The sequence below is a fragment of the Hippopotamus amphibius genome, chromosome 7 (assembly GCF_030028045.1).
Source record: "Hippopotamus amphibius kiboko isolate mHipAmp2 chromosome 7, mHipAmp2.hap2, whole genome shotgun sequence".
Classification (NCBI taxonomy): domain Eukaryota; kingdom Metazoa; phylum Chordata; class Mammalia; order Artiodactyla; family Hippopotamidae; genus Hippopotamus; species Hippopotamus amphibius.
The window spans coordinates 78205758-78277700 of NC_080192.1; the positions used below are offsets into that span (position 1 = coordinate 78205758).

General features: G+C 44.9%; 1 protein-coding gene across 2 annotated transcripts; it reads left to right on the plus strand.

Moving 5' to 3' along the window:
- Positions 1 to 24082: 24082 nt before the first annotated feature.
- Positions 24083 to 43982, plus strand: PDCL3 (phosducin like 3). Of its 2 annotated transcripts, XM_057742780.1 has the most exons (7): positions 24124 to 24242; positions 26343 to 26472; positions 28951 to 29041; positions 29271 to 29414; positions 30458 to 30666; positions 32548 to 32703; positions 43446 to 43982. In XM_057742780.1, the coding sequence occupies exons 1-6, from the start codon at positions 24237 to 24239 to the stop codon at positions 32688 to 32690; spliced, it is 723 nt and encodes a 240-aa protein (XP_057598763.1). In that variant the 5' UTR covers positions 24124 to 24236; the 3' UTR covers positions 32691 to 32703; positions 43446 to 43982. The 2 variants fall into 2 exon arrangements, with proteins under 2 accessions (XP_057598762.1, XP_057598763.1); XM_057742779.1 differs by lacking the exon at positions 43446 to 43982 and having other exon boundaries at positions 24083 to 24242; positions 32548 to 32877.
- The last annotated feature ends 27961 nt before the right edge of the window (positions 43983 to 71943 follow it).

Genomic DNA, 71943 nt, shown 5'->3' on the forward strand with positions numbered 1-71943 from the left:
AAGGGGGGGGGGTTCATTTCTGAAACCTTCATCATACACGTGGCGTTGACGTTATAACCATGGCACCAGCTGAGATCTCCCAAGAAGAACGTGTAGAGAAGAGGGCTGAGAACCGAGTCCTGGCGAAATCCCAAGCTTAGAGTTTGGGAAGCGAAGGATCCAGTAAGAGGACTGAATGGGAGCAGCCAGTGAGGGGGGAGCATCAGGAGAGCCTAGGGGTCGGGGGAGCCAAGCCGAGAAAGAGTTTCCAGAAGCGGGGGGGGGGGGGGGGGGGGGGGGCAAGCAACCAATCAAATCGACCGAGAGCAGAGGAGAAAGTACACAGAGAATGAGCTATTGGATTTCCCAATTGAGGTCAAGGGTGACCTCAACAAAAGCCTATTTAAGGGGTGAACAAAAGCCTGACTGAAGTGAGTTGAACTGAATGGGAGGGAGGGGGTGGAGGCAATGAACCCAGTCCTCCAGGAGCTTCGCTGGAAAGCGGCTCTGAAGAATGTTTCTGTAGCTGGAGGCGAATGTGGGGTCATGGAAGAGTCTTTGTCTTTGACATCGGAAATATGTCAGCACGTCATGTGCTGATGAGAATGCTCTACTCGGAGGGAGAAGTCTACAGTGGGCGTAGGAGTGGGTCGAGGAACGATGGCTGGAACAAAGTCCAGCTGTGGACAAAAGATGCTGGGGGCTGCCTGCACCGGGGGTGCTTTCCTTTCATGGGAGCTGGGACAGGAGAATCTCAAGGCAGGAAGATGGCAGAGACGACGGGTCCATGTGCCTGTGGACCAGTGGAGCTGGCAGTGGGAGCGTGGGAGGTTGTCTTCTGTTTCCTTTTCTTGGTGTAATAAATGCAAAATCATTTTCTCGGGCTGCGGGGAGGGAGAAGGTATTGATTTTGAGAGGAGGTGTGAAATTGTTCTTTAGGACAGAGGGAGCGTGAATAGAGCAGGGAAATGAAGTGCTGGGAGGCCACAGGAAGTGTGTGGTCCCACATTTAAAGCAAGACACATTGGATTGGTTGTGTGTGTTTCTACAGCTATGCTTAGCTGCTCTGGTCCAGGCTCGATGTGGGCGAGGGATGGGATGTAACTAGTGCCGGGATGTGGGGTGCAGGACTGAAGAAAGAGCAGGGGGTCTAGAGGGATCAGGATGAAGGGTTGTGAAACCCCCCACTCCCTCCTTGTAGCTTGGGCAGCCCGAGAAACAGGAGGCAGGTCGATGGGTCAGAAATGGTTGGAGTGGAGGTATTCAAGGGAAAGGTAAGTTAGGGATTCAAGGAGTGGAGCTCTGGGTCCAGCTTAGGTCCTGCTTGAGTTTGGGGTGTGGTGTGAGTGAGGGGCATCTCACCTGGAGCAGGTGACTCTACATGGGCCCTTCAAGCCTGTCAGTAGGGGGTGGGGGGAGGCCTAGAACATGCCATGAGATGTTCCACTTTGAGTTTAAGAACTCATCTCGTTTTATGGTAACACACGTCCTACAACATGGCATCGTAGATGGGCCACACTGAGCCCCCACCACGTGCGGGCACTGTTCTGAGTTTACACATATTAAATCATGGACTCTTTTTAGATTCTCTTCCCATATAGGCCATCACAGAGTACTGAGTAGAGTTCCCTGTTCTATGCAGTAGGTTCTTATTAGTTATCTATTTTATATATAGTAGTGTGTGTATGTCAGTCCCAATCTCCCAACTTACTCTCCCCCCACCCCCTGGTAACCATAAGTTTGTTTTCTACATCCGTGAGTCTACTTCTGCTTTGTAAATAAATAAATTTGTACCCCCCCTTTTTTTTTACACTGTTGGTGGGAATGTAAATTGGTACAGCCGCCATGGAGAACAGTATTGAGGTTCCCTAAAAAACTAAAAATAGAATTACCATATGACCCAGAAATCCCACTCCTGGGCCTATACCTGGAGAAAACCATAATTCAAAGAGATACATGCACCCCAATTTCACTGCAGCACTATTTACAATAGCCAGGACATGGAAGCAACCTAAATGTCCATCAACAGAGGAATAGATAAAGAAGATGTGGTACATATACACAATGGAATATTACTCAGCTGTAAAAAAGAACAAAATAATGCTGTTTAAATGATGGACTCTTTACAACAACCTTAGGAGTCGTCCCCATTTTACAGTTGAGAGAACTGGTAAAAGAGATGAGCTGGCCTTTCCATGGGTTAATTCTTACGTACAAGCCATCATCGTTGTTTGCTTGAAGTAGTTCAGTAGCGTTGACCCTGTGCAAAGCTGTTTCCCTGTGGGTAGAAGCAAGGGGCTCCCGAAAGGAGGAGGTTGTTTATTTGGGAGGAAATTGTACCAAGGACATAAGGATGCTGTGCTTGGAAAATACATCTTTCTTAGTATTTTCATACATTTTAAGAAATGTCCTTTTTGTTGACCTTAGGATTAGTGAAGCTGATTTTGAATATATCAGCTTGACAAGGCAATAGTTTCCAAGGAGGGCAGGGACATCCCTTAGGGGACATCTCAGAAATAAGTCAGAATTTTTTGGTCACTTCAATGACTAGGTGGGGAGAGGAGTCCAGCTGGCACCCACGGGTGGAGTTGAGGAACATGGGACTTTCGTGTAGCTGTAAAACCTACTTAAATTTCTTTTTGAACTGATAATCATCATTACATTTATTTTATACAATTATCTTAACATCTTTTAGTGATGACAACCTGAAAGACTTGGAAATCTAGAACACCCCATTTTTAAAAGGAAAAGGAAAACCAAAGAAAGAAAAAGCTGAGAGTAACATAATTGATATTCATTATAGGAAGTCTATATTATAGTGATGCTAGACTGAATGGTTTGATTCTCACCAGTACATCATTGCAGGTATCTCTTACCTCGGTCTCAATATTCTTGAGCCATCTGCTGTTTTTTCTCAGCACCTTCCATCTTTTGCTCAATACTTGAGACGACCCACCAAGATGACCTATGGGCTCCTACAACATTTTTATAAGCAACTGAGAGAAGATTCCTCTCCTCATTGGATAATTCAGCTTCTTGCTCAGTTACAGACTTCGTGCAGGCTGCCATGTCATCATATTACTCAGCCTGCTTGGCCAGTTTGGCCTTCTGCACCAGCTCATTTTTATCCATGACTGGATGTTCTGTGTCCAGAGTGGGTGGCCGCGGACGGACGGATGGGGCTCAGCAGTCTCTGGGTGGCAGCAGCGAGGCTGAGACTCTGTCCAAACCTGCTTAAATTTAAGCATAAATTTTTGCCCAGTTAGATGTGAATTTTTCTAGTACTACAACACATTTTCTAGAAGATCAATTCTCTTTAAAATTGAGAGAAGATTGTATTTTGTTTTGATTGGAATTTTGCCGAGTTGTTCACTGTTTTAGGAAATCATCACTCTGCCCATAATATTTCAGTTACCATGGCAACATATCTATTACTTTACATTAGTATCTGCGTAATCACAGTGATTCTAATTGTGTATAGACAAATATATTTATTTAGCTCATTTTCAAATGTTGGAAATAAAGAAAAAATGAATGTTTTTCATTAGAAATTGGTACAATCGCCTGACTACTTGATTATATACTCTAGTGTGGCCGGACTGAAGCATTCACATATTGAAAATGTATTATTCTACTTCATAGTTAAGGCACTATGCTGATTTTTTAAATTATTGTCTGCAATTATGTTATCTTTCAATTGAATTTCAGAATAAGAAAGAGAATATGCATAATATCTGTTGCCTAAGGGGTGTGGGTTCTGGTGTGGTTGAGAACCACTGTGGGAAAGGAAAACCAGGGAAGAGGTTATTGTCACCCCTGGGCTGAGGTGGCAGAGTGTTCCAGGAGCTTTTTGGCACAGAGAGAACCCAAGTGTGTGATCTGAAGCAAAAGAGAGGGCTCCGCAAGGGAGGAAACCCCAAATTCCAGATGGGCTTCTAGAACACAGAACTGGAGAGACCAAGGAAGCCACCATGATAAAGAGAAGTGAGGGTTTCCAGCCACAAAAACTGTGGGGTCTATGAAAGGGTATGCATTCCATTCAAAAGTCAGCAAGAGGACTTCTCAGGTGGCATGGTGGTGAAGAATCTGCCTGACAATGCAGGGGACATGGGTTCGAGCCCTGCCCCAGGGAGATGCCACATGCCGCGGAGCAACTAAACCCGTGTACCACAACTATTGAGCCCATGTGCCGCAACTACTGAAGCCCATGCACCTAGAGCCTGTGCTCCGCAATAAAAGAAGCCACCATAATGAGGAGCCCAGGCACCACAATGAAGAGCAGCCCCTGCTCTCTGCAGCTAGAGAAAGCCCGTGTGCAGCAATGAAGATCCAACACAGCCAATAAAATAATAAATCCAACAAATAAATAAATACATTTATTAAAAAAAAAAAGAATCTGCCTGCCAGTGCAGGGGACATGGGTTCCATCCCTGGTGCAGGAAGATCCTACATGCCATGGAGCAACTAAGCCTGTGTGCCACAACTACTGAGCCTGCACTCTAGAGCCCTTGAGCCACAACTACTGAGCCCATGTGCCACAACTACTGAAGCCCATGTGCCTAGAGCCCGTGCTCTGCAACAAGAGAAGCCCGAGCACCACAGTGAAGAGTAGCCCCGCTCACTGCAACTAGAGAAATCCTGTGCTCAGCAACAAAGACCCAACACAGCCAAAAATAAAATTAAGTAATTGATTAATTAAAACAAAACAAAACAAAACAAAAATTAGATTTTTTGAGATACAATATTGAAAACAGATAATTAACATACAATAAAGCACACATTTAAAGGTACAACTGGATACGTTTTGACATAGGGCAACACCAGTGAAACTGTCACCACAATCAAAATCATGACCATACCCCTTGCCCCAATGTTTCCTCACAATCCTTCCTTTTTCACCCTTCCTACAACTTTCCTGTCACAGGCACAATGAATAGGCTGTCTGTCCTTACAGATTACATTACATTTTCAAGAGTTTTATATAATAGAATCATGTTAGTGCAAGTTTGTGTACCTGATGCACAGTGAGGCCAAACACACCAAAACACTGGAGTTTGGAGCAGAGAAATGTTTATTGCAAGGCCGTGCAAGGAGACTGGTGGCTCATGCCCTAAAAACCCCCGAGCTCCCGGAAGGGTTTCAGCAAAGCATTTTTAAAATCCAGGTGAAGGAGGGGGGTCACAGGGTATATGATCAGCTCATGTACAATTCTCTGATTGGCTGATGGTGAGGTAATAGGGCAGTGTCACAGGTATTAACATTATCAGTCCTTAGGTTCCAGGAGGTCTGGGGCTGTGTGCTCTTGGTCATCAAAGAGTTAACACCTTCCATTTGGTGGGGTGGGGGGGTTTCACATCTGTAAAACAACCCAGAAAATGGGCATCAAATACTGTTATCTGGGTACTTCAGAGAGGAGCTAAAGCAGAGAGTATGGGGGAATAGCCTGTCCTGGGAAGGCGCCACAGTGTCCTGCTCAGTTACAGTCATACAGTATGTATTTATTTTTTGGTTTGGCTTCTTTCAAAACATAACGATCCTGAGATTCATCCATGTGATTGTACATAACAAAAGTTAATTCTTTTCATGTTTGAGTAGAATTTCATTGTATGGATATACAATTATTTGCTTATCTGCTTCCTTTTTGTTGGACATTTAGGTTTTTTCTAGCTTGGGGCCATTTAAAATGAAGCTGCTGTGAGCATTTGTATACAAATCATTGTAGGGACCTAAGTTTGTTTGTTTGCTTGTTTTTTGCCTCTTAGATAAATACCCAGAACTGGAAGAGCTAGGTCATTTGGTAGATAGATGGATATTTAACTTTCTAAGAAATTGCCAAAGTGTTTTTCCAAAGTGGTTGCACCATTTTACATTTTCCCCAAAAGTGTATGAGAGATTCAATTTCTTCACATCCTTGTCTGCGCTTGGTGTGATCAGCCTGTTAAATTTTTTTTTTTTCAGCCTGTTAAATTTTAGCCACTCTACAGGTAGGTCCCGGTTCAGATGGTTTAATTTGCATTGCCTTAATGAGTAATAACATGAAGTGTTTTATGTGTGCTTATTTGCCATCCATGTATCTTTTTCGGTGAAGGTTTTGGGTCCGTCCTTTCATTGGGTTGTTCTCTTAACGAGTTTTAAGAGTTCTTTACGTATTCTGGATACAAATCCTTTATCGATACATCATTTTGCAAATATTTTCTCCCAGTCAGTGGTATATCTTTTCATTCTCTTAACAGTACTTTCTGAAGAACAGAAATTCTTAATTTTGATGATTTCTAATGTATCCATTTTTTTCCTTTATAGATCCTGTTTTTGGTGTTGAATCTAAGACCTCGTTGCTTAACACAAAATCACAAAGATTTTGTCCTAGGTTTTTCTTCTAGACGTTTTTAAAATTTTAGGTTATATATTTAAGCTGATGATCCATTTTCAGTCAATTTTGGTTTTGAGTGTGAGATATAAATCTACATTGTTATTCTTTTTTGCATGTAGATATCCGATTATCCTTTCTCTACTGAATTGCATTTGTACCCTTATTGAAAATTGGTATGTATGTGGGACTATCTTTTGACTCTATTCTGATGCATTGACTGATCTCTCATCTTGAAGCTGATATCACACTGCATTAATTACTGTAGCTTAATATTAAGTGTTGAAGTCAGGTAGTATCAGAATTCTAACCTTGCTTTTCTTTTTCAAAGTGGTTTGGCTATTATATGAAATGCATAAAATATGCATTTCCATATGAATTTTAGAATCAACTTTTCATTTTCTACAGGAAAACCTACTGGCTTTCCTGTCACTGTATTAGCTAGGAATTTTTGGAAAAATGCTGTATAGAAGTGGTGAGAGTGAGCATCCTTGCCTTGTTCTTGATTTTAGTGGAAAAGAATCTAGTTTTTCACCATTAGGTATGGTGTTAACTGGTGGCTTTTTGTGGATATTCTTTGTCAAGTGGAGGAAGTTACTCTCTTATCTTTGTTTGCTGAGAGTTTTTATCATGAACGGGTGTTAGATTTTGTCAAATGCCTTTTCTGCATCTATCAATATCATTATATACTTTTTCTTCTTTACTTGTTAATATGATGGATGTAAGGAACAAAGCTTACTTCTCTGATTACCAAAGAAAGGACACGAAAGCCCAGGGCACAGTAAGGCGAGACTTTAATATCGATCTTGCAAGAGTGGGTGTCTGGGACAGGCACAAGGGTGATGATCACAGAAACGCTTTTTATTCCTAGTTTGCAAATCCCTCACCTGGTTCCTCATTGGCTGAGTACTACAGGGTTCACACGCTTTCCCGCATGTTGCCTACCAATGAGGTTACAATGTGTATTCTACTACTATTTGATTGGAGGGCTTTGGCCTCCTCTATGACATCATGACATCTCCCACTCCTCCCTTTGTTCTCCTACCTTTGTGGGGAAGCTTTGCCCGTTACTTTCTGCTATGAGCCTTTCCACACCTCAGCAAGCTTTTATTACATTCCTTGGAAATGAATCAGCAGACATCCGTTATCTCTCACGATGGATTACATTAATTGATTTTCTAATCAATTAAGGAACTAGATTTGCATGCCTGGAATAAATCCCACTTGGTCATCATGTGCAATTATTTTTATACATTATTGGATTCAATTTGATACTATTTTGTTGAGAATTCTTACATCCATATTCATGAGAGATATTGAAATGTAGTTTTCCTTTCTTGTAATGTCTTTGGTTTTGGTATTAGGATAATGATGCCCTCATAGAATGAGTTAGGAATTATTCTCTCTGCTTCTATTTTCTGGAAAGGATTCTAGAGAATTGGTATAATTTCTTCCTTAAATGTTTTCTGGAATTCACCAGTGAACCCATCTGGGCTTGGGTCTTTCTTTTGAAAAGTTTTGGAAGGTTATAGTTATTGATTTAATTTATTTAATAAATACAGGCCTATTCAGATTGTCTATCCAGATACTGCACTGTTAGCACATGTATAGATGTGTAGAATTGAGAGTCCAGAAATAAACCCTCATATTTATGGTCATATGATTTTTAAAATAAATTTATTTATTTATATATTTATTTATTTATTGGCTGTGTTGGGTCTTCATTGCTGGACGCAGGCTTTCTCTAGTAGCGGCAAGCAGGGGCTACTCTTGCGGTGCCCGGGCTTCTCCATGTGCTGGCTTCTTTGTTGTGGAGCACTGGCTCTAGGCACACAGGTTTCAGTAGTTGTGGAACGCAGGCTCAATAGTTATGGCTTGAAGGCTCTAGAGCGCAGGTTCAGTAGTTGTGGCACATGGGCTTACTTGCTCTGTGGCATGTGGGATCTTTCTGGACAAGGGCTCGTACCCATGTCCCCTGCATTGGCAGGCGGGTTCTTAACCACTGCGCTACCAGGGAAGTCCCAGTCATATGATTTTTGACAAGGATGCCAAAACAATTTAGTGGAGAAAGAAGTCATTTCTACAAATGGTGCTGGGGGACTCCCCTGGTGGTCCAGTGGTTAGGACTCTGAACTCTCACTGCTGAGGGCCCAGGTTCAATCCCTGGTCGGGAAACTAAGATCCCACAAGCCACACTGCCAATAAATAAATAAAAATAAAATTAAAAAAAATAGTCCTGGAATAGCTAGATATCCACGTGCAGAAGAATGAAGTTGGACTCCTTTCTCATACTATGTACAAAAATTAATTCAAAATGAATTATAGACCTAAATGTAAGAGCTAAAGCTCTTAGAAGAAAACATAGATGTAAATCTTTGTGACTTTGGGCTGGACAAGGGTTTCTTAGCTATGACACCTGAAGCACAAGCAACAAAGAAAAATTAGATACACTGGACGTCACTAAAATTTTTAAATTTTTTGCTTAAAAGGACGCTATCCAGAAAGTGAAAAGACAACCCACAGAATGGAATAGAAGTCTTGCAAATCATATATCCAATAAGAGACTGGTATCTAGAATATATATAAAACACTTATAATGCAATAATAAAAAGACAACCAAATTAAAAATGAGCAAAGAATTTCAATAGACATTTCTCAAAAAAGATACATATATATGGTTAATAAGCACATGAAAAGATGTTCAGCATTATTAGTCACTGAGAAAATGTAAATGAAAATTACAGTAAAATAGCACTTCACACACACTAGGCTGGCTATAATCAAAAAGACAATAACAAGTGTTGGTGAAGATGTGGGAAAATTGGAACCCTTATACACTGCTGGTGGGAATATAAAATGGCGCAGCAGGGTTAGAAAACTGTAAGTCCCTCAACAAGTTAAACATAGAGTTACCATATGATCCAGCAATTACAATCCTAGGCAGTTCCACCCAAGAGAACTGAAAACACACTCACCCAAAAACTTTCACACAAATGTTCATAACAGCAAGCGTTCCACCAAACTCAGCAAGAAGCATGACCCCAGGCTCTGGGGGCCACTGGCAAACAGGTGATAAAGACATGGGCACAAGAATAGAGAAGCAATATCTAAAGAAAAAACTGCCCCAAGTGCCCATGAATAAAGTTTAGTTGATAAATTTATTCTGTTTAGAATAGGTAATACCATTGAAAAGACAGCAACTCAAAGGTAAGTGTTTTAATGAAATGGTAAATTCAAGGGAACTTCATGAGTTTCCATTAGGGAAGATTTATTAAATTTTTGGTTTTTCAGCTTTTCCAATCACAAAAAAAGGCCTGCACTTCTTTTGGTTCTAAGGGACCTACAGTGTCCCCAAAGCATACAGGATGGTCACAGGGCTGCTCCCTGATTTCTATCATAGTAGCCAAAAAGTGTAAACAACATAGATGTCTGTCAACCTATGAATGAATAAACAAAAGGTAACATATTTGTGTGGTGGGATTTTATTCAGCCATAAAAAGGAATGAAGTAGTGACACATGCTACAACATGGGTGAAGCTGAAACATTACATGCTAAGTGAAAGACACCAGATACAAAAGCCACATATGTATGATTCCATTTGTATTAAAGGTCCAGAATAGGTGTTGCAATGCAAATAGAAGTAATTGTTCTTTTTTCCCCTTGAAAGCAAAGAAAAAGAGAACAGCGAACCGTCTAGAGGAAAAACATAACCTGGCCTGAAAGACTTCATCACTCCTTGTTTTACTTTGTCACTGCTCTGTAGTAACTAGATTTGTACTTCACAAAGCTAACCTCACTCCCTGATACTGTATAAATTACAATGGGCACCTATCACCCTTAACTCTGTGTGTTATAGCCTGCCTCTCACTCCCTAACCTTATTACGTCCCAGAACCTGCATTCTACATACCCCTTGTAGCAGATCACGGCTGTAGTTTTTTTTTTCATTTCAGAAAGAAGATCTCCAGCCATTAAACCAGAGGCAAATGGACGCAATTAACAGACTGCCAGACTCCAATTACCTGGCGGCCCAACGCCAGCTATGACTGTTTTGAAATAATGCGAAGGAAAAGAATGCAAGACCTTCACCATCTGGATCCTTATCATTTACCCCGGATTGCAAGCTCCACGTACAAAATCTTCCCTGACTCCCAAGAACGGGGGGCACAGTTCTTAAGGTGCTAGCCTGCTGTGTCTTCCCTTCTGCTTGACAGAAAAATAGAGCCATATCTTTCTTCCTCCAAAATTTGTCTCCGTATTTCTATTCGACCTTGGCGCACAGACTAGCCACTATTGTGGCAACATAGGCAAATCTACCGAAACAGAAAGTAGATTAATGGTTGCCCGGGTCTGAGAAAAAGGTGAATGGGGAATGAGTGCTAATGGGTATGGAGTTTTCTGGGGTGAGGAAAATGTTCTGGAATTGGATAGTGGTGATGGTTGCACAACGTTATAAATATACTAAAAACTACTGAATTGTATACTTTAAAATGGAGTATTTTATGGTATGTGAATTATAGCTCAATAAAACTGTTATCTCAAAAAAGTTATACAGGCGTATTAAAGGAAATGTAAAAAATAGAGAAAAGAAATGGCCGTAATTTCACTGTGTTAGTCAGGATCCAGTTGGGAAAAAACAAACTGTACTAGATATTTCAGACAGATGGGATTTAATATAGAAAACTAGTTCAAAACTGTTGGAAGAACTAAAGAAGCCACAGAGGAAAAGGTGAGATATCTCAGAGATTAGTCAGTGCAGAAAACACACCATGCCCAGGGCTAGAGGAACAAAAGGCATGGGAGGAAGTTGGTGCTATCAGAACGCAAGAGCTTGCTCTCTGCTGGGAAGGGCCCAAGGAGTATTGGAACAGCGGGTAGGGCCATCTAGGCTGGTACTAAAACCCTGGAGAGACATCTCTGGGAGTGAGGAAGGGCGTGGAGGTCACTCCAATGGAGGAGCGCCCACCCATAGCATCCGGAAACAGGAGTGTCTTTCCTCCCCTCCCCCTCCCACTGCACTTCTCAGGATCAGAAGCTCAGGTGAGGCAGCCAGCTGGGAGGGGGTGGGAGCAATTTGCCTGCAGGTCCCAATCTCCTGTAGCCCACAGCAGAGCTCTGCAGGTTGGGAATGGGGTAGGAGGACAGACGTCAGGATCACCTACCAAGAATCTGATGATATTCTGACTGTGGAATGCGTCTAATTTCATTTTTACGGAGATTCATTTCCTGGAGATGTTTTAGAGATACTATATTTCCATTTTATACCTGCTTTTTCTATTTTACGTTATATAAAGACATGGAAAATACTTGATTGCCGTCATGAGTGCCATTCCTCAAGGCCATGCAGAACCCCAACAAAACGCTGAAGTCAGATGTCACAAAATGCAGCCTAGGGACTGCCAGTTTCAGGATCACCTGAAAGAATTATCCAAGAGGCAGATTGTTGATCTCTACCCCACACCTACAGAACCAGAATCTCTGGGTGTGGGACCTGGAATCTGCATTTTTAACATCCTCCAAGGAATTTGTATTTACACCAGGATTGGTGAACACTCCTTCTGAAACCTGGAGAAGCTGAAATATTAAGTTCTATCCAAAGCTGTTCTATATCAGTCCCAATCTCCCAATTTATCCCTCCCCCCCGGCCCCTCCCACCCTTATCCCCCTGGTAACCATAAGTTTCTTTTCTACATCTGTAACTGTATTTCTGCTTTGTAGATAAATTCACTTGTACCCTTTTTTTAGATTCCACATATAAGCGATAGCATATGATATTTGTCTTTCTCTGTCTGACTGACTTCACTCAGTATGATAATCTCTAGGTCCATCCATGTTGCTGCAAATTATTTCATTCTTTTTTATGGCTGGGTAATATTCCATTGTATGTATGTATCACATCTTCTTTATCCATTCATCTGTTGATGGACATTTAGATTGTTTCCATGTCCTGACTATTGTAAATAGTGCTGCAATGAATATTGGGGTGCATGTATCTTTTCAAATTATGGTTTTCTCCAGATATATGCCCAGGACTGGGATTGCTAGATCATATGGTAGCTTTATTTTTAGGTTTTTAAGGAACCTCCATACTGTTCTCCATAGTGGCTACACCAATTTACACTCCCACCAACAGTGTAGGAGGGTTCCCTTTTTTCCACACCCTCTCCAGCATTTACTGTTTGTAGATTTTTTTGATGATGGCTATTCTGACAGGTGTGAAATGATACCTCATTGTAGTTTTGAACTTGCATTTCTCTGATAATGAATTATTAAAAAAAAAACTATCTTTTCATTTTGCTTCTTTTCCTAGAAAATTATAGCGGAAATTCAATAGCTATAGCTTTCTGGGAAAAAAGCTCTCCCCATTGTCATAAATACTAGAATTTTCCTCTAAAGTTTCTTTCATATACCTCATTGGGTTCAATAATCCTCAAGGTTCTAAAAACTTTTAAATGTTTTCACTGCAGACACCATCTCAGCACCTGTATCTACCATCTCTTAGTCATCTGAACTTCCGGCCAGTCTCACAACTGACAGAAGCTGGCAGCCAGGCAATCACCTCCTGTGATAACACATCAGCACATTTTCCTTTTTTTTCTTTTTAAGATGTGTAGGCAGGGAATGAGAGGCAGAGAAAAGAAAAGAAAAGAAAAGAAAAGAAAAGAAAAGAAAAGAAAAAAGAAAAGAAAAGAAAAGAAAAAAAGAAAAGAAAGGAAAAGAAAGAAAAGAAAAGAAGGGGAATTGAGTGCAGTTGTTCACTGAGAAATCACGCATCGGCCAATCTTGGGGAGATGGCTGCCTAAAGATCAAACAGAAATAATGTTTGGAAGATGAAATTTAAGATTATTTGGTAACAGCTGGGGGCTCCCAGATTTAATGATAGCTCATTAAAATTGCTCTTTTAACCACCCAGCTGAATCTTCATGTGCAGACCTTTGTCTTTGAAATAAAAGGAAATTTTGAGATTAGCTCATCACGTGAATCTAGTCATCTGCTTCTTCCAGGCTGAGAAAGAACAATGGGCTAATAACACCATTCGTATATTCAGGTTCCTATAAAGCAAAGACTCACAGTCACCAAAGTTTAACGCCAGCTGCAGCTTTTCCAGCAATCTGAGCAGGAGTCATTAATACCAGGCATTTTGCTTAGAAAATACCTATGCCAAGGAATGGTAATATTCTATGTGGTCACATATCCCAGGAGAATCCTCCATGAAGTATGTCTAGATGCAAGTCACATTTCTTTTTTCTTTTTTTTTAAAGAAGATTTTTGGTATTTTTCTATCTACAGGTGCTTGGGCTACATGAGGGGATCTTTCTTGTACTTGCCTGTTAGGAAATCCACATAGTGCATTTAATTTCAGGATTGGTCTTCCTGTTTTATTAAGTCCATTCATCATTTATCGAGAGGTCATAAACACCTGCCCCAGAAGGGAGCGGCGGGGGGGGGGGGGGGGGGGGGGAATAGGCAGCCACTGGTAGAAAGGCCAACCCAAGACTCCGTGGATAAGAATCCATGCTTCCAATGCAAGGGGTGCGGGTTTGATCCCCGGTTGGGGAACAAAGATCCAGCATGCCAAGCAGCCAGGCTGGAAAAAAAAAAAGAATTCTTGCCATGACAGTGACAGTCATTGCTAAGCTAAGGAGACAGGGGAGAAAGCTGCTGAATGTCATCCTAAAGCTTCGCACAAGAATTATGGTGGACAGGAGCCCTTCACCTGAGGAGGTTGTTGGGGACCAATGACAAAGGGGTGTGTGACCATGACAGGTCACAAAGGGCCACAGAGGATAAATGTGGCCAGGTGGCAGGGGACAGGTCCCAGAGGAGACAGGCAGGTAGTTACTCCCCTCCCCAGGACTGGGTTTTAGGCACCTCCCCCCCCGGGGGATCAAACACCAGAGGCACACCTGTCTTAGAGAAAAACCATGAGCCTTGAATCTTATTTTATTACACACCCCATGGCTGCCATGCAGTGGTCTTGTTAAAGACACCAGGGAGCAAATCAGCTACAACTGTACATGGGAGACTGAAGTATTTAAGTATGTTTGAGAGAGGCCTGATCCTGCCCAGAAAAAGAAAAGTGATTGACATGCACAGCCCCGTCCAAAGGGTGTCTCTGAGCATCACAGCCACCAGCCCACAAAACCACTGCTTAAGGTCACACTGCTACCTGACCAGCCACAGGCTGTGATGAGCACGTTGTATATGACCAGATGCCAAAGGGCAAGCCTGCAAACCAGGCTACCTCCCTTGAAGTCTATAAGGCTCTCTGTCCATTATGAAGAGATGCAGGACCTATGTCTGATGCTCACCATTGGCTGTGTCTCCCTTCAGATGTATGGGATGCCTCTTCACTGATTGGGACAACCTCCCATATTTCCTGAAGCCACCAGTGGTGGGTCACGGCAGCTCCCAGGCCACCCTAGCTGTGGACACAGTGGACACGCCTGTGTCTGCGGCAGAGGTTGGGAAAAGCCCAGGGCCAAAGTTCCAGGGAAAAGGGGACCAGAATCCACCATGCCTCAGGAGCCCTCCACGGTTCCTGAGATGTCCAGGCCCCCCACTTCTGGTAATGTTGGGGGGAATCAAGTCCAGCATGCCTCCCCCACACATTGTGTTCACAGAAGACCCAGTGGATTCCCTTGAGCCCATCTGCTCTGCAGTCACAAAGTCTGAAAGCTTGCCTGCAGACCCTGCAACAGGCGCTGTGCACATGAGTGTGGAGGTGATCAAGTCTGCAGCCCTGGGACAGATAAATGCAGCCATGGCGGGGCAGGCAGAAAGGGCCAGGAGGAAGGCAAGCCCACATGACCATGGCAGTGCTGCAAACTAAGTCCTCAGAAGATGCTTCCAGCTCATCGGCAGGGGCTGCTGGTCTCTGCCTAGAGGGTGACATGAGTGATGACTCCAGGAGCAGGACCCACCAGCGAAGAAGAAGCTAAAGGTCCATAAGGGGACCACATCATGCATGCTTGCAGGATGAAGGCTGCATGGTATCCCAGCACGATGCTGAGGCCTGGATGGAAAGAATGGCATAGAGGGATATACCCATCTGCATGAGAAGTCCTGACCACTATCTGATGGGTGTAAGTTGCTGCAGGGCAGTGGGGGACAAATGACTCGAAAGATCATCCTCCAGCCAGTCGTGACCCAGATGTGGAGGCATGAGAGATGACAAGAAAAGAACAGGACCAGAGCAGCCCTGGGGGCAGCAGGCTCAGCTCCTCCCTTCCCCTCACAAGAGCACCAGCCCCACCCCGAGGAGTCCAGGACATCTCATAAGTGGGGGTGCTGACCTACAACTAGCTCTACAACCAGGAACTTCAAATCTAGCCCTATTACAAGACACAGGGCAGAGAGCTGGATGGTGGACATTGTATTTGAGGCTACGGAAGGGAGCACCATGGAAGCCACCCTGGAGGCAGCCGAGGGGGCAGGGCTGGAGGTCATGGGGACCAAGCCATCTGAGACCAAGGAGACAGTGAAATTTGATGTCTATTAAACAGGTGTCCAGGGAGCAGACTCTGACTCTCCTAACTGACATTTAAATAAATGAAAAGAAAAGCACACGATCTTGGAATGAACTGCTATCTTCTGTTTGGATGTCTGTGTCCCACAACCTAGCAGTGACCTCAGAGTGGACACTCTCACATCAGCAAAGCTGAAGCCTGAGATCCTGATCTCCAGCCAAGTGGAGCCCCACATCACAGCAGAGCCCACAGAGCCAGTAGGAACACTCTATTCTGCCTCAACCACTGTCACTTTGGGTTCCCCAGGGCTATGGCTGAAAGTTACAGTCTGTGTGCCAGGCTGTAACGTACTGACCTCCCCAAATTCATATGTTGAAACCCCAAACCCCAATGTAACTGTTTTGGAAATAGGACCTTTATGGAAGTAATTAAGGTTAAATGATGTCATAAGGATGCCATAGGATTAGTGTCTTTATAAAATGAGAAAGTAAAGAGAGCACGTGAGATTGGGATTGACAAATATACACAATTATGTATAAAACAGAAAACTAATAAGAACTTGCTGTATAGCACAGGGAACTCTACTTCACTGTACAGTAGAAAATAACACAACATTGTAAAACAACTAAGCCTCAATAAAAAACAAAAAACAAAAAAAAGAGAGAGAGCACGTGCTCTCTCCACCATGTGAAGACACAGCAAGAAGCTGACTGCCTGTCTGCAAGCCAAGAGGAAGGCCTTCCCTAGGAACTGAATCTGTAGGCACCTTGGTGTTGGACATTCCAGCCTCCAGACTGAGAAAATAAATGTCTATTTTATTTTCACTGGATGTAAGCCACCCAGTCTATAGTATTTTGATACGGCAGCCAAGCAAACTCAGACACATCTCTCCCCTCTTTCTCACTGTCCCACCTCCTGAAGGTCCCCAAATACAATCATTTGGTCCAGTCCACACAGTCTACAGATTAAGCAAAGACAGGCCTCATACCCCGTCGGGGATGCTAGGAGGGGAGTGGAGCAGCTTTTGTTGGCAATCAGAACAGGAAAGTCTGACTTAGCGACTCCATTCCTAGGTATGTACCTTACTTATACACACATACTCCAGGAAACTCTACTGAAATTGTATGCAGCAAAATAACTCACAATAGCAAACACAGCCCAAACGTCCAACAACAGGAAAATTGGTAAATTCTGGTATAAGCATATAGTGGGATATTATACAATACAGTGAAAATGATGAAATGAATGTGCTGTGCATATTAGCATTGATGAATCTCAAATCATGTTGAGTTCTTAAAACACATCAAAAGAATCTATGTTATATGGTTCCATTTACACAGAACTTCAAGACTAAGCAACATATTGTACATATTTGCAATATCTGGAGAGAAAAACAAGGGAACAATGAACAACACAGCATGTAGGTTAGAGGTTCTTTCCAGGTGGAAAGGAGATCGGTGTGCATCCCAGGGCTTCAGCAGTGTTGGGAATGGTTCTATTTCTTAGCAGGGTGGTGATTGTCCATGTGTTACTATGCTTTTTCTTTTTCACATTTTAACATCTCTGAAATTAGGAAAGTCTTATAATCTCCATCAACCAGGTGATAGTTGTCATTTGTTATTCCCTCAGAAATGCCTTAACCAAATCATTTCTGTTATGTTTTCCTTTTTACGTATGCACAAAAGTAGCATGTGACAAAGATCTGTTTAAATCTGGATGACTTCAAAATTCCAAGTGACAAAAAGACATTCCAAGCCTCTCATTTGTTCAGGCTTCTCCAAGGCACTGGAAGGGGTGCTGCCAATGTGTTCCCATGTATTTTTTTTTTTTACTGAAGTATAGTTGATTTAAAATGTTGTACCAATATCTGCTGTACAGCAAAGTGACTCAGTTATACACAGATATACATTCTTTTTTATATTCTTTTCCATTATGGTTTATCCCAGGAGATTGGATATAGCTCCCTGTGCTCTACAGTAGGACCTTGTTGTTCATCCATTTTTAATGCAGTAGTTAGTGCCTACCAATCCCAAACTCCCAGTCCACCCCTCTCCCTGGCCCCCTCTCCCTTGGCAGCCACACGTCTGTTCTCTATATCTGTGAGTCATTTTCTCTTTTGTAGATAGGTTCATTTGTGCCATACTTTAGATTCCACATATAAGTGATATCATATGATATTTGTCTTTCTCCTTCTGACTTAATTCACTGAGCATGACAATCTCTAGTTGCATGCATGTTGCTGCAAATGGCATTATTTCTTTTTTACGGCTGAGTAATACTCCATTGTATTTATGTACCACGTCTTTATTCATTCATCTATCAATGGACATTTAGGTTATTTCCATGTCTTGGCTATTGTGAATAGTGCTGCTATGAGCATAGGGGTGCATGTATTTTTTTTTTTTTAGGTGAGAAGTAAATTTATTTAGAGAGAAACACAGTCCACAGACAGAGTCTGGGCCATTTCAGAGGGTGAGAGTGGCCTGCACATACCTTTTTGAATTATAGTTTTGTCTGGGTATGTTCCCAGGAGTGGGACTGCTGGATCATATGGTAATTCTAATTTAATTTTCTGAGGAAACTTCATACAGTTTTCCCTAGTGGCTGTATGTATGTATTTTTGTAAATGTTTGCAAAGCAGGATATTTAAACCAGAGTCAGTTAAGATCACTTTCTTTCTACTCCAGCTTCCCCTCAGTCACACAGACATTCCCCCAGCACTTTTCTTTGTCAGACAGTATTAGAGCAGGCATGAATATTTGTGGAATCTGGCTTGGGGAAAACTGAATTGGGGGTATATTCAGTAACATACATTTATGTATCTGTAGCTATCTCCATTCACATTTATTGCTGGCCACCCAGGAGAGAAATGACTTGCAAGGATACTGTCATTGGTCTCTCACCCAGTGACACGAAGAGAAGTTAAATGGCCAGAGAACAAAATGTGATATGAATCTAATCTATGAACTTCTGTCCTTGGAATAGGTAGTTAGGTGGTTCTATAAGAAACAGGGCTTGATGAATACAAGCTAGAAGTGAGTCTCTGATATCACACAGATATGCAAGACAGTTAATTGTATTAATTAATACAATTAATATTATGTTACTTTCTGAATTTTGTGATGTTTGTGGTATTTGCCAGCTTCTGAAAATTGGTAATTTCTATTTATTTTTCCATTTTAAATAAATGTTCACTTTCATGCCTACTTTTATGTTCCTAATTTTGTACCTTTTTTTTTGAACTTTATATTTTTTAATTTGGTCAAATGTCATCATAATATTTATGGGCAAATCTCCACTCAACACAGAAATTATACTTTATTTCTCTTTTTTGTATGCTTACATTGTATCACTTAAAAATTATAAGGACAGGGACTTCCCTGGTGGTGCAGTGGTTAAGAATCTGCCTGCTAATGCAGGGGACATGGGTTCGATCCCTGGTCCAGGAAGATCCCACATGCTGCTGAGCAACTAAACCCGTGTGCCACAACTACTGAGCCTGTGCTCTACAGCCCATGAGCCACAACTACTGAGACTGAGTGTCACAACTACTGAAGTCTGTGTGCTTAGAGCCCATGCTCCGCAATGAGAAAAGCCACCACAATGAGAAGCCCGAGCACCGCAGTGAAGAGTAGCCCCCGCTCGCCACGACTAGAGAAAAGCCCAAGCACAGCAAGGAAGACCCAACGCAGCCAAAAATAAAAAATAAATTAATTAAAGAAAATTATAAGGACAGAAAATACAGCATAGTAAAATTACTATTCTTACCATATCACTGTCAATGTCATTTTAAAAAACATTTATGGAATGCCTATTCTGTGTAGACATTTTTCTAGATGACATATTTAATCTCTATAACAACAGTTCTCAAAATCCCTCAAATGGGGTCTCAGGAATCCTTACACTCTTTTTTTTCTTTTTCCTTACGGTTTTTTTCCAATTCTATTGAAAAGTAATTGACATACATCACTGTATAAGTTAAAGGTGTACAGCATGATGGTTTGATTTGCATATATTGTGAAATGATCACCACAATAGGTCCAGCTAACATCCATCATCTCATATAGATATAATAAAAAGAAAAGAAAGAAGAAAAAAAGGGAAAAAGAAAATTTCTCCTTGTGATGAGAACTCTTAGGATTTACTTCCTTAAGTACTTTTCCGTAGACCATACAGCAGTATCAGCTGTAGTCCTCATGTTGTACATTACATCCCTGGTACTTATGCACCTGATAACGGCAGTTTGTATCTTTTGACCACCTTCATCCCTTCACCACCTTCATTCTCTTCTCCCCCAACCCTCTGCCTCTGATAACCATAGGTCTGAATTCTCTATGAGTTTTATTGTTTGCTTTTTTAGATTCCACATGTAAGTGCCTTAAAGAGAGCCTCCAAGTTCGAATGAGTTTCGGGCCCCACAAAATTTATCTGTCCCTAAATAAAAGTTTATCAGAGGATTCTCACTCCCAACTTTCTATTGCTACCACCTCATCTCCATGGCCCTTCATCCTACAACCAGTAAACCACTTCATGAATTTCTGATTTCTTTTTTCTGTATTTTTGAAAATTAAGCATATATGAATACACACACACACATGCATTCTTATTTAACCTTTTATTTTACACCAAAGGTGGCATGCATGTATTCACTATCCTTATGCAAAATTTTTTAAATTTAATTTTTATTTTATGTTAGAGTATAGTTGATTTACAATGTTTGTTAGTTTCAGGTGTACAGCAAAGTGATTCAGTTATACATACACTTACATCCATTCTTTTTCAGATTATTTTCCCACAAAGGTTATTAAAGATTACTGAGTAGAGCTTCCTGCACTGTAGAGTAGGTCCTTGTTAATTATCCATTTTACATGTAGTAGTATGTGTATGCTAATCTCAAACTCATGATTTATCCCTCCACCGGCCTTTCCCCTTTGGTAACCATAAGTTTGTTTTCAAAGTCTGTGAGTCTGTTTCTGTTTTGTAAGTAAGTTCATTTGTGTCTTTTTTTTTTTAGATTCTACCTATAAGTGATATCATATGATATTTGTTTTTCTCTGTTTGACTTGCTTCACTCAGTATGATAATCTCTAGGTCCATCCATGTTGCCGCAAATGGCATTATTTCATTCTTTTTTATGGCTGTATTCCATTGTATATATGTACCACATCTTCTCCATCTATTTCTCTGTCAATGGACATTTAGGTTGCTTCCATTTCTTGGCTATTGTAAATAGTGCTGTCAAAGCTGTCATATTCTAAAATTTGACTTTCTGGATTTTCAGTAACAGTTATCAAAGGCTTTTTCCATTTTTAGGTTATGAAGAAATTATCCCATGTTTTAATCTAATACTTTCAGTTTTTAATTTCTTTAAAATTTATTTATTTATTGGCTGCTTTGGGTCTTTGTTGCTGCATATGGACTTTCTCTAGTTGCAGCGAGTGGGGGCTACTCTTCATTGTGGAGCACCGGCTCTATGTGCACAGACTTTACTAGTTGTGGCACCTGGGCTCAATAGCTGTGGTTTGCGGGCTCTAGAGCACAGGCTCAATAGTTGTGGAGCTGTTGCTCTGCCGCATGTGGAAGCTTCTCTGACCAGGGATTGAACCTGTGTCCCCTGCACTGGCCGGTGGATTCTTAACCACTGCACCTCCTGGGATCTCCCGTAGTTTTTAATTTTTAATCTGATATACACTATGAAGTATGTATCCAATTTTATCTATTTTGAAATGGTTATCCAATTGCCCCAACACTGCTTATTAAAAAGCCCATCCCCTTACCCTAGCAAACTTGAGATGCCATCTAAAGCAAACACTAACGTTTGTATGCACTTGGCTCTGTTTCCAGACTTGTTCTGAACTTGCTGCTCCATTGATCTATTTGCCTATTCCTGCATCAATACCACATTGTTTTAATAGCTGGTTGGGCTAGCTGTCCCCTCAGTCTGCCATTCTTGTTTATTTTATTATAAAATCTTTAGAATCAGCCTGTCTAGACTCAGAAAATAAGTTATTAGGTTTTAACATTAAGGATGTTTTTGTTAACTTTTACATGATGACTTGGAGAAAACTGGCATCTCTGTGATGTTGAATCATTCCATCCAAAAATGAGAGAGATCTTTCCATTTGTTCAAGCCTACTTATGTTATCTTTGGGAATGTTTTATAATTTTCCTCAAGTAGTTCCTTGTGTACTTCTTTATTGCTAGGTTCTTTTTTTTCTTTTCTGTTGTTATTGTAGTTAGGGTCCATTATATCTTCTAGTTTGTTATTGTAAATAGAAACTACAGCTATTTTTGTATGTAAATTTAATATCCTGTTCCTATATCAAATTCTCATATTGTTAGTATGAATTTAAGACTTGATTCTCCCAGGGTTTTCCAAGTATGTTATCACATCACATCATCCATAAATAGAAATCTTTTTTTTCCAATTCTTTTCTTTTTCCATTTTTACAGTTCCAATTTTTTCTCCTGAGCCCTAATTATTTTTTTCAGAGCTAAGAGAGATGGAATGTTGGACAGAAGTCTCTGGGCAGGTGGGAGGGACTGCAGTCTGGAGCACAGGATAGAGTCTGACCAACATAGGAGAGGCACCTTTCTCTGCAGAAAGCAGAAGGCAGTAGAGCGTGAGCCTTTGGCTTGTTAATCTCCTCCAGAGAGAGGGATCATGGGGTGGAGGTGTCAGCCTCTGGAAGAAACCAAGGCCAGAAAAGAGGAAAGGGTAAAACAGCCCCCACTCTAGTGCTATGGAGGACACAAAGCTTAGTATTGAGCCAAACCCACTCCAAACTAGCCTGGGTCCTGACTTTTCTGGTGAGATCTGGAAAATTCATTCACAGTTTGCTGCCAGATAAATGAATAAACAAATGTTTATTCCTGGTCTTCATGCCCTTGGGTCATTCCTTCCCCGAGTGTGGAATGATCCTAGTGACTTGATTCTAACAAAAGGAATAGACAAATTGGTGAGAAGTCACTTTCAAGATTAGACTGTGCCCTCTCTGATGCTTTCCTGTCACTCTGATGGAAGCCAGCTGCCCTATGGAGAGGTCCACATCAATGGCAAGGAACTGATGTCTCCAGCCGATGGGGAGCATTGGCCTGAGGCCGTCAACAGCCATGTGAGTGAGCATGGAAGTGCATCCTCTCCCAGTTGGGATCTGAGATGACCGCAGCCCTGACCAGCGCCTTGATTACAGCCTTGTGAGGGATCCTGAACCCCAGGAGTAGCCTAAGCTGTCCTTTATTCCTAACTCCCAAAAAATATAATAAATGTACTTTTTAAACACTAAAAAAAAAAGAGAGAGAGAGAGAGAGTGAGAGAGAGACCTATAATTTTGTAGGAAGGAGTTAGGTAACCTTAAGAATCCTATAAATGGTTAAATCAAAACTCCTTGCCTTCAAGGAATCATCTGATTCAGTTTATGTCAATGGTTGTGTATACTAGCAACACTTCACAATCTCAAAGAAAATATCAGTTCTAGGTCCCATCGCTAGAGATTTAATTTGGGGATGGAGCCCCAGGGAAGCTGCAGTTTTGGAAGGCTCCCAGGTGGTTCTAATGGAGCCAAAGTTGGGAGTCCTATGCTTACCCTACGGATGCCTGGGTCTGTGTTACCTGTGTCTCCTTGGTCGCTAGGAGGCAGCCACCTAGCTCAGGTGTCCGGAGGAGTATCGCCTTCTTAAGTCAAACTCGGAGTGCTGCTACACAGAAGCCTGGGACCCAGCCCCTGTATTTTACAATTTAGATTGCTCATTTCTACTCAGTGCTTCCTGTGCAACCTGGAAAGGGCTAGGCACTTTTTAAAACAAGAAACGCCTGAAGCTCAATGAAGTGAAAGGACTTTCACCTTCTTATTTTCGGCTGTTGTGATACCTGCTGTATCCGCAGAGTCTAGAATAGTGCCTGGTACCTAGTAGGTTCTCAATAAACAGGAGTCTTAGGAACGAACTGCCGTAGAAGACGCTGGAAGGATAGTGAGTGAATTCCAGGTAACCCTGGATCATTTTTCACTGTAACAGTGGATCACTGAAACGCGTTTCTATTTCTGACTTTCCGGGCAGAGACCTCCGATACCATCTGGTCTGCGGCTAAAAGAGCCTGGCTCCCGGTACCTCCCTGCCGCTGCCCCACCGCTCCCAGACCGAAGACCTGTCCTAATAAGGTAGCGCCGGGAATGGGCTCGGAGTTGCACGACTAGGCACATCCTGCCTCGCGCACGCGCACAGCTCCTGCGCTGGTCTCCTGAGGAGCCGGCGCAGGCTCAGAGAAGAACTTTCTTCCCGCTGGCTCCGCCCAGCTCGCTCCCGGGGGGCGGGGCGAAGGCCCGGCTGCGCGAAGCGAGGAAGAGGCTGCGCGCATGCGCGGAAGGAAGCTGAGGGGCGGGGTGGCCGTGGCCGGCCGGGCTCGAGCGAGTTGAGAGAAAATGCAGGTGAGCAGGTCGGGGGGTCGCGACGTCTGGGGGCTGTGGCGGCTCGTTTGCCCCGCTGGGTCTGCGCGGGCAGCGGGCTGTCCTTGCCGGGCCTGAGGGAAGCGCCGGACGCCGCCAGCGCGGAGAGGCCACGCGAGGCGAGGTCGGCGCAGGCGCAGTGAGGGCGGGCGGGCGTGGTCGCACGGGTCCGCGGGCTGGGCGTCTTCACCCCGTGTGTCCCACCCCCACATCTCAGTCCTTGGGGCTGCCGCTCCCCGAGGTCGGCTCCCCTGGGGCCTGTGAAGACCGCTCCGGATCTCACCTGACGGAGTTGCTTCCTACTTGTTAGCTGTCTTAGCGAGCACCTGGGCAGGTGCGTTATGGATCCCTTCACGGATGTGGAAGCTGAGGCTTGGACCAGTGGACCGGGGGGGGGTCCCCAGAACTTAACCCAGCGGCAGAACCCGTGTTCCTGACTCCACCTAGAGCTGAGTAGGGGGTTATTACAATCTCTCCCCTACTGCTGCCCCCCCAGCGTTGGTGTTCAGGTTGAGGTGCGCCCACTCTGGATTCCCTGGCTTCCAGAGCTCAGCCCGAGGGTCCCGCAGCCCAGTTACTTTGCATCTTAAAATGGATAAAACCAAATCCCCAAAGCATCAGGAATTTGTAATGGAGTTTGAGTAACACACATGGAAAAGTGAAAAAAAAATGACACCGTGGCAATGGATGCTTTTATGAGAAAATCTCTTGACAACTCAATTTTGTCACTGTCGAAGGGTCCGTCTCCAAAGCTCATTCTGCTGTCTCCCAGATCTCGCTGTGGTCAGGAATCCCGATGAACTCATCTCTGACTTGGTGGCAAAAGGGAAATGGAGTTATTGTGGGTTTGGGGGCTGGAGAGGATGATCAAAACTCAGGGCTCCCCCAGCCTCCTTTGCATTCTCTGTCCTTCAGGTCTCAGCTTCAAAACGTCACCTCTTCAGAGGCCTTCCTGACCACCCTGTGGAAAGGATTCTGTTTGTTTTTCTTTTGAAATATTTTATCAGGACCGGGACAAGGAGCTGGGGCTGGACCCTGGTTATCCCGGTGCCCTTTCCAGAGCTCCCTGGTTTCATATTCCAGACCAGGACTGTTAGCAGTGTTCCTGCCAAACCAGGGTTTGGGCAGCTGGGTTCCGGAGCTAAGAGCCCACCTTGACACTTATCCTTCTGACGTTTGATCATCGTAAATTTGACTCGTTCCAGCCTGGTGCTGTCTTCCTAAACGCACAGCTTTCCAGGCTTGTGAGGATTAGCCAGGTTTAGGATTAGACACAGGTAAAGAGCTTCACAGAGTGCCCAGCACCTAGGACTCAATAAGCGTCAGCCGTTGTGAGCTGCTCCACTGAGTCTCAGCTCTTCCTCTCAGGTTTGGCTGTTAGAGAGTCAGTCAGGCTCTCTTCCCTCTGATTCTCCTGCAGCCACTCAGGACGTTCAGGTGCTCGACATCTCTGCACTCAGGCCCTTTGCACAGGCTGGTCTGTCAGCCTGGAAAGTAATTTCCTGAGTTCTCACTCCTCTGTCTGATTCATTCTCACCTTCCAGTGATGGTTAAATGTCACCTCTTCTGAGAGAACGTCCCTGCCCATCCTGTGGGATGCAGGCCTCCTGGAACTCTCTAGCTCAGCAGCCTGTTGGTCATTGCGTTTGCCATAATTCATAGTATATCTTTGTATATTTAATTATTCATTGCCTGTCCCTTCCTCTCACTTGTAAAATAGGTGACTTTGACATTCACTATGCTTCCCTACTATCTGGTACAATAATTTACATATAGTAGGTACTTAATATATATCATTGGATGGATCACTCTGAGTCATTAATGAAAACACTGACCAGAAGCCAGGTCAGAGCCTCGGTATCAGCATTGATGTCTATCTGCACGTCGTAGCCTGATTTTTACCCCAAGGCAGGAAGATTGGAGCAGGGCTTGTGGGTCTTTTGACATTTTTTCAGAAATAGGCCACAGAATAATTTGGTGTGAATTCCCGTTCCCACCACTTTCCCATTTGACCCCTTGCCCAACATGGCACCCTCCACAGTGGACTTGGCACTCATGGTATCCTTCGTCTACCTGCTCTAGGACCCCAATGCAGACACTGAGTGGAATGACATCTTACGCAAAAAGGGCATCTTGCCCTCAAAGGAAAGCTTGAAGGATCTGGAGAAGGAGGCAGAAGAGGAAGAGCAGCGGGTCCTCCAGCAGTCCATTGGTGAGCGTCCTTGTATTCTTTATTCTGGCTCTGTCTCCCTAGGAAACAGTTCGCCAAGCCTCCAGCTGCTTTGGTAGAAGGATCCTTCGAGCAGCAGCCGGGAGCCAGGGATTGGAGTGCTGTGCTGGATGCTGCCTCTGGGACCTCAGGCGGGTCACAGGGCATCTCTGGCATCAGCTTCCTGGGCTATAGAATTAGGGGGACTTCAGAGGCTCCCTCTGTTTGCATAGTTCCTTGTCTGCGTCGGGTGAGCACATGATAACCCTGAAGAAAGTGTTTCCGAGTTTCAACTTTCTGGTCTGTGGTCTGTGTTGTATAATGTCATGGAAATCTGCTCAAAAGTTTCTATAGTGTTTGTGTTCTCCTGAGCGTATACTTTATTTTTGTGGTTTGATTGAAAATATTAAAATAGCTTGATCTGGGGAAGCATAAGATGCTTGCAGTGTATGGAGTCTAAGAGAGGGGCTTTCTAACAGGTAGTTGTATCACCTGCATTGAGATCACTTGGGGTGCTTGTCAAAAACAAACAAACAAAAAAACCAACCCAAAAAACAAGAAACACGACACACAGTCCCTACTGAATCAGAATCTGTGTGGGTGAGGCCCATGAATCTGCATTTTAAACCAGTGCTTCAGAGAGTTTCTGGTTCACACCAAAGATTGAGAACCATTGATCACAGGGGCTGGGATTTTTGACCCCTGTCAACATGTTAGAGCTAATTTAGAGAAGGATTTATTACAGAGCATTTATCCAGCAAATGTTTATGGAAGGACTGCTGTGTGCCAGGTGTTGTTCTGGGCAGAGGGGCTTTAGCTGTGCACGGGCTGGACAAAACCCCTGTCCTCTTGGAGCTTACGTTCTAGCGGGAGAGACAGACCGTGAGCGATACATAAGTTAAGGACAGGAAAAGAAAGCAGGAAGGGGTCGGAGGAGGGCTGGGTATAATTCTAGAAAGGGTCAGAGAGGGCCTCACTGGCAGTGACAGTTGAGTAGACCTGAGGAGGTGAATGAGCAAGTGGAAAGCATGTTGGAGAATGTGCCAGGAAGCCAGTAGGACTTGGAGACAGTACTAGGCGGTTCAGAGAGACAACTGGGGGTCAGACCATTTAGGACCTTGTAGCTTCTAGTGTGGATCTTGGCTTTGACGCCTAATGAGGTGGACGTCATTGGAGCTTTGAGCAGAAGAGTGACGTGCCCTCTGTTGACAGCACCATCCTGTTGTTGCCTTACCGAGTGCGGGCTGTTGGGGGGCAAGGCAGGAAGTGGGGAGACCAGTCTGGAAACGACTGCAGTAGTACCATTGGCAAGTGGTACCATAGGCTTGGAGCAGCGTGGTGGGTGGAAGTGGTCAGATCTGGGTGTATTTTGAAGGTAGGACCAACAGGATTTGCTTGTGGATCCTGTGAGGGGTGTGAGAGAAGGTAAGTTAGGGATGACTGCAGGGCTCTAGGCTTGGATGACCAGAAGGATGGAGCTACTGCCAGCTGAGATGAGGAAAGCTCAGGAGGAGCAGGTTTGGAGGTAAGATCAGGAACTGTATTTGGGACATGGTCACTTTGAGGTTTTTATTAGATAGAGATGGTAAGTGAGCAGTTGGGGATTCTTTCTCAAATCAGAGAAACATGGGCTGGAGGCATAAGTTCGGGAGTTGTCAGCATATTGGTAGTATTTAAAGCTGTGAGATGTGGACACCAGGGGAGTGGGTATAGGTAAGGAAGGGAAGGAGTCCAGTTAGCAAAGGGTCCAAGGGAGGGGCAGCCATAGAGGGAGGAGGAGAGGGGGCCAGAGGAAGATGGGCTTTCAGACAGGAGGCGGTGGTGAGTTTGGTCAGATGTGCTCATCGGTTGAGAAAACAGATGTCATTATTGAGCTTGATAAGAACAGTTTTGGGTAGTGTTGGGCTGGGGGGTCAGAGGATAAAAGCCTGATTTGATGTCAAGAAGCAAGAGTGTTTATGGCAATAAAAACAAAATACAGATTTTATAGCAGTTGATTAAAAGATTAAAAGAGCTGCCTACCACTCCCCAAGAGAAGACCAGGTGATAATCCCTTCGCTCTAGGAAGTGTGTGCTGGGGAGGACCCGGGTGAGTATCCTCCCATCTCCTCGCAGGCATGAGACCTGTTATGCACCTGTCTGTGAGTGTCTGTGCTTGAGGATCTGGCCAGGTTAACTCAAGCAAATACAACTCTCTTCTTTTGTAAACCTGGGAAACTTCCTGTTTGTATCCTTGTTGTTGTGTGGAGGTAAGAGAGCCAGGCCAGCAGATATCGACACAGTTCTATCTTTTAAAAACACCCTCCCCTTCTTATTTACTAGTATAACACCTTATGTACTTTTTATTTGGGTTTTTGTGGGCTGGGGGTCTTTGGGTGTTGAGTGTACTCCTTTAGGAGAAAAGCGAAGGGAGAAAAACCCAAAATGTATGTTTGTTCATCTTTTACATTTCTGGTTTCTTGCTAACTGAACGACATTCAGTGAAAACGTATGAGGACATGACTTTGGAAGAACTGGAGGATAATGAAGATGAATTTAACGAGGAAGACGAGCGTGCGATCGAACTGTACAGGTCGGTGCCGCCCAGTGGGGCTGCTTGGTTTCTTGTGTGGCGCTGAAATGTGTGTCCTCTGAAACATTAATAAACCTGGTAAATAAATAAATAAATAAACCTGGACCTTTGCAAAGATTGCTGTGTGAAAGGGGTGTCGTATGTGTGTGTGTGTGTGTGTGTGTGTGTGTGTGTGTGTGTGTGTGTGTAAGGAAGTGTAAGATGTCTCTCTCCTCCTTCTGTTGTGCAGGCAGCAAAGACTGGCTGAGTGGAAAGCAACCCAATTGAAGAATAAATTTGGAGTAGTTTTGGAAATCTCAGGAAAGGATTATGTTCAAGAAGTTACCAAAGCCGGTGAGGGCTTGTGGGTCATCCTGCACCTTTACAAACAAGGGTGAGCTGGTCTTATGACTGTCTTTAAATGTTCATTTGAATTTATGTCTTGAACATCTCAGGCTTAATCCACACCAGAGGGTTGTTGTTGTTGTTGTTTTAACTAGTGTTTTATGTGTTTTTGTTGCTGATTTGCCCAAACATTATTACCTAATTTTTGTCTTAAGACTTTCAGATTAATATTTATAGCTAATACAAATACCTCTGTTACAGTGTGGCATAGAAGACTTTTTTTTTTTTAATTGTAAATGAATTCCTCAGTCACTTGTCCTTCTGGAGAAACGCAGGCATTTCACAATTCCATGTAATGAATCATTCTTGTCAATGGCGAGGGTGACCTTTGTGAGAATTGTCCTTGGCGAGTGATGCAGTGGACCCCTGGTGCTTCTCACTTCCAGTTTTGTTCCCATCCTGCAGAGTCTAGTGCTTGTGTAGGAGTGCCTTTCAAGCAGGAAATGCTTTCTGAATCACACATTTTAAGCCCCGACTGTTCTCTCCTATAGAAGAGCAAGACAATTATCTTTTACTGTGGAGCTGTGTTTCTGACTTATTGTTCAGTCAAATTAAATTGAACTTTGGATTTTGAGTTCCTCACTTTGCCTAAACATATTAGAAAGTTTGTTCTGAATGTTAGTTCATCTTAGCTGGAGTAGCCGAATCACTCGTGAAGTCATTATGAGGTTTCCGTAGGGCAGAAGGGTAGTTGCACTTTAATATTTTTTTTAATGTTTATATTTTGGTTGCATTGGGTCTTCAAGCTCTCTCTAGTTGTGGCAAGCTCGGGCTTCTCAGTGCGGTGGCTTCTCTTGTTGAGGAGCACAAGCTATAGGCACATGGGCTTCAGTAGTTGTGGCTCACGGGCTCTAGAGCACACGGGTTTACTTGCCCCACGGCATGTGGGATCTTCCTGGACCAGGGATTGAACCCGTGTCCCCTGCATTGGCAGGCAGAGTCTTAACCACTCCACCACTAAGGAAACCCTGGTAGTTGAGCTTTATTGTGTACAAATGAAGAATCACAGTGGTTTCTTTTTCTATTTTATAGGATTCCCCTCTGCGCCCTGATAAATCAGCACTTCAGTGGACTTGCCAGGAAGTTTCCTGATGTCAAATTTATCAAAGCCATTTCAACAACCTGCATACCCAACTATCCTGACAGGAACCTGCCCACGATATTTGTGTACCTTGAAGGTGATATCAAGGCTCAGTTTATTGGACCTCTGGTGTTTGGTGGCATGAACCTGACAGTGGATGGTAAGGGCCTCTTTGAGTTGCATGTGGGAGATGCGGAGGGGATGCTTCTGTTGATGAGGGTGTCTGCTTACTAGACATGCATTAGGATGACTTGTCAGGTTCACCTTTGCCCCCATGTGAGTGATCGTAAAAAGGGAAGAAGCACATTGAATCTGTTATCTTAGATGAGTCATTGGGGGCAGTTAAAACTGGACTCTAGTAATTCTCAGTTAAAAGAGGGCGCCATGGACTTTAAAATATTTAATAGTAATGTCTGATGTGTTTTATTTGTCCCTACAGTTGAATATGCTTGTTTTTAGTTGTAGCTCAAGATCACATCATTCATTTCTTGTTGAATTCACATGAATGTTATAAGTAAGAGATGCTTATATGCATCTATATGTACATATATAAATCTCTATAGAAGTTTTTTCTCAGTTGAATAGTAGCTTTTAAAGTTTATTTAATTCTGCCTCTTAACTCCTAAAGTATATGTCTTTTAATTTTTTCTGTCTGTTAAACAGGAGGTGTTAAAATACATATGGACACATAACATGAGAGAGAAACTGAGGCCTGCAGGCTTCTTGCTAAATCAGATTCTTTATCTCTTTAGTGCAGTGAAATGTCCAGCTGTGCTTTAGGTAGTAGTCGTTAAAAACATGTGTTAAAATATGGCTTTATGTTCTACTTTATGTAACTCTATATAAGTTAATCAACTGGAAAAAGTATAACCATATACATACATACACACACACATACATGTCACATCAGTTATGCATTATTCCAGTGTTCAGAGACATACAGCATTTCACACTAAACATGTGTTTGCCTCTTATTTTGGTCTTTGAATATACCATGAGGGGAGAGATAGGTGAACAATAATAATTATAGTTTTTATTTCTAGGAAAAGTCTCATTTGAGGATTAGTGAATTTATAAAATAATGATTACTGCATATAAATGAACAATAATATTAAATACATCCACTTATACATACATGTGAATTTAAATATATTCTTAAGAATCAGAAATCTTAAAAAAAATATCTTTTTTAAGAAATTTGTTCACTTTGTATGACATTGAACCAGGGTACCTAGAGCTGAAAATACTGGTGTTATTCATCTCTGTGGAGCACTTTGAATTAATATGACTTTAGTAAAAATTGGTGTTCAGATTTTAACAGAAGTTTCTAATTAGCAGAGCATCACTTTAAACTAGGCTGTTGTAGAATCTCACACTGTCTCTCAGTCCTGCCTGGGGTCTTCTCTGCATTGGGAAAACACATCACTTGATTGTGTTTCACAAGGTCGCACACCCATGTGGAGTTTCACTGATTACAAGAGCATAAAATATAGGAACTGAACCTTTAGTCACGGATTCTTAATTTTCTGGTACTTTTAAAAATTATTACCACTTGGAACAAATCTATTAAATGTCATCATACATTGAGCCTTTGATTCTAATAGGTTGAGATATTGGACATGAGGTTTAAGAATTTCCTTTTGTTAACTAAAATTAAATTTATGATTAGATTGCCAGCAGGACTGTGAAAAGTGTTTCGTTTACATGTTTCATGCTGATTTCTTTCCTGGGAAATTGTGCAAGCTGAGAAACTAGCTGTTAGAAGAAAGATTTAGTCTCTGTTTTTTATTTTAGTTATCATAGAGTTTCAAATGTATGTAATATCTTATTTGATCTCATCTTCTGAAACAGTGTTTGCAGGTATTTTTGTTTTCCTTCTTAAGGGTCTGATTTTTCCCTTTCTTCTAGGCACCTTATGATTTATGGCCCTCAAATTGTCATCAAATGTTGATGATCATAGTTTCTGCTTAGAAAAACAGTGTGGCTTGAGGGCCCCCTGCAGACTGTGTCTTAGGCGATTTGCTTTTTCTTTATCACATAGAGTTGGAGTGGAAATTGTCTGAGTCTGGAGCAATCAAGACGAGCCTGGAGGAGAACCCCAAGAAGCCTATAGAAGATGTGCTGCTTTCTTCTGTGCGGAACTCCGTCCCCGCCAGGAGGGAGAGTGATTCCGAGGATGACTAAGGCTGCGGCCCTGGTAACCTGCTGAACTTTCTTGATGTGACACATCGTCTGAATTTTTTTAAAAAGGAAAGAGTAGGAGTGTATATTTTGGCCTTTAGCCTTTTATAATTATGTTTCAAATCTCATAGGTCTCAGAAATAATCATTGCCGGGAATCCTTTTACATTTCTTAGAACTATCTTTTTAAATTAATACTATTTCCTTAAGAAAAAAATAAAAGCCAGATATTAGTATGGCAGTTGTCTATGTTTCCTCACTTATATTTTAGGTAAGCCGTAAAACTATTCACTATTTGTTCACATAAAACTATAAAAAAAAGAAATACGGGTTTTTTTTTAATAATGTGAATAAATTATACAGTGGAAAAATTGCAAGCTAAATTTTGCATTTATATTATTATTTGTTTTTATTCTTTTATAGATGTAACAACAGGATTTTTTTTTTAAATTTTTTTGAGGTACACCAAGTTCAGTCATCTGTATTTATACACATATTCCCATGTTCCCTCCCTCCCTCGACTCCCCCCCACCCTCCCCGTCCTCTAAGGCATCATCCATCCTTGAGTTGAACTCCCTTTGTTATACAGCAACTTCCTACTGGCTATCTATTTTACAGTTGGTAGTATATTTATGTCTCTGCTACTCTCTCACTTCGTCTCAGCTTCCGCTTCACCGGAACCCCGCCCCCCCAAACCTCGAGTTCTCCAGTCCATTCTCTGCATCTGCATCCTTGTTCTTGTCTAGTCACTGAGTTCATCAGTACCATTTTTAGATTCCGTATATATGAGTTAGCATACAATATTTGTCTTTCTCTTTCTGACTTACTTCACTCTGTATGACAGACTCTAGGTCTATCCACCTCATGACATACAGCTCCATCTCATTCCTTTTTATAGCTGAGTAATATTCCATTGTATATATATGCCACATCTTCTTTATCCATTCATTTGAATAACAGGATTATTAACTCAAAAATAAAAAAGATTGCTAGGAAGACATTTTAGTATTTATCCTATTTAGAAGAAATAGGTAATTTTGTGAAAGAAATATTGTCTTATCAAAGCAATAACTAAAATATTCCAATATACTGCCATTTGGGGTAAAATATTTTTTCTGGTTAAAACTATTTTTTGTCTCAGACTGTTGAGATGTCAGTTAATCTCAGTTACTGTAAAGGTCACTGTAAATTCTTTTTTGGAAATAAATAGATATAAGCACGCACTTCAATAGATAAAGTATATCTCAGTCAGTCAGTAACAGACATAGCGAGATGTTTTCTGAACTAGAATCCTCTTAGCATTTACCACTAATTGTCAAATTGATGTGAACAGACTAATTAGGGGCGCTCTTATCCCCTAATACTTGTGTTGAGTGATGTAGTACTCACTGCTGGTTGAATCTTAAAAGTATGAATCAGAGGGCACAGAGTTCCTTCAGATTATTGTCATTTATTTTTGCAGTAATTCAGAGAAAAGCAGCTGTGACCCATTTTGTCTGTCTGAAGTGTCTGTATTAGTGACTTTGTTTTTCTACACACACGAGCCAGCACTGCTGATGTTACTCTGTGTCACAGTTTACCTTGAAGGGTTTCTCATGAAATTTTAATTGCAGGGTTGAAATAAGCTTGGTCAGTCTGTCATTCGCTGCTGGTCCTGTGGGTTAGATTTTCTGTTGTCAGCTGACATCGGAGTGAAATGCGGTGGTGAAAGTGTGGCTGCTGCATTGACCTGAGAGCTGCGTGCACACCTCCTAGGGGAGAGAACTGTGCCTGAATGTGTTTGGGGACTGTGTCCACTGTGACCAGACAGCAGGCTTCATCCCACTGTGGAGCCTCTATAGGGTGTAATTCTCAATATACCCTTTGCCACTTTGATCTCTGTTCCTGTGAAATCTTGCCTCTGTGCCAGACTCAGGTGCTTGCTTTGTGCTCAGAAGCTCAGGTGTCCCTGGACTGGGTTTGTGATCCCTGTCTGGCCACATGGCTCTCAGGCCCCACGAAGCTGTTCAGTCTTGCTGGCTGAACTTGATTTAAAAAGGGAGAGAGAGCAGCTTGTCTATCCTAAACTTAGTATCGTGATTTTGAACCTGAGGTGCACATTTCTGCACGTTGGATAATTCTGGGAGACTTCCCTGTATTGCTTACCATTAACTTCTTTCTGTGTCATTTGGAATGTTCGTGATGTGGTAGAGGTGATACAGCTGGGCTCGTAAGCATTGAGTTCATCTCATTCCAGAGCAGAAACACGCAGTGACCAGGCAAGAAAGATCCCAAGAGTCTGTCTCCTGATGTTGGGAGGAAAGGCTTATGGGGAAGGGTGTTGAGCAGGTGCTAGGTAACTCTTTCTGTAGTGGTTGGTGAGCAGTGATTCTGGAGAGTTGCAGTTGTAAGTGATTGGGAGAAGTGAAATGGAGTAAGACTGTAGAGTCGCCCCTTGGGATCCATGGGGGTTGACTCCAGGAGCGCCGTGGGGTATCTGCGGGTGTTCGGTCCCTCGCAGCTGACTCTGCACATCCTCAGTGTTTTCAGTCCATGGTTAGTTGAACCTGCAGAAACAGAGAGCCGACTGGATAATCAGATACTGTTGATTCTTCCTGATTTTCCTTATTTTGTAGAGGAGAAAAAGGATACAGTTAGGTTGTATACACCTACCTCATTGCAGACCTAAGTTTACATCCTCTTGTGCTGAGGTTGCAGACAGAGCGGCTTCCTAGGGTGTCTTCTTCCCTAAGGGCTTCAGAGAAGTCATCCAGGATGCAAAGACACTTTATGAGAGACGAGAAGGGGCTGCTTAGAAGGGGGTCCTCTGTCACTGATGCCTCCATTTCTCATCATTTATTAATTTCAGCTTTAAATTCAGTTTTCTTATGTAACAAGCCCAAATTTTGCCTAAGTGCTTTTCAAGTGCGACAGGCCAAACGTGTTGTGACTGTGTTGCCTACTTTAGAAGCATGTTCCTGTGAAAGTGGTTTTGTCCTATTTATGGAAATCAGTTGTTACTCATAAATAAACACAACCTTCTTGACAGGTGGGTTTCAACACACATTCTTGATGTTTACATTCATACAGCCAGTGGTCCGGGCTTTCTGCCCTCTGCACACTGCCCCGACTTGATTACTCCACAGGAGAACCTGTCACTCACTGCTACAAGGAGTTCCCTGGGTCCAGTCTCACTGCCCAAACCTTAAGTAGCCTCGTTTTTTGTGCATTCAGTCTCCAGTGAAGATGGGTCTGCTGTCCACAGCTAAGCCATCCCTCTGTACTTTTGACCCTGTTCTCTCCCGCATTCTTTTGTTCAGTAAATCATTGCCTTATCTCTGTCTCTGCCTTGATTGCGGTCTCAGGCAGTGAGTGTTCGGGTCCAGTGGTAGAGACTGCTACCTGCCTGCCAAGGATTCTCCAGCTCTGCTCGGGCAGCAGTGGGACCAGCTAAGGATTAAACTCCCAGCCTCCCTTGGACTACGGGTTGCCAGAGGGAGGCGGGCAGAAGTTGGCTGGGAGTTCTGGGCAAGCTTCTTAAGAAGGACAGACATAGTAGATGTGATTGCAGCGTACTTGGGTCGTAGGGTGTGCTTACAGAGCCAGAGCAGTGAGGATCTTTTTGATGCCACTGTAACCCAGCTCTTGATGGTCCTCTCTGGACTTCTCTTATTGGAAAAGAAGTAACTTCCATCTTGGTCTCTCTTGGAGAGAGATGCAGCTTATGCATCTCCCGTTAAAGACCCCTGCCCGTCATTAGTCAAAACCACAACCGTTCTAGCTTTCTACTCGCCGCTTTCAAATTGCTTGACAAAGCAGAGCAGTGTCTGTTCACTGCTTCTGCTTCATCATCAGTGCCCTCAGTAACTTCATGAACCAGACCAGGACTTATATTTCCATCTGTGAAAGACCAGATACTCTAAACAGCCCACCTGGTGGTAGCTCAATGTTGGATGGGACTTTTTTAATGTTCTTAAATGTGCTGCTGAGCTGTCAAAGGAAGTCATTTTCTGAGGCCAAAAACAAAGTGAAGGCAGAACTGCAGCAGGATTGGTGAGCCTGTTTACCCCCCAGGGGCATGTCCTCTATGGTGACACCAAGCTTCTATGAGGATGGATTGTGAGGGACAGGTGGCAGGAGATAAGCCTTCAGGGAGATCCGCTTCCAAACAGCTGGAATCCCAAAGGACTGCCTTCATGGGGGGAACCAGCACTGGTTGGAAAAGAGAACACAAGCACCCCTAAGAAGTCACTTATATGCCTTCCCTCATGTGGATTTGAATTCTCATGGTACATGTGTCTAAACATTTCTCATGTGAAGTTCTTAAAGAGGTGCTAAGTTGTAATGCCCCTGGGCTCTGGGCCAAAGCAACTGCATATCCACATAAGAAGAACTCAGCTTTAATTTAGCCCTCAAACACTTTCCACAGGGATGTGAGCTCAGAGTCATTAATCACAAACCCACAAATCACAGGACTCCTTGAATCCTGAATGAAAGCCTGCAAAAAAGAGTGCATTCAGACTGCAAAGATTGAGGGTTGTGGAATTTTCAGGACCAAAAATATGAGTGCATTTAATATGTTTAAATAAATAAAAGAGTAAAGAACAAGAGTTGCTTATATAAGTCCCTTATAAAAATAAGCATTGGGGGACTTCCCTGGTGGTCCAGTGGTTAAGACTTTGCCTTCTAATGCAGAGGGTGTGAGTTTGATCCCTGGTCAGGGAACTAAGATCCCACAGACCTCAGGGCCAAAAAACCAAAACATAAACAGAAGCAATATTGTAACAAATTCAATAAAGACTTTAAAAATGGTCCATATCAAAAAAAAAAAATCTTAAGCTTTTGAAAAAGCATTGGAAGGATGAATTCGTGAATTGTAAAGTAGAGCCAAATAATTACCCTGTATGTAGCACACAGAGACAGGTGGAAATATAAGAGTTAGGTTAAGAGATGTGGAGGAGAGGCTGAGACAGTCTAACACATCTCTTAATATTTTAAAAGGAGAGTATTGGAAATAGGTAATATTTGGAAAGATAAAGGTAGATTTTCCCGAACTGATGAAAAACATCAACCTTCAGATTCAGAAAGCTATACAGATTTTAAGTGAGTTAAATGAAATAAATCCACACCTTCATGTATATAGTGAAACTGCAGAATATCAGAGAAATTTGTAAACGCAGTCAGAAAGGTCAGATTACCTGCAATACAGTAACAGTAAGGCTCACTGCATTCTCAGCAGCAGCAGTGAAAACCAGAAGACTAATAGTATCTATGGGCTAAGAAGATGCATTAACAAACAGAAACTATCAACCAAGCCTTGTCAATACCCAGTGAAGCTGTTAGGAATGAGGATGAAATGGATGTTTCAGACATAGATTGAGTACATTTATCATCAAAAGATTCTCACTAAAGGAAATTTAGAGGATTTACTTTGTGCTGAAGGACAAAGATGAAAGCTCTGAGATTCAAGAAATCATAGTGACCAAAAAATTATGAGCAGATCTGAATGAACATTGACTTTTCAGAGCAGTAGAAACAATGTCTTATTTAGGACATGAAGATGAAATAGGGCACTGAAACATAGGGCAAAGTAGCACACAAATTGAAGGGGACTTAATTGGAGTTTAAATGTTCTTAGACCCTTAAAAAGTATTCAAGAGGTTGGCAGAGATATGGTTAAAAAATTCAAATAACAGTAAAATAAAAAAATTACATAACTTTTAAATTTAAACTTTTAAATAGTGTATGTGTGGGTGCTCAGTTAATTCAATAAAAGGCTAGATTGAAGAATAAAAAACAGAAAAGGCAGAACCATAGAAAATAAGGTGCTAGAAATCTGAACAGTGAGCATAATGAATGTAAATGGATAATGCTGTTAATACTTTTCACCATATGATCCTGCAGTCATGCTCCTAGGTACTCGAAACTTATGTCCACACAAAAACCTGCACACAAATGTTTATAGCAGCTTTGTTCATAATGACCAAACCGAAACAACCAAAATATCTATCAATAGATAAATGTATAAATAAATTGTAATTTGATACAATAGAATGTAATTCAGTGATAAAAAGAAATGAGCTACCAAGCCACAGCAAGCATGGCTGCTGAGTGAAATAAACCAGTCTGAAAAGACTGTCTAATGTATGATTCTAATTATAGGACATTCTGGAGAAGGCAAAACTTTGGAGATGTTAAAAGGATCAGTGGTTGCCAGGGACTCAAGGGGGAGTGTGAGAGGGTTGAAAAGGTAAAAGCACATAGGATTTTTAGAACAATGAAACTATTCTGAATGATACAATGAGGGTGGAGGTATGGCAATATGCATTTGTCAAAACCCCTAGAACTTTGCAGCACCAAGAGTGAATCTTAATGTATGCAAATTTTTAAAATCACTTAGGGAGTTGGGATACATGGATGGGACAAAGAATGTGACAAGACAATTAACTGTATTACAAATGTATGAAACAATCTTGTGGGAGGGGTTTGGGGGGAAGGTGCTGACCTAAGTAACCTTGTAAAAGACTGGAGTCTGTAAGATGAAGTGCAAAGGAAACTGCAGTTGATAAAGTAATTTCTCACATTGGTACATGTTAACAATTCTGATACTGCTATAATATTCTAGATTTAAACAAGTAAATGGATAGCAGACAGTGGGAACTAGGTGTTTCACTGTTAGAGTGTGAGGTTACAGAGAGCTGGGGGAAGAGCCTAATGTTCATGTAGACACAGGTGCTTACATATTTAGATACTGTAATACACAGGTTAGTAAACACCTCTCCTTGCTATATTGGTTTCCTTGCTCTGTCAGTTGAAGGGGCTTAAAAGCAGTGACACCTCCGTTGCAAAGACGACACCTACCATTCAGATATGGGTTTCTAATACTATTCCCTAAAAAAGAAACCAGAGCTCTTCAGAGAAGTGGCTGATTCTAAAACCGGAGCAGGAAATAGACAAGATTCTCCCAGATCATTTTGTAGTGCCAGGAAGTAAAGATGTGCTCAAAACAAAACCAAAAATCACAATGATGGCAATGTGTCAAAGGGATGCAGGAGTTTCCTAATGATTGGACAATTTGAACAACAAAGTACCAATAAATACTGGATTACAACCCAGAGTGTAAAGGAAATATCCATGAGTGCATACAGACAAATGATGGAAAAGATGAACAAGTGGGGAGAAGAGACCATCTGCGCAGAGTTCTGAGTCATTTATGTGGATGCTCCACTCTTAAGATAGTCCACACTTCAAGCATGGGCTGCACAGGGTGACTTCCTTCCAAAGTGAACAGTATGGAAAGGGAGGTGTAGCTTTACGGTGCAGAAAGCTCGCAAGCTCTATTGCAGCCTTGTGACCAAGGTTGAAGTCACCAGCAATAAGGCATGTTGCTAGTAAGGGCCCTGGATATGATGGGATGAAAATGATACCGGGTAAACTCTTTGGTCTTCCTCTCCCAAACCCATAACTGTGCCCAAACAACTGACAAATCCCAACTGAGGAACATTTTACAAAACAGCTCCTCAAAACTGTTAAAGTTACCAAAAACAAGGGAAATCTGAGAAACATTGAACCCACGCCAAGAGGTGCCTCAAGAGAGGTGACTACCTAATGTAATGTGGTGTCCTGATGGTATTCTAAAACAGAGAATGAGACTTTAGTTAATAATCATGTATCAAAATTGATTCATTCACTGTAACAAATGTTCCATCTTGATGTAAGATGCAGTAATAGAGGAATTGGGTGCAGGGTATATGGGTACGCTCTCTACTATTTTGTTAATTTTTCTGTAAATCAAACACTACTAAAAAATAAAGTCGATTTTAAAAGTATGATGGTTCATGAATCACATGAGACCAGAAATCGTAACTAGTGTAAGGAAGGTGGTGCTCGGCTCTAGGTTGCCATCTGTCTGTGATAAAGTGCCAGGGTTAGAGGGCACAGCTCTTAGTTTGGATTTGCCCAAGTGCAGAGCCTGAGCCAAGGGCTTGGATGCAGAGTGAGAGGCAGGAGCGAGGGGGCTGGGAGGGAGGCAGGAAGGGGGAAAGGCCAGCATGAGGGCAAGAATCTGTGGTCAGTGCTGTGGCCCTGGGAAGTCCATCCCTTAGGGCCCCTGAGAAGCCCACCCCTCAGTGTTGCTCACCCACGGGGGAGGCTGGGTCACTGATCCCTCAATCCTGGTCCCCACTGCTCAACCCCAAGGGAGTGAACTACTGTGCACTTGAGCTGCACCTGTGCAAGGGCTGAGCCTGTGTCTACCTGAGAGGAGGACCTGGACAGAAAGACAGGTGGGACACTGGTGGTGTACAGCCAGTCTGAGCTTGCCTGGAAGTTCGTTCTGCTTTATACTTTTAAAGAGCTTGTTTAGACATATTTAAATGTAGATTTTTGTCATGTGTCACTCTTGTGCATACATGAGAAGGAAAATAGAAACAAAATAAATCGGTTAAGGTAATCCTAAAATGTCCTTCCATTGAGTACAGCTCTGATACCCTGTGCTGCTGGCACTTCCTTGATTCTACCAGAAGGTGGCGAGCAAAACCAACTTGATCCCTGCAGCTGCCCGGCCAACAGCCACTGCAGGACACACCCTGACCTCGGAAGCGTCAAAAATGAGAGGGAAGGGTGCTTAGAATTGAGTTAGTTATATCCCATAGTGAATGAAGAAGGCTATTTAACTTGACCATTCTAGCTTTTAATTTTGAAAGTAGGTCGTAAACTCTGAAGCTGTTCACTGACATTTAAAATGTTGAAAGTACCAACTTCCTAATAGGAAAAATGCTGCTACTCTTCTTTGTATACCTATTAAAGCAAATACAGTATTTTTTTTAAAATTAAAGACCAATAATTCCTGTTTTGTAGGTAGCTTTCTCCAAGATGGTGATTTAAAAAAATTTAAAGAATCATTTCAAAACATGTATGTAGTTCATAAAAAGTTGTAGTTAGTAAAAAGTTGGGTAATTAACAGATCAATTCTTTACCTTTTTGCAAATGTTACAGAAAAGAATAAAAAACTTGCAACTGTTTGTTCTATCCCATGGATTTGAGATCCCCAAATACACACCACATGTGCGTGCGTGCACACAAGCAGGTTGGGTTGGACTGGTCTATACTGTGACTGTAGTATCTAAATGGAAGTTGGGATAGATCTGTCAGCTCCTTGTTACCCGCCCCTACTGACTTTGACTCCCAAAGGTTTTCTGATTCCGTCTTGATTTCCTAATGCTACTGGAAAGAAAATGGGAGAAGTCCAGTACACTTGGCAGTTGTATTTCTTACTAAAAATTAGTGCAGTTCCCAAACTTTCTGCCGAGGTACCCCAGATTCCCACAGCAAGTTAATGGGTGCTGGATATCCTAAGTTGTCAAGGGAAACACAGCAATACTGCCCATTTATTGAACATGACAGCAATTGCTATCTCCAAGGAGTTCACAGCATTGGCATTAGTTTGCACTACCCCTCTTTTGATGATGTCATATCTTTCCTAAGCTGGGTTTTTGGCAGTTGCTATGCTAAAAGCAGATACATCTCAAAAATCAACCTGAAGCAGGAAATGAGGGTGGCAGTGTCAAATTCCAGGGTGGGGAAAGTGTGAAGTGCCAAACAGGCTCTCACATGCCATTAATAAATAATAAACTTATTTTTTCTTTCAACTTCCATATATATATATATATTCAAACAGCTAAAAGTTTTTAGGACATAAGTGCCTGTTAAGTTGTTTGGCCCTAACTACTTAATAAAAGAAACTGGTACATATTTCTTTTGGTGTAGGGGCATAGTGAAAAATTTACTGAGTTGTGAACCAGAGGAAGTTTGGGAACCTCTAGTAATGGGTATTCTGGTTTATAATTAAATATGGATTATAGCAGTTGGTACAAATCCATCCCTGAGACTTGATTAGCTCTAAGTTAAAGGATAATCTTGACTGTGTCAGGCTGAGGACTACACCCTGAAGCCTGGTGTGACTCCGGATTACCCTGGGAGCCAACTGTCGTGGAGGTTTTATCTTTATCACCATTTGCAGCACCTGCAGTGGTTTCTCATGGTGCCATTAACGCCTGTTTAACCTCCTTGTACCTCAGTTTTCTCATCTGTAAAAAGGATCCAACCTAGACGGTTATTGTGAGGATTAAACAAGCTGAGATTTGTAACGTGTTTAGAACAGTTTGCTGATGTTTTATTGTTGTTGATGTTGTAATAATAGTAATTGCCATCACCGTCAGCAGCAGCAGCATCCTATTTTTGAAAGCACAGAGCCTTTGGCATCATGGTCGTTTCACTCATTTGAGATTAAGTGCTTGGTCCTAGTACTTGTGATTATAAACTGGGCCTCATATGACCCAGAAACTCTACCAGTAAGTTTGTCAGTACAATTTGGGAAGAATCTTAAATTGCATCTCTTCACATTCTTATTTGGGGAGCTTCATGAAGTTTTCTTCCCTTTTTTATTTCCACCATTACACAGTCCTTCGGTGTAATCTGTTTTTTCCCCTGCTCTTTTACATTTTGCTTAGGATGTTAGGAAATACCCATCTCTCTCTAGATGATCCTTTTCTTCCTCAGTGTCCTAGTGAGTAAAATTCTCAGTCCAAAGCATACGAGGCTTTTATGTTCTCACACTGTTTCATTTATCACTTTCCAAGGCAACTCTCCTCCACATGGATTAAATGCTGGGGGTTTTTTTGCCTTGATTTTTCACTATTTAAAGTCTCTACTGAGTGACGGTTGTGTGGTCGCAGACGGTTCATCAGTCCTCTTAACGGACGCACCCTCTCAATTACAGGACCGGCATCATCATGGAAAGAGGGCCCCGTGCTGGGCTGTTCAGCATCCGGAACTTTCCCGTCCTCATCCGGGATCCTAAATGTGAATTCTTTCCGAATAATGTACCGCTCATAGAGGCCCGTGACTGCATTCACGGAGAGTAGGATGAAGATTGCCAGGCTTCAAGGCACGTCTTTCATTTTCCATTGTGTTAGAGTGTGTCTGAGAGAGAGAAATGGCATTAGCCACCAGGATATGAAGCAGAACTTCCCTGGACTGGAGAACTCCCTCCGAGGCTCTTTGTTTCATCTTGCCTTGCTTTTCTTCCACAGATCCTACTGCTGTATTCAGCCAGACGTGTCGTAGGCAGTGAGAGGTCTTGGGAGAATGAACTTTCAGTATTGCTGGATACATTTTCATGCTTCAGTTAGTAAACAGTGGGTGGGGGCCTGGTGGGTTCTTCAAAGTGAATTCTGAGTCATATTTGATCTGCTCTTCTAGTGATTTTCTAACACGTTATAACATGTTAAATAGAAACAGTTCCTCCTGCACTCTCCTTGTGTTTGTGACCTCCCATAGTTCTCATCCTAAACCCAATAAGTGCCTCATTTAAAGAAAGAAAAAAGGAAGGGAGGGAGGGAGGGAGGGAAAGAAAGATGGAAAGGGGGAGGGAGGGAAGAATCATTGTTATTTGAAAGCCCTGTGTTGGCAGCTATTTTTAAGTTAATGAGTTTGTCCTTCTCTTTTGCAAATAGAACGGTAGGTGGGTCAGAGGCTTTGCCATTTTTGTTCAGGGCTTTTCTTTGTTTGGAAAGTACCCTAAGAAAGGTTTTGTTAGTTTTGGATTGGCACCTACAGTGGAGGAAGCTTCTGCAGAGGGTTTTTGCATGATCTAATGGCACCTGTATCAGGGTTTGAGTCCATGGTTCTAGGAAAAACTTTTAAATAACAGTAATAGAGTTTAAGAAACAAAGTTTCTGCTAAAAGTCCACAAAGCATTATCCTTTATTGACCAGGATTTGCTCTTGGATGCGTATAAATGTTTGCAGAAGCAAAGAAATTCAACACCTAAGAGCTCCTGAAGGCTTTCCAAGGCCACTACCTTGCAGTGTCCTCTTTTGGAGACAGCAGGCCCGCTGAGTTAGCACTTAAGAACCCAGGGAACTCAACACATACTCAAATAAAAGGACAGTTAAGCAGGGGCTTGCAGCTCAAGAAGCAATCTCTGGTTGCATGTGCAGCTGCAGCAAAGTAAGTTAGCCTCTGCCTGGAGCCTGCAGAAGAATCAGGTCAGGACCAGCAGTCACTGTGAGGCTGGTCTGAATGGTGCATAATTAGTTTGCCCTTTCCTAGGGAGAAAGTGTCTTTCTATTGGATTTCTCTAGAAGTGTGCAGAATAGGCAGGTATCCCTGGAGCATCTGATCACAACTGTGCAAGGCCAGGCAGAAAGAAACAAAGGATGCTGAGAGGATCCTGGGGCAGGTTGGTGGCGTCGATGTGTGAAGTTTAGCCTGCAGAGATTTGGGCAGAACCAGAGTACCTACCAAGTGGTTGAGGAGTGTGTGTCCCAGCGTTAGATCACCCCAGTCTGAAAGCTACCTTTCCTGCTCAGTAGCTGTGTGACTTTGGACAAGTTACTTAACTTTTCTGAGCTTCAGTTTCCTCAACTGTAAAATATAGACAGTAATGATACGGACCTCAGGGCTGTTATAAAGATCAGTATTATAACACAAATTAATTTCTGTATCTTGCTTAGAAAAGGGCCTTACTCTGATAAATGCTAGGTAAATGTGTAAGTGAATTTTTTCATCAGATTTGGAGTTCCAGCTGCTATTACTGCCCCACAACCCACCACAAACCTAGTGGCATAAACAACCACCTTTGTGTTACACTCACAAATTCTGTGGATCAAGACCCGGTGGGTGTGGGTTTCCTTTGCTCCACAGTGTTGAGGCCCTCGGTGAGGAAGACTTGTGCTGGGAGTAACTCAGGTGGCCGGGGCTGTGTCACCCCACGGCTCCTCCACTCACGTGTGTGCGGCCAGCTCTGGCTGGCTCGAGGGCTGGGCTCACTGGGACCACCGGCTGGAGCCCACTCGTGCCTTGGTCACGGCCCTGGCTTTGCCCATCCTGGAGGCCCAGAAGCAGTGTTCCAAGGGCATGTGAAGAGAGCCAGAAGGAAGCTGGTGGCCTGTTGTGACCGAGCCCCAGACATCACAAGGAGTCACTCCCATTGCATTCTACTGGATGAAGCTGTCCCCATCAGGCCGAGGTTCAAGGAGAGGTGACATGGACTCCACGTTTCCATGGAATTTGATCTGACAGGAGAGCCTCACCAGCCCCATCTTCTGTGGAAGTCCCACGTGCATTGCTTGAGCAGGCAGAACTGGTGCCCCAGCTCCTTCCAGAGGAGCAAAAGCCCCAGGTGGACATTGGTCCACCCTGCTGGGTGGGCCTGACCGAGAGGTACCTCAGGATCAGTGTCCCTTTTCATAGGGACTGAGCGCAGGACCTTGGAATGGCTTCCAAGGCCACAAAGCCAGGGTCAGACCCTTGTTCCCCACTTCCTGCTGGCAGCACAGTGGCTGATGGACTTCATTACCTGAAGTCAGTGCTGGATTGCTATTCTTATCCCATGAGGTTGCCTGTGCTCCGTTGTTTTAATTACAGGCTGTTACTTCATTTAAAAAAATCAGCACTTAGAATTAAGGGAACTGTCATTTTGAAAACCAGACTCCTGGCCTAAAAACTCATCAGTGAATCAGAGGACAAATGTTCCCATTGTGCTGGTTAAAAATAGGAGCTATGGAAAAAGTGACAGAATGAGATGAATGCCATTAAAGTGTAATTACATTTACTGTAAATGTGAGCCTTGGGAGGAATATTCTAGGCAGAGAAGCTCTACCAGAGCCTGTGACACGGAAAACCCAAAGCCTCAACTGAATGCTGCTTTTGTGCTTTGAATCATCATCGTGTATATTATTGTAGATGTTCTCAGCGTCTATAAGCCTTATTGGGGTTATTTGAAAGAACTGTGTCACTCCAAAGGGAAGTAAGAAGCATGCAGTTCACCTTGAATCTCAGAATGTGGCTTTTCTGTTCTCTGTGTTTCTATGCATCTGTATTCTACGTATCCATACTCTATATACCTATGTGTTTCTACCTACCTCTGTATCTCCTACCTTAATGGCCAAGTGTAGTCACTGGATTGGACATATTTGAAAGGCAGGGCTTAATTGTTTGTTTTTTCATGAAAATAGCTTTTATTTTTATGATTTTTAAAACAATACCTTCTTGCCACATAAATTTTTTTTTAAATGTTTGAAGAAAGTAAACTCTTCTAAATCTAGCCACACACAGATAAAGCACTGTTAACATCTTGATGAACATCCTTTCCAATCACAATCTTTTTGTGGCTTTAGAGATAGTTCTCACTTTTCTGATGCTCTTGTTAAAGCTCAGAAATATATTCTGGTCCTATTTTTATGATAACATAGAGTTACATTATCATGTCTAGTGGCTAATAGGATAGGGTGATATATGGTCGGTATAGCATAATTTATTTAATAATGACACTATAATGTCATAATGAGCCAATTAAAACTTTGGCTCATAGCTAAAAAGTATTCTTTTCCATTATTGAAAGGCAGATGATTTCAAGTTTAAAATATGTATATACCATGCCTTGATGAACATGTTGCTTACGCAGTTGGCCAATTATTTTCTTACGTTTTCCTAGGATTGAGATTGCTGGATAAAAGACATACACATTTACTATTTTGATATCTCTATTGCCATAGTTCCCTCTGGAATTATGCCAGATTTATACTCCCACGAACAGTTTTGTCAGCATTATGTATTATAAATCCTACCAAGCAAGAAAACAGTTTCATAGGGAATTCCCTTGTGGTCCAGTGGTTAGGACTCTGTGCTTCCACTGCCAAGGGCCTGGGTTCAGCCCCTGCTTGGGGAACTAAGATCCTACAAGCCATGCAGTGCAGCCAAAAACAAAAAATGAAACAAAACAAAAAGAAAACAATTTCATTTTTACACATATAATTGGCTATTTGTATATCTTTGAAAAATTACCAGTTCTTTACTCATTTTTATTGAGGTATTCCTTTTTTATTTGTGACTGCTCTTTGCATATTAAGGATACTAGCACTTTGTCGAGTTTCTTGTTTTTTCTCAGTTTATCTTTGTTTTGAACCTGTTTATTTTGGTTTTGTTTTAATCCATTTTTGCCATATAGAAGTGTTACAATATTAAGCATTTCATTGTTTACAACTTCTGGTAGCACCTAGAACTGCCGTAGGCCCAGGTGAAAAACATCACTTATATTTGTTTCTGGTATTTTAATTTTTTCATTTTGTTTTGTTTGATATAATTTTAGTATAAGAAACCCACTTCTATTTCTGCTTCCCAAATGGTTATCCAATTAGGATTTCTTTAAAAGAGAGATAGAAGCCAAAGAGAGCATAGAAAAATAGAGGCTAAAAAGCAGGACTGGGTTCTCTATCTGACTTCTGTCTTCAGCATCCTTTCCCTGCATAGTAGGATTAAGGGGAGCCAGCGTGGCTTTAGGTGTTGACTTTCTAGGAATGTTGGCTGAAGCCAGGAATAAAATTGGGACAATACCCCAAAACTTGGAATGAAAGTTAGCTGTAAAGGGAATAATAACCAGGATGATGATAGGAGGTAGTTTGTGTGAAGGAAAGAGTTTCCAGTTCCCTCAGAGGCCGCCTTCTCCGTGCTGAGTCCTTGACCATCAGATACCAAGTGTCCTCCCCCTCTCCCTGCAGTGGTGTGATGTTAACAGCACTGCTGACGCTCTGCTGAGCAGCACTCAGTGCTTCTGGCCCCAAACCCCATGCGGATAGGTGCTGACACCCACCCACGTGTCCCCTGCACTCACGCAATCCCTGGCACACAGCTGGTGCTTCAAGGGCCTTTGCTGGAACAAAAGGAAAGGCACAGACTTTGTTGGGTCCCGGTGGAGATGAGTCACCACCAGTGTCATGGTGAGTTGAGCAGCATTTGGGCTCAGAGCTAAAGATTATGCTCTTACTGTATTCATTTTCAGGCGGGCGTTCACTATCCCAGCAGGTGTAGTTTGAGTGTTTGCTGCACGCCGGGCCTGTGCTGGATGTTGCGCACCTGCCTCGCCAAGCTCCCGGGCACGGTGGGGCGAGAACACAGTGGGTGCAGAGAGAGAAGTTAGGAGCGGCCTCCGAGGGAGGTGGCTTCTAGAAGGAGCCTTGAAGGATAAGGGCAGGTAAGAAATTCCATTCGTGAAAAACACTTTCTCCCAGGAACCGCAGGGAGGAAGGGCGGCCTGCAAGCTGGTCCAGGTTTTGTTATTGTTGAGGATGAGCTTTTAAACCTGTCAGGAAGCTTTGGCAGAGGTTGGCTTTTAGTTCCTCTACCACCTGGACATGTGTTGTAGTTTACACATTTTCATACCGTCCATCAGACTACCTTGACAGTCCCCTCGTGGGCTCTGACCACTATCGGGAAGCAGGGGCAGGCGGCCAGGCTGGAGGGAGCTGCGTGGTCCACCGGCTCAGGCCGGGGCCTGGTGATCTGGTGCCCACAGTGATGGAGAACTACAGCTTCCTTTGTTCTGGACGCTAGGCTTCTGTTTCTGCAAAGTTTACAGTAGTTTTGCCAGCAGCCTGGCACGTTCATAGGGAGCTGTATCAGCTCAGACGTGCAGGCCTTTTAACCAGGAGCTGCTGTTAGAGAGGAACTCCCCACTTACTGATACAGTTTGATTCCTTTTACTTTTTTAAGTAATATTTGACACTGATGCAGGTACCCATGTAACAGGTGTTACGTTTGTGTAAATTATGAGGTATAGTAATCAAACGAGTGCTTATGAATTTGCCGTGAACACCAGAACTGGAATGTTACCAGTGTATCTGCAAGTATCCTGTGCTCCCCCTTCCAGTCCCATCCCCACCTCACCCCCAGAGGTCACCACTCTCCTGGATATTGTTTTTTCGTTATTTTGTTCATCCAAAAGTAGCTTCACCGTATATGTATGTACAGGAACAATACAGCTTGTCTTTTTGGTTGATTTTAAGCTTTATGAGTATGTTGTCTTTTGAGACTTCGTTTCCCACTCAGCTTATGTTTTTAAGACTTAGCTGTGTAGTTGCCGGTGGCTAGAATTCACTCACTTTTCACTGCAGTGTACTGTTCTCTTGTGTGTCTCTACCATATTTTGTTTATTTATGCTTTTTTTATGAATTTTTATTGGAGTATAGTTGCTGTACAATGTTGTGTTAGTTTCTGCTGTACAGCAAAGTGAATCAGCTACACGTATACGTATATCCCCTCTTTTTTGGATTTCCTTCCCTTGTAGGTCATCACAGAGCATTGAGTAGAGTTCCCTGTGCTAAGCAGTAGGTTCTCCTTAGTTATCTATTTTTTAGATAGTATCAATAGTGTATATATGTTAATCCCCATCTCCCAATGCATCTCACCCCCACTCCGTACACCCCCCCCACCCCCGCCGGCTGGTATCCATACAACTGTCTCTGTTTCTGCTTTGCAAATAAGTTCATCTGTATCATTTTTCTAGATTCCACATATAAGCAATATTATATGATATTTGTTTTTCTTTTTCTGACTTACTTCACTCCGTATGACAGTCTCTAGCTCCATCCATGTCTCTGCAAATTGCACACTTTTGTTCCTTTTTATGGCTGAGGAATATTCCATTGTATATATGTGCCACATCTTTTTTATCCTTTATAGATGAGCATTTGGAGCTAGATATGTGTGCATTGTTTCTTTACCGCAGACTCAGGCTTCTCTGCCTTGCTTTGTAATATTGGCATTGGACCCTGTAAATGTTCTTCTTTTGCTGGATTTGTCACTAGAAGATTCTGGATGGACATTGCAGAAGGAAGGGGCTTCTCTTCCTGGTTCTGGGAGCTCTCCCCACTTCTGGCTTCTGTGGCGTGGCTGCTGGTGGTGTGTGTGACACCCAGGGGCTCTCACCCTCCAACAAGCTTCACGTCACCCTGGGGGGAGGCTTCCTGCCCGCCAGCCTGGGTCCTGGCTTCGGACCAGAGAGGGCCCAGAAAACCCTGTGGGTACCCTCTCTGTGAGGTCCGAGTCCTAGCCAAGTCTGCTCTCTCCCTGGACACTCCCTTAGTTCTCGGGCATTCTTCAGAGCTTGTATCCCTTCTCTGTAGAGAAGCCCCAGTGCTAGTTAATACACCTTTACGTTACGCTTTCCCTGTTCAGATTGCTGGTGTGGTTTTCGTCTCCCATCTGCACCTCAACTGATGTAATTGTACACAGTCCTTTGGTGCCCTGTTGGTCAGGCAGGGTTGTGGGAGGTGGCGGGTGCAGTGGCCCTGGCACACACGGTGTCAGGCTGGCTTGTCTACCCGACTCTCAGGCTGGCTCTGAGCGCCAGGTTCTCAGGAGGTACTGACCTTTAACCTCAGTCATTACTGAAAAGACTAAATCATTCCTGTGATCATTTTTGAATTTCCAGTTTTAAAAAATACCCTCCTTTGTAGCTAATACCTAAGATTCACTGCTCACTGGGTTTTGGTCAGTTGGCAGTGGTGTGATTCACCATGTGAGGCTGAATTCTGGAAGCATCAGCAAGGAGGGGGTGCAGCCATGCTCAGTTTCCATCATCTTCTGGAAGACATTTTACTCCTTCCCACTTCCTGCTGGCTAGGGAGAGGAGAGGATTCCCAAACAAACTCTATCAGGAGGGCCAGGGAGATGCTCTTCTGGATAGAAATTTCCTCTCGCTTTGCTTGGAAGAATGGAATTCTGAGGTCACCAGCTGCCCTTGCAATCATTCATCCAGAGTTTTTGATCCTTGTCAGCTTAAGCACCTGGACATCTTATGTGTAGCCCAGCATCCTTTTAGAAATAATCTGAGGTGCCCAGACTCTGCTGTCTGACAGACATTTACAACTGAACAAGTCTTGTTGGCCTCTGAGCCCCCATTTCCCCAGAGCAGGGACCATATGGAATGGGCCTTCTTGGTAACTGAGCACATGACACCAGTGGTGAGGATAAAGGGCTTGGGGAGCCTGGTGTCTGACTCAGCACTGGCTTGATTACAGGGCAGGTGTGCATGCCCAGTGTCCAGCATCAAGGGACAGCATCCTACCAGTTGGGAAATTCTGTCTACAGGTATGCCTCCAGTAATGAACTCCTTTTATGTGAAAATTTTCACTGAAAGAAGAGAAGGGAAAAAAGGAAGGAAGGAAGGAAGGAAGGAAGGAAGGAAGAGAAAGAAAGAGAAAGAAAGAAAGAAAGAAAGAAAGAAAGAAAGAAAGAAAGAGAGAAAGAGAGAAAGAGAGAAAGAGAGAAAGAAAGAAAGAAAGAAAGAAAGAAAGAAAGAAAGAAAGAAAGAAAGAAAGAAAGAAAGAAAGAAAGAAAGAAAAAGAGAAAGAAAGAAAGAAAGTGTACTAAAATGCCATTTTATATCATTATGCTAGGAATCTATCCTTCTGCATATAGGTTTGGGAGCCTCTGGAATAACATTCACACACAAAAATTTTAAGTTATTTCTAGGTGGTGGGCTATGGAGTAATCTTAACTTTTCTATTTTGTATTTTTCCATTTTTTGGAATAGTTTTACAGAAATAAAGTTAAATTCAGTAAACAGAAAGATAGAAATAAAAAAAGTCTTTTCCTCCTGGAGGCCAAGCCAGTTGGAGCAGCAGAGTTTGCGGGACATCAGGGTCCAGGGGTCAGTGGGAAGAGGGGGATGGGGAGCCTCATGCCGGCGCGAGAGGCACACTGGCTCCGGGAGCCGCGGATCGCCCACCCCGTGAACTCCTGGACCAGCTCGGAACCGCATCCGCAGCGCTAACGCCCGGCCCCGTGAGCGGAGCTGTCATGTGGAAAGCGGCCGCGAGGGGGCGCGAACCCCCAGGGAACTGCGCCGGCTTCCTCGGTGCCACGTTTCCTCCGCTCACTGGGTTGAAGAGGGGCGGTGGGGAGCTTGGGGAAGCTTGTGACACGCGGGGAGCCTGGGCAGCGTCGCAGGAGGCGTTTCCAGGCATCCTCTCTCTGTCGTTCTGATACCCTGGGTGTGTTTTACACAGATTGCTTGTAACTGTTCATGACCCATAAGCTTAACCTCACAGTGATGTCCTGCGCTCAGGTGGTGCCCTGACCCCTGAACGCGCCCTCAGGGCTGTACCGCGTTCCTTCATCACAAGTCCCTCTTGGTCCTGTAAGTAAACCCCATTTTGCAAGGGAGGGAATTACCTTTCAGGGATGAAGCCTCCCATGGAGTCCTAGCAGCAGAAGCATCCAGAGCATAAATTACCTGACAGCTCAACAAATGGCAAAATATTTCTCATGATGAATTTCATTCTTTAATCGTTTTCTTTGCTTGGTTCCCGTTGCTTAGAACACTCCCCTCTCATCTGTGCTCTCAGTTCTTCCTGTTCAGATCCCACCTGCGCAGGCCAGCCTCTCACTCCCGTCCCTCGTCCCTCGTGAGTTTAGGAATGTGATGAGCTGCTTTGTGAATGTGGGCTCTGCCGCTCTACTGTGTGTTCCCTAACTTCTCCGAGCTTCCATGTTCCCTCCAAGTCCTGTGGCTGAACTTGGAAGGCCACGATAAAACCTATTCGGGAGTCAAAGGGCCGTTCTTCCCTCCCACGTGCTGTGCCGGTGGAGCAGCATGCAGCTGGGTGCGCCCGGGGCCCCCGCCAGCACTAGCAGTGCATCTGTCTAAATGCTGGAGATTCTTCCAGCACAGGCTGCTCTGCCGATCCCCCTTCACCATGGCAACATGTCTGCGGCCAGCGTGGGAGGACTTCATTTCTCCTGACGGCCACAGTGGACTCAGAGCCTTGGTACCTTAGCAAGTGGAGGGAGGTGGTTGCCCACCCTGACTGAGGCACCCCTGCGCCCAGAGGAAGAACAAGGCCTGGGGTCTTGCTTAGAAAGGAATACCAGCCCATGAGCTCTGGACAGAGGGTCGGGGGCTGCTCGTCTCAGCTCCACAGAGGCTCCTGGGAGACAGAATCATTTGATGGACAAGGAAAGGTGGCAGAGGGGTGGGTTCTGCCCCCCTCCAGGCATCCAGGGGCTGCCTGCCCCTTGGCCTGCAGGGCTCTCCAGGGACAGGGACGCAGCACTGGGTTGGAGCACAGCTGTTCCACCTGCAGAGGGCTTGTCTAGCTGAAGCTGAGACCACTTGAGACTGCTTTCTGCTTGGGGCCAGCTGCTCAGGAAAGTGCGAGGCATGTTAGGGAAATGTTCACCCCACAGCTGGAAGCTAGGGTCACACGGTGCTGGGAAGCTTGTGTGAGGGGACACAGACATAGGAGCGAGAGCTGGCACGTGCCCACCGCCGCCAGTTTCTGGATCCGCAAGTTCCTAGATTCTTCGTGTAATGAAGAAATCATCCGAAGAGTCTTCCCTCTGGTGGTTGGGAAAGGTGTGGTGACTTGCCCAAGGTCACACCGGCTTAGCCAGAAATCAGGTCTTCTTGATGCCGCATCTACTCCCCTTTCTGCACAGCCCACTGCCTGCTCACCCCACCCTGCCTCCTCCGCTCCCTCTGTGGGTACCAGGGCTCAGCGCTTTTCAGCCTGGGAGCAGAAGACCACTGAGGGCAGGAGGTGGGTATGGGGCTGAGGCTTGAGGAGCTGGGGCCAACCAGCAGCTGGGCAGGCGGTGGCACTGCTGTCCTGAGGGCAGCAGCCTGTTACTGTCCCCCAGTAGTCCTTAGAATCACAGACTCCCTGTGGAAGGGCCCAGGAATGCTTTTTGCGCAAACTCCCTCTCCAGATGCAGGAAAGGCCATAAATTCCCAGAGCTTCCATGTGGTTGCCTTCAGCAAGGATAGGAATACGTAGGCTCATCAGACCAGAGCCTTCCCTCAAGGAAACAGCTCACCTCTGGCCTGGACCATCTGCCAGGTGTCCAAGCACCCTGAAGCTTCTGATGCTTCTCAGTGTCCACACGTCCTGGCCCCTCCCAACAGGTGCCACATCTTCCCAATGGCCCGGGACCTGAGCTCCCCACCCCCCAGGGAAAGAGCTTTCACTGCTTCACTGTCTCTGATGTCTGCTTGGCTCCTCTCCATCCCCAGGCCTCCAGATGACTCAGACCCACATCCTTCTTTCCTGCTTTCCTGCCGCTTCCCTAATTGCTTTCCTGCTCCCAGTTTTGTCCCCTTGCAGTCGCTTCTCCGCAAGCCACAGGGTGAGTGCCTAGCATATACTAAAGTCCACCTTCCACACAGGGCTCCAGGGGCTCCTTTCGGGAAACCAGTCCTTCCTCTGTCTCCCCCCTGCTCACCTTTACCAAGTGTCACTGCTTTGCCATTGCCTGTTTGCTTCTCTGTCCCCCCAGCAGGGAGGGCCTGGAGGGCAGAGGTGGCCCGTCTTATCCCCATGCCTGGTGCAGGGTGCCTGCTCAGTGGTGTCACCAGAGGTGTGATGGGGCGAGTGTAGACGCAGAAGCGGGTCCACCCGTTGGGGGTCCAGGCCTGTCGTGGGGGCAGGGGCAGCGCACGAGGCCGAGAGCTCCCGTGGTGCCCACGGGCCTCTCTGGTATTTGGTGTGGGGTCAGCGCGTCTCCTTCTACATCCTCCTGACAGAGCAGGCTGTCTGGCCACTGTTTCAAGCACCCTTTTTTTTTTTTCTTGAGCACATTTAAGGAAGGAAAGAAGGAAGGAGGGAGGGAGAAGGAAGGAAAAGAAAGGGCCAAAGCCTTGAAAGAAGGAAGGAAATGCATTTACTTCTAAGCTTTGGCTCTCCTGCTTCCCAGGATTTCCTGTGTTCAGAAGATGCCAGGTCTCGAGGCCACACACGGCTTTTATAGGCCCCGGGAACTTTCCCCTTTATGGGCACTTATGCGTTGCCTCCATAAAAAAGTATGAAAAATTACATTTCATGACTATGTTGGGATAAAGGTGAATATAATCTAGGCTGAATGTGTTATTTTATACTCATTATTATTATACTCATTTTTCCTTCTGATCTTAAAATAAATTAAAACATTTCATGACCCCTCACAGTGTTGTAGGCCCCAGGCACCGTGCTCCCTGCGCCCGTGGAGGTCTCAGGGTGGGGGGGGGACAAGAATGAAGGGTTCGCAGACACAGAATTGATCAGTTCCTATGATTCCGTGACTGAAATTATAGTTTCAAATTAGTAAATTCTGGTAGTGTCTCCTGAGCTGAGCATTGGACTTCTAAAAAGGCTTCGTAGAGAAGTAATTCCCTCTTCAGATAGATGTTTTGGATGAAAGGAGAGAGGATGTAACTCTGTGTGCTCCAGAGCTGGACCCATAACCATGCGGTGTTTTCAGATGTTTCTTTCAGGAAGGGGCCACTCCAGTCATCATCCACCTGCTCACACAAGTGCTGAGCGCACGTAGTAGGGGCACAGGGCGTGGGGCCGTGTCCCTGGTGTGTCTGGCGGCCTGGAAGTCAGAACACCAGGGAGTTCACAAGCGCTGAGCGCACGTAGTAGGGGCACAGGGCGTAGGGCCGTGTCCCTGGTGTGTCTGGCGGCCTGGAAGTCAGAACTCCAGGGAGTTCACAAGCGCTGAGCGCACGTAGTAGGGGCACAGGGCGTGGGGCCGTGTCCCTGGTGTGTCTGGCGGCCTGGAAGTCAGAACTCCAGGGAGTTCCAGCCCCTTGCATTGTCCGTAATTAAGCTCTGTGCCTCTGGCACCCTCATCCCCCATTTCCAATTCAGAGATGACTAACATTAGTACAAAAAAAATTATCGGCGTGATACAAGAAGAAAATAATTTTCCTGGGCAGATCTCCAATTGCGTCATCTTTTGGTTTCAGTGAATAACTGCAGGTCCCAAACTGGCAACCTTTTTACCTAGAAACTACGTTTGGCAAATCCAAAGAACTGTCATTCCAACAAGAAGGATGGAACCTTATTCTACTTCCATTTTTTATTTTTGAAACATTTCCAAGGAATGAGGATGTCTTCCACTATCTGAAGCCCCTTAGGATGGAATCCTCTCCACGGAGGCCCCACATTGGGGTGACTGCATGAGGCAGACTCCTTGGACCCTCGCACCCTCGCACCCTCGCCCCACCCAGAGCCTGACATTGTTGAGCCCAGAGGGTGCGGGGCACACAGTGCAGACCCCGACTGCCAGCCCCGAATCAGGTCACCCTCTTGTTGAAACAAGGGATTATTTCAGAAGATGATCCCATCGCCCCTCCACTCAGCCTAGTGAAGCAGCTACTCAAATCCCACTTGCCCTGGAACAGAAGTGACTCCTAGTGGACCGAGCTGAGAATCCAACAGTGCTGGGCTGGGTGCCCGGCTCACTACCCAGCAGTGGCTGACCTTGGCAAGTTCTCATACACAAATGTAGATGATGATACCACCTCCCGGTTGTTGATCAAGGCCTTCCAGACCATGGAGCCAGCAGAGACCACATCCAGTTGGGAGAATATCAAACCGAACTATCGCCATTGCCCCAACCGGAAGCTTAGGACCTGCCCAGAAATGAAGAGATTCACAGGCGAGGAAATCACAGACTTTCCAAGAACCTCATTCCAAAGTCAGCAAGTTGACCAAGCCGTGGGTGAGGCTGCTTTTCTTTGTTTGAGTTAATACACATGTGTGAAGAATGAGATCTCAAGATGCATTATCAATTCCATGCTGATTCCTGCACAGACTTTGAAACACACCTTGTTGTAGCCAAGCTGGGTCCAACCATCAGATCAAGGGATGCTCCTTCCCTCTGAAGTTTTATCAACATGAGATGGAATCTAATTTCTTCCCACCTATTCATCTGTGTAAGTGTTCTCTGATGGTGAGGATGAGGTAACCTGAATCTACTGCCGTGATCATCCGCTGACACTTTCAAGGAGAGAGGCCAAGGCCACTGAAGGCAATTTATTATGAATATTGCCATCTGGACTTATTTGGATAAGATCATTTTCTAACGTAGGAGTCCTTTGCCTCCAGAATTGGAAATCGTGATGAGTTGTTCACTCGTGTTTGTGATTTTCTGGGTTGGGTCACATGCCCACTGGAGCGTGGGGTAGTCAGGTCCACCCGAGTCAGATGAATTGGATCCAGAACGGGAAAGAGGTGGAGCATCACTGGAAAATCAGGGTGCTGCTGCCTGAAGGAGGTGGGGGAATGGGGGATGCCTTTCAGGCAGGATCAGGAGGTGCCCCTGAAGTTGGCAAGAGGCAGAGTGAGAAGCTCCCCTGTGTCTTTCTCCTGACCCCGTCCTCCAAAATCTCCTGGGCAGATACTGCCATGCCCGACTCTGAGGACACCAGCTTTGTTCCCTTGTTCATTTATTCAGCTATCATTCACTGAGAACCAACTCTGGACCAGGACCTGGACTAAATACTACTAAGGCTGCAAAGTAAGCCAGATGTGGTCCTGGTTCTTCAGGATCCGAATTTTTTGCCTGGCTCCTGTACCTGTTCCTATCATGAGCTATGAGCCAGGGGTGACATGATGCCTGCCTTCTTGCTGAAATCGCCTGGTTTCCGATTTCTAGCAAAGAGGGATGAAGAAACCTGTCCATCGTAGAGAAGGCATTTGATGTTCACTGAGATGACAAATTGTCCTTGTGACTCACGGGGAAAGGCAGTTTCAATGACAGTGCACACAGTGACCATCGTCAGGGGGACGGGGCCGAGGGTGGCAGCACAGAGAACACACTGGCTCACGCAGTGCCCTGGTCTCTGTATCCAGGGCCACACCTGCCCCACTGCAGCCGGGGACCCGCCGCAGCCACGGGTGAGTGTCCGTGAGGCCACAGGGGCTTTCCCCCCAGTTCCTTCCGTTATTTCCCTTCATGCCAAGAATGTTTGATTTTTTAAAAATCAGCTTTTTTCTTCCAATGAACTTATTCATGCCCTTTGAACGACAAGATGGAAAAATCAAAGTCAGAATCCATAAGTTTCCCAGGAGCTCCTGACCTACTTTGGGGGAAGCTAATTCTTGTTGGAAATACAAACAAGGGAACTGTTTCCAAAGGTTTCGCCCAGGAGCTGTCCAACGCATCCAGAAGGTGGTGCCTCTGAAAGTCAGTGCTCGGGCAATCCAGTCCAGCCCCACCCTCGACTGGGTTTTACCATACGGTGTCCAGAGCAGCACTGAGGTCCCAGGCAGGACCAGGTCACTCTCCTCCTGCCCTGCTGCCGCACCTCTCTGTGCCTACAGCACAGCCCTGGGCTCTCACTGCCCTGAGTCAGGATACCCTGGGGGACCTCCTTGTATGGAAATAGGGACTCGGTATCCATGCATCTCGGACCTCAGTCCTAGAAACTGGTCACCTTGCTGCCAGCCATGTAGCTGGGTCTTTGCGCACAAACGCTGCCTGAGTAATCTCCCTGTTTCCCCAGATCTCCCGGCCCTGCCCTCACCCACGCCTCCTGCCCCATCTCTGGGAGCTGGAGGCGGCTCCTGCACCTCTGCATTCGGAGCCTTGCCCTCCACCCCAGTGACATGGAAGCTCTGACGTGACCTGTTCTTGGATGCCTGTCAGGGCAAGTCCTTCTTCTCCCAGTGCCCTCCTGCGTCCCAAGGCCAAAGCGGGCAACCTGACCCCCTTCCTGCGTATTATACTGTTAATGCACTTTGTAATCTCCGATGCTTCTGTGCTGGAGAGAAAAAGTAATTTTCACATTTTGTGATTTCCTTTGATAGACTTGACTGTGTGTGTCAAACACACACACACACACACACACACACACACACACACACATCCTGACATTTTGAGATGGAGCCAGGAGACAAACTGGCCAGAAACGTTCGTGCTTGCTTAGGACTCGGCTCCAAAAGACACCCTGCCACCACCTAGGGCCCCACGACCAGTGGGGGGGAATTTGCCCCACTTCATGCTCAGAGGGGGTTAAATTGTTGCTCTGAGTTGGAGCACATTCTGCTTTCCCGAAACACCTGGGCACTGGGTTTCTGCGTATGAGACAGAGCTGGCCTGGACTCTGGTGTGGGGTTGTACGTGCTCTCAGATACACCTGCTCCGTGGGGTTCCCCTGAGGATCAGAAGGAAACTGGACTGATGGGGCCTGACCTGGAGCTTGGCGCCTAGTGTGTGCTCAGCGATGCTGGGTATTGCTGTTACCACCCCCAGGTGGGCGTCCCCCAGCCTGGAGGGGACTTGGGGAGGCATCCGCAGAGCCAGCTCTCCACGTGTCCTGCATTTCTCTGCCGACCGCGCTCGGCAGGCCAGGCCCCCTCGGGGTGGGGCTTTCTTGATCTTTTCACACCTGTCTGCCTTATTCCAGCAGTGGGGGCTATCGAGGAGCAGCAGCCCCAGTCTGGGCTGCAGGGAGCCTTCTGTTGCGACATGACCCTCTCCGGGTCTGGAGCGCTGCCCTGAGCTGGAGAGATCCAGTTTGCACCCCAGCCCCGCCCAGTCCAGCTGCGAAGCCCTGAGAACAGCTTCATCTTCTGCATCCCGTCTCCTCATCTTTGAAGTGGTGAGAACAGAGCTGGCCTGACTGTTTCGCTGAGGTGAGGGACTGTCCGGTGACGTGCAGCGCTGGATTCCAGCTCAACCCGTGATGGCCGCTGCGTCTGGGTTACTGAGTGGCTTTGCCCTACACTCGCCTGTCGTCAGCATCCTCTGTGACATCTCTGAAGCCCCTTGCTGAGGAGCAAACTAAGGGAGGTCCTCGAGAGACACCAACGTTAGGAAGAAAGTCGCGGATTGATCTTCGGAGGGTCTCCAGTAGCCCAGCCCCAGCTCTCGCCAGAGCCTCCTGGGTTTGTACGAACAAGCTCGCCGGCTTCCGCTGTGCTGCTCACCCGTGCTGCGCACATCACTCCCGGCCGCCTTATTTATTCCCTCCCGTCCTTCTCCTGTAGGACTCGAGGCTCCTTGAGGACAGAATCCCTTTCAAACAAAACATCCTGTATATGGTCTCTGTGATTCCATCTGCTCTACGTGTGATGACCTGCTCCGCTGTGCCTGATGTAGCTGAGTGACGCTGAGGGCGAAGGGGCCTTGATAACTGGCTCCAGCTCGCACGCAGGGACCCCCTGGTCCCTGACTGGCCCCTGCCCCGTCAGTCGTCATGGTGATGATCACCTTCACCACCATCATCGCCTGCTGATAGGGCAGCCGTGTCATTTGTCACTCAGACTGGCACACCTGTGAACGTGACCACAGGAGCCATTGGTAGTCACTCTGGGACAACAGATGGGACCACCAGGGACAGCCCCTTATTTATGGGGTGCACGCTGTGGAAGACTCTGTGCTAAGCATTCTGCCTCCTTCTCTCTAGTGCGTCAAAGGCTCCGTTAGATCAGTCTGTCTCTTCCCACTGTACTGATCAGAACATGGAGGCCAGAGGGAGGAAAGGACCCAGACCAAGGCCGTATCACCTGTGAGGGGCAGAACCAGGCTCTGTGCCTGGAGCCTGAGCCTGTGACCACCTGTTGGCCTGCCTTCTGCTCGCCTACGGGCGCCTCAGAACTCATGGAGGAGCCGCGTTACACGGAGGCTGCAAGGGTAACACAGAATCCTGGGTCCCCCCCGCCAGGCTGGGAGTCAGACAGCTGTCGGTGCCCTTTGTTTACCCAGCTCTGCGTGGACCTTTCAGGCTAATTCACCAATCCCAGTGTGATGCGGGGAGCGCTCTGGACTCGGGCTTTTGCAGGTGACAGTGGCCTGGCAGCCTTCCTGCCCCTCGGGTTAGTCCAGGAGCCATCGTCTCTGGCTCAGCTCCACGGCTGGGGAGTAGGAGGCCTTGACCCCCAGCCAGGAGTTCGGCTGTTTCTTGTTCTTGTTCAAAGCAGGGATTGACACGGTGGACCCCAGTGGCCCCCTGTGGGTGCGGGAGTCCGTGAACAGTGATTGACAGCGGGGACAACTGTCTCCACGAGGCCATCACAGACGGAGGCTGCAGCATCTCTGCACACGCACCAGAGCAAAGGCTCCAGGCAACTCTGTGGTTCTGTAGCCCACCGGCTGTTCCCTTGTTCCTCCAGCAGCCTTCTCCCAGCTCCCCTCCAGACACAGCTCCCTGCTCTCCTGCAGACGCAGCTCCCAGCTTCCCTCCAGGACCCAGGCAACCAAGGGAGCCTGCACCCCAAGGCCACAGGGCATGTGCTCTATGGGGGTCATGAGCACCCAGGATTTTCTGGAAATGCGCTTACCCAAAACGCCAGAGTAAGAGTGAACAGCCAGGAAAGAAGACACAGAGAAGTACTGAGACCAAATTTAGGAAAGGGGTGGTACTTCGGTTTTCCTGCCTCACATTTATATTCCAGCACGGTGCTTATCCCTCCGTTCCTGGCACAGGTTTCTAATCCCTCTTCTTGGGAACTTCCTGGGTAGGGTACACTATTTTACTCACATGTAGAACGCTTGTAACCAAAAACAATCCAGAATGTCATGTGCTTTTCTGCTCTGTATTACCGAACAGTTGTGGGTTGACTGGGCGATGGTGCCACAGGCTGGACAAGAGGAACTCTGCTTCCGCATGCCTGGTTGGTGTGTAGTATCGAAATATACATGATTTTGGGACTTCCCTGGTGGCAGTGGTTAAGAATCCACCTGCCAATGCAGGGGACACGGGTTCAATCCCTGGTCTGGGAAGATCCCACATGCCACAGAACAACTAAGCCCGTGTGCCACAACTACTAAGCCTGCCTTCTAGAGCCTGCAAGCCACAATACTGAGCCCATGTGCCACAACTACTGAAGCCTACGTGCCTAGAGCCCATGCTCCACAACAAGAGAAGCCACTGGATTGAGATGCCCACACACAGCAACAAAGACCCAATGCAGCCAAAAATGGATAAACGGACGAGAGACTGGCTGGTGGGCAGGACCGGTCCTCCAGGACCAAGAGGGGACCTGCTGCTCAAGGTTGCAGGGACCACTGCCTTGTCCTCCCTCAAGTCTGGGCGGTGGGGCTGCTTCAGCAGCAACTGCCGAGGGTGCGGCCCCGCGGCTGAGGGCCTCCCGCAGCTGCAGTCAACACTTCTCCAGCCAGGTAGGTACCTTTCCTCGGCAGGATTTCCAGAACCCCTTTGCATCTCAGAGAGCTCAGTGCTGCTCTCACAACTTCATTCATTCTGGTTCCTTTTATCTCTCTCTTTTTTCCCCTTTGGACACCATCATTAGGACAGGATTGGGCGATGGAGAAACTGGAAAGTCGGAAAAACAAAGCAGCAGGTGCCATTTGGTGGCAATTTCCAGTTATGAAAGCATTTCCCACAAGCAGCTTGGAGGCAGGGAGGCCTCCAAGGTCATGGTCAGGATGGGGGAAGAGCAGGGGTTTTGAGGCTGCGCAGATCACCAGGCAGTTGTGGCAGGTTCCCCTGTCTCAACTCTGGCCCCTTCTCCTAGATGCACTGCCTCCAGACCTGCGGACTAACCACAGTTTTAGTCTAAATTGGTTCATTTTCCTTGCTAGGGGTTGGCAAGGCCAGCACAGCGGATGGCCTGGGTTAGTTTAAGCAAACACCCTGATCCAGCGATTTATAACTTCTAGGAGGTTACGAAACCAGTATTCCCCAGAACAAGCTCTTACATTGTCACATACCTTGGCAGTCTCTCTCACACACACTTTTAGGGTTTCCAGACACCTTGAAACCCATCCATGGGTTCTTTATACAAGGACAAGAACTCCTCTTCTAAATTTCTCTGCTTAATTCATTTGTTGATCACAGCTATGAAAATGGATCAACTTTTTATCAGTAAGAGTATAATCAGGGCCAGCCCATGGGATGAAATATCCTGCAGCAATTCCAAAGTATGAGATAGATGCTACATACAATGTGGAAAAATCTCCAAGACAGTAAAGTTTGAAAAGTAAAATAGAAATTAATTTAATTAAAGTATATATATTGAGGATCTGCCGTGTGCTGGGGCTGTAGCAATGAACAAGCCAGAAATCCCTTCCCGGGGGCCCCCGCCTCTGGAGCCAGGGTGGTAAATAGGACCGAGAGACGCACTCAGTGAGCCACACAGGGCTGCTGGTTCCGTCCTGATGGTGGCGGGGAGGGTTTGAGGAGGGATGTTACTTTTAAAACAGTCTATCTACCATGCAAAGCAGTGTGTATGGGGGTGGTTTGAAGCATGGAGAGCCGGTTAGTAGACACAGTAGTAGCCCAGGTGAAGTATAATCGTAGCCTGACTACAGTGGGGGTGGGGGTGAGAAGTGAGCAGATTCTGGGTGGTAGAGGCCTGGGATTTGTGGATGCATCAGATTGTGAAAGAAAAGAGAGAAACCAAGGGGGACCTCTGTGTGGCAGGATAACGGTGGTTGGATGGGGAGAGGAGCAAGTTCAAGGGGCGCAAAACCAAGGGCTCCGCTTTGGACCTGTTTGCATGGCCGATCAGGGTCCAGGCTGAGCTGTTAGGCGGGCAGGTGGTGGCCCAGCTTCAGGTTGGAGGAAGCTGTTGAGAGGTGTTGTCTTCTAAACATGATGCGCGGCCATAAGACTGGAAGAGGTCAAAGAGGGAAGAGAAGTGGTCCAGGACTGAGCTGGGGACCCTCCCTTACTTAGAGGAGGACCCAGCCTGGGAGGCGGAGAAAAACAAGATGGTGAGCAGTAAAGTAGGAGGAGAGCCTGGAGAGGAAGATGCCTGGAAACAAGGGCAGAAAGAGCTTCACGAGGGAGGGAGAGACCAACTCTCACACGTGCTGCCAATACCACTGATGTAGGGTTGTGCATATATAAGGTACATGTGTATTACATTAAGTATATACGTATACAGGCAGACCTCGGAGATAGTGCAGGTTTGGTTCCAGACAACCACAATAAGGCAAATATTGCAAGAAAGTGAGTCACACACATTTTTTGGTTTCCTGGTGTGTATAAAAGTTATGCTTACACTATATTGTAGTCTATGAAGGGTACAATACCATCATGTCTAAAAAAAAACAATGAAAAATACTTTAGCTAAAAATTGCTAACCATCCCCTGAGCCTTCAGCCAGTCAAAATCTTTTGCAATAGTAACATCAACGATCACTGATCACCATACAAGTATAATAATAATGAGAAAGTTTGAAATATGGTGAGAATCATCAAGATGTGTCACAGAGACATGAAGTGAGCAAATGCTCTTGGGAAAATGGCGCTGGAAGATTCGCTCAGCTCAGGGTTGCCACAAACCTTCAATTGGTAAAAAGCGCAGCATCTGTGAAGCACAATAAAAAAAGAAGAATGTGACATCGGACGTGTAAATGCATGGAAAATTCTGGAAGAATACAAAGCAAAGGGTTAGGAACTGAGTTTGCGGGAGGGGGTAAAGGGAACTTCCTTTCACCCTCCTGTGTCAGGTGTCTGTGTGTTACTCGTTTTAAAAGAAGAACAATAAATTTAAAAGGCAGGGAGCATGTCGAGTGGAGAGGGTCTCTCCCTGCAGGGCCTCCTGTCTGCACATCCCTTCCTGAAGGCGGCTCGGTGTGCCCTGGCCTGGTTTTCTCGCCTCCATCCTGGGCGCCCACCCCTTACTTCTCCCTGACCCAGGGCTGACTCTGTGTCCCAATCCTCTCAGTGCTTTCCGGTCCTGAATCTTGTCTGCCTCCCTGCCCCGGCAGCTGTCTCCTTCCAGACCACTTAACACAGGCAGCAAAAAGTAATTCCATGATTGGCTGCAGTTCTCTGTGAAGGTATAAATTATATGTGACTCCGTGACATTTGCAACACACTGCCACATTGATTTGGTTTTGTCTGTGGTGCTTGTTTTGCCAGTGAGCTTTTCTCTTGAGCAATTTCAGGCTCTGTTTTGTGAAGATGATTGAAGACATTCTGGAAATGTCTTTCTTTTTGAATGAATCCACTACATCCAGACATCCCCAACCTTTGAGGCAAAACGAGTTCAGCGCACGTGCATGAAAATGTGCACGCGCACCGACACACACACACACACACACACACACACTGTCAGGCTGAGAGTCTCAGGGTAAATGAGCCAATTTGTTTTCATTTAAATATGAAAGTGGGAGAAGTAAACCTAATGGACATGCATGAGCGAACACAGGGCTCTAAGCTGGAAAAACACAAAGATGAATTTGTCACATCTCTCATGATAAATGATGTCTGTGCAATTAAACAGAACCAGCCCGGTGGCCGTGAACACCTTGGTGCATTGTATTTTTATCTGTAGGGCCGTTACCCTCATGTTTCCTGTCATAGGCTCTAAACATCACGGATCCGTGGAGGAGGGGTGCTTTCACTGCAACGATGCTGAGTTATGCCAAGCTGCACAGAAAAGTAGGTCAGTGGGTCACCCGTGCAAACCTGAACAGAAAGGGAGTTTGACCCCTGTGAGCCCAGTGCCCCCAGAGCCCAGGCGGCAGTGGATGGGGCCCCTGGATGGGGGAGGTTCGGTGAGAGCGGCTGCATTCCAGGGAGCAAGAAACCTATGAGGAAAGACCAGTGTTGAGGTGGAGATGCAGGAAGAGCGAGAGATGGGCCTGGAAGCATCCTTCTGGACCTCGAGGCTGGGGACATCTGTGGCACCGATGAGAGAAGAGTACATGTGTTTGGAGCTCAGAACAGTGGGGCGTCCACATTTGCAGGGCTCACCCCTTATGGCTGTCGACCCCGTGCACCCTGCTTGGAGCTGACTGAGAGCAAGGAGACAGACATGACTTTTCAATGCTGTGGAGATGCTTGGAGGGGGTAGTTGTTGAGCTCAACCTCCCATCCTGAGCGGGAATTCCCTCCCCAGGACCCTGGACAGTGGGTCTGAGTGAATGTGGCTTCATGCTGAACGTCCAGGTGGATGGGTTGACCTGCTGGACCGAGTGGTGCCCCTTCCTTGCTCATGTCCCGTGCATGAGCTTTCTGTGCCCGCAGCTCCCTGTAGAGCCTTCCTGTACAGACGTCACCCTTCTTGCGACAAGTATGTGCAAGTGACCGTACTGCCCTGTGGAAGCCAGTGACAGGGGCTCAAGGCCCACTTAGGTGATGCTGATATCGCTCCCCAGCCCCCAGGTGGCCACCTGTTGGTCCTGCTCCTGGCTTTGGAGCTGGGTCTCCAACAGCATGCCCTGGGCCTTCCCGTAACTGCTCTGCATGGGGGCAGGGCGGTATGTTCTCCTGCAGCATGGCTTCTGGCACCTTCAACATCCTGGTCACCTTCAGATCTGGCTGTGCCGCCTTCCAATTCCCCACTGTGGCCTGTGCAGATGCTGGAGAGGGCGGAGGTGTGGCCTTTTATCCAATCAGTACCTCGGCACACTCCGGGAGTGCGGATTGTTATTTTTTAAACAAGCTGGGAACATTCAAAGCTCCAGAATGGGGTTTGGACTGAAACAATGTAAGCAGTTTTCATGATTTTCCAGGACAGGTTGAGGAAGATTGGCAGAGTCCCAGGAACAGGGGAGTCATGGCTCAGAGCGGGGGGATGGTCTCTGGAGCCTGGACACCAACAAGGTAAGGCTGGAACTGCCCTGGGCGCTGGGGGCTGTTCAGGGCTAGGGAGGTCAGCCTTGCCTTGGCCGGGCTGTAGCCCTTGACCTCAACGGTGATGCTCCTCAGGGCTGCTTTGTGATCAGCTGCAGAGTCTCTAGGCCTGGGAGCTGGTCTCTCTAAACAAGGAATCTTTCTTCACTCCCAGAGAAAATACTCCTGCTCTCAAGTCTGGGGCCTCAGGAGGACGTGCTTCCCATGTGGGCGGTGGGGCAGGATGGGACCCCAGGCTCACCTCCTGCATGCCCCCCACTTGGAGAAGAGAGCCCCAAGGTTCCTGCTGTACCCGCCCGCCCCCATTGCCATGCGCTGAAGTCTCCAGAGACGCAGGGCGGACCCCACTCTGCCCACAGGCTGCCGGACTCTGGGCAGTTACTCCTCATCCTCTGACCTGCGTGCTTCTTTGGCAGGTGGTCCCAGAGCTCTCCCTGGCGGAGTCTCCTTTTCTTTGTGCTCACTTCCACGGCTCCTGCCTGTTCCTAGATTTCAGGTGGCAAAACAAGCTGCAACTTCCTCACGACTGTTTTACCTGCAGTTACTTCTCCTGGTCCCCAGGGGGCGATGGGCTTCGTGGAGGCCTCGGACCCCTCACCAGGTATATGTGCACTGGTATCAGTCAGGAAAGCCACGCACTTGCCTTTCCATGATTATTATCCTTTCTGAAAAAATATCCCTTTATTACTATGTTTGGACAGAATTTACTGGGACTTCAAATTGACAATGCTGAAAGTTTTCACCTCAGATTCTAAGTGGTGACAGATTCTCTGTGCAGAGGACAACTCAGTATCTGGTATTGCATCTTTGAGATGCAAGATGCAATCTCTCTGCCTCCCTGACCTCCCCGCCCTCCAGCCCCCAGGGAATGGGGACCCTTCCTCGAGATCAGAAGCAGTAATGCACTGACACTCTTCTCATACTGAAAGTGGTGAGCTGGGAGTGAGCTGGATGCGCCCGTGTCTGAAGGGGGTTGTGGTGATAATGGGTCCTCATCCGGTCTCCATCTGCGACCACACTTGTCACAGGAAATCAGGGGGAGAAATACCCCACAGGAGAGCCTGCATCAAACATTCCACCTTCTGCAGCTCTGCCAAAGCCAAGGGCAAGGATGAACCAGCAACAAAGAGATGAACACAGCGAGGGGGCAGAGGCGGTTGGCGGGCTCAGCCCACATTGTGTTCATCCTTGGTAAACAGCTGGTGCAGAAGCTGGTGGCGGCCGTGTGAATCAAACCCACTCTAGGCACCTTGATGACCAGGAGGCATCTGCTGGTCGCTCCCTCCAGCCTCCCCAGTGAGATCCACATTGGTCTCATCTGGTCTGTAAAAACATGGGGCCGACTGCCCTGTCATCCATCTGCAAGCGTGTCTACCACCCCCACTGAATGGAGAGCAACTCGAGGAGAGGATGTGTCTCATTCATCTTTTTTCCTACCAGCTGAATAATAATAGCCAACATTAATGAAGCACTTACTGTATACCAGGCTCTGTGCTAAGGAGGTCTCATACTTTTAATTCTCCACACTGACCCTGAGTAGTTGATAGTATTTTCCTGATTCTAAGGTTGGGGCACTTGCCCAAGATGACCTGCTGGTAGGTGCTGAAGCCAGGATTGGGATTACATAGGCTGATCAGGTGATCAGGCTCTTAACCATTGTGGCCCATGGTTCTCTCTGTAAAGATTCTGTGCATCTCCCCACACCACCCACTGAGCAGCAAGTCATCTCTCCCGAGGCCCCAAAGCATCAAATGTCTTCACTCACAGCGTGTACCAAAGCGAGTCTTTCATTGCATCATTGGCACAGAGACCCTGCATGTGACGTTGTCAGCTGCCTGAGTGCAGGGACTCCTCTTTATTCATCTGTGTTGCCCTAGAAATCTCAGGTTAGTGCCTCGTATATAGAAAATGCCAACGCTTGTTTAATTGAATGGAATATACTCATTTCTCATCTAGGATTATAGATGGGCCCAATATTATAGGGTCCTTTGAGACTAAATAACATTGCTTACTTAGTTGAGTTGTCACCATGGTATACCTGAAAATAAGCTAAAAGATGAACATAAGAAAGAAACATACTCCTGGCAGAGGCTGGGCTGCACATATGAGTCATGTCCAGTGATTTGACAAGTGTACATGTGAAGGGGCTAGTTGATGGTTGTCATGAGAACCGTTACTCAGAACTCCTGTTGGACCACAGTAATAACACCATCTTTGCAGCTGTGCACGTGATGTATATGAGTGACCAATGCAGACCATGTGCTGAGAGCGTATGCTAATGGTTGTCACATGTAAGATTGTCCTTGGAAAAGGTAAATATCAAACCACTGAAACTTTTCCTAGTCTCTGTTGTTAAAGATGCTAATAATCTTCCACGCCTACTTCATCAGGGGTAACATCAATTATAAGGGAATTCTCAGGCTTCATTGAGAAACTACTATGTGAAATGTTCTGGGGCTGAGTATTGTGTGAGAAAGAAAGAGCCAAAGCAGGTGTCCCTGAACTTGAGAAAATTTTAGTCCTGTTGAGAACCCTGATCTAAGAAACAGATCCCATATATATTTTGCTATTTGCTCAATAGTAACATTTTGCAAAATGATAATATCGCAACTAGGATACTGTCACATACAGTTTCCTGGCTTGATCAGGTTTCCCAAGTTTTCCTTGTATTCATGTGTGATTGTATGTATGAGAATGCAGTTTTATCACTTGAGTGGGTTCGTGTATCCACCACACAAACAAGATGTTGAGTAGTTGCAACATTATAAGTGTCCCTCACATTGCCCTTTTACAGTCACACCCCCGCATCCCTAACTCCCATCCTTAACCCCTGGCAGCCACTAATTTGTCCTCCATTCCTAACACTGTGTCTTTTCAAAAATGTTGTATAAGTGAAATCATACAGTATGTAACCTTTTGAGATTGGTTCTTTTTTCACTCGTCATAAATCACTGGAGCTTCATCTAAGTTATTTAGTGTGCTGATAGTTCATTCCTTTATACTGCTGCATAGTATTCTGTGGTATGAATGTACCATACTTTGTTTAACCAGTCACCTATGAAGGGGTATCTGGATGAATTTCAGTTTTTGGCTATAGCAAACAAAGCTGCTGTGAACATTCACATACAGGTTTTGCATGAATGTAACTTTTCACTTCTCTAGGATAAAAGATGAGAGGGCAGTTGCTGAGTCATATGGTAGTTGCATGTTTAGTTTCACACGAAACTGCCAAACTGTCTTCCAGAGTGGCTGCACTACTTGACATTACCACCAGCAATGTGTGAGAGATCCAGTTTTAACTCATCCTTGCCAGCTTTTGGTATTGTCCCCATTTTTTATTTTAGTCCTTGTAATACACGTGTAGTAGTATCTCACTGTGGTTTTAATTTACATTTTCCTGATGGCTAATGATGGTGAACATCTTTCCATGTGTTTATTTACCATCTGTAGATCTCTTGGGTGAAATGCCTATGCATGTCTTTTGCCTATTTTCTAATTGAATTTTTTGGTATTTGCTGTTGAGTTTTATGCTTTCTATATATTCTAGATACTAGTCCTTTGTCAAAAATGGGTTGCAAATCTTTTTCCCCAGTCTGTAGCTTGGTTTTTCATCTTTTAAATATGAGCACTCACAGAGCAAAGGCTTTTAATTTTGATGAGGTCCAATTTGTCAATTTTCCCTTTTGTGCATCATGCTTTTAGTGTCGTCTAAGACCTCTTTGCATAGTTCTAAAGATTTTTTTCTAAAGTTTATAGTTTTGAATGTTAGTTCCTGAAGATTTTTTCTAAAAGTTTATAGTTTTACATGTTACTTTAAAAATCCATGATCCATTTTGAGTTAATTTTGTATAAGGTGCAAGGTTTAGATCATTTTTCATGTTTTTGATGTACAAATGTCCAGTTGCTCTAGCATAATTTGTTGAAAAGTCTTTCTTCTATTGAATTGCCTTTGTATCTTGTCAAAAATTAGTGGCATATTTGTGTGGGTCTATTTCTGAGCTCACTGTTGTTCCATGGGTCCACCTGTCTGTCCCTCTGTCATGACCGCACTGTCTCAATTACTGCACTTACATACAGGCCTTAGTGTTGGGTAGAAGGCTTCCTCTCACTTCACTCTTCCTTGTCGGGATGATTTCAGCTCTTCTGGAGGCTGTGCTGTACCATAGGAAATTTAGGATGATATCGTCTTGATATCTCATCCACCTTGCTGGGAAAAGCTTGCTTGGATTTTGAGAGCAATTGCATTAAAGCTATAGATCAAATTAGGGAGAACTGACATCTTTACTCTGTTGAGTGTTCCAATCCATGAACACAGTATGGCTCTCCAGGCGGTTAGGTCTTTTTAAATTTCTTTCATCAGCATTTTATAATTTTTAGCACAGAGATCCTGTACATGTTTTGTTAAGTGCACACCTAAGTGTTTCATTTTCTCTGCAATGATCATAAATGATATTGTATTTTGTATTTCAATTTCCACATGTTGATTGTCAGTATATAGAAATGCAATTCATTTTTGCTTGCTAATTTTGTATTTTATGACCTTACTAAATACACTTATAAGTTCTGGAAGGTTTTTCATAGATTTCTGGGGAATTTTTACAGAGACAATCATATCATCTATAAATTTAGTTTTATTCCTTTCCAAAATATATGCTGCTTATTTCATTTTTGCTGTATTTCGGTGGGCAGAGCTTCCAGTACTATGTTGAATAAGAGTGGTGAAAGTAGACATCCTTGTCTTGTTCCTGATTTAGAAGGAAAGTATTTCCTTATTAAGTATGGTATTAGTCATAGTTTTTTTTTTGGTAGAAACTCTTTGTCAAGTTGAAGTGATTCCTCTCTATTCCCAACTTGCTGAGATTTTTATTATGAATGATGTTGGATTTTGTGAAATGCTTTTTTGTGTGCCAATGACATTATTGTATGATATTTCTATATTAGCTTATTGAAATGGAGCCTAACATTGAATGATTTTTTTTTTGAATGTTTAACCATCCTTCCATACCTGAAAGACATCCTACTTGTTTATGGTGTATAATACTTTTATACATTATTGGATGAGATTTGTGACTATTTTGCTGAGGATTTTAGCATCTAACTTCATCAGAGTT

Coding starts and splice junctions, on each gene's coding strand:
- PDCL3 (XM_057742779.1), top strand. Junction 29,415..30,457: donor CTGCACCTTTACAAACAAGG/GTGAGCTGGTCT, acceptor TCTATTTTATAG/GATTCCCCTCTGCGCCCTGA. Junction 30,667..32,547: donor CATGAACCTGACAGTGGATG/GTAAGGGCCTCT, acceptor TTTATCACATAG/AGTTGGAGTGGAAATTGTCT.